The sequence below is a fragment of the Cricetulus griseus genome, chromosome 3 (assembly GCF_003668045.3).
Source record: "Cricetulus griseus strain 17A/GY chromosome 3, alternate assembly CriGri-PICRH-1.0, whole genome shotgun sequence".
NCBI classification, from domain to species: Eukaryota; Metazoa; Chordata; class Mammalia; order Rodentia; family Cricetidae; genus Cricetulus; species Cricetulus griseus.
Window position 1 is genome coordinate 77,278,559 of NC_048596.1, and position 60,948 is coordinate 77,339,506.

Genomic DNA, 60,948 nt, shown 5'->3' on the forward strand with positions numbered 1-60,948 from the left:
ATGAACATCATGGCAGAAAGCATGGTGGCAGGAAGACAGGCATGACATTTTGACTACTTACTTATGAGTGTCTGCATTATTCACCATCCACCAAATAGGAAGTTTTTCTAGGGCATGTTGAGAACAGCACTGATTTATAGCTAGAGAGATAACTATTTAGAAAGCAGGTGGACATGTCCACCTAGCAGAACAATGGCAGTAGGAACTCTATCTTTAAAGTTTATAACTTCCTTAGCCACAGGCCCTTGAGAGCATCAGAGGAGGTCAGGAGCCTGTGGCTAGGGAAGTCATGAAGAAACAAATGTGTGACGATAGTTTGAGTTCTGAGAAAGAAGGGAATTGTCTGCAATTAGCTCAACCATACACCATTCCATCACACTGAAAATAATTCTGTAGTTTAGAACTGAAGAAAGAGGTGAGTCATGGAAATTGAAAAGTGAGCCTAGGATAGCCCCAAATGTTCTCAGGAATTTAGTTCATAAAGCTTTTGGTGAACTTGAAGGAATAGGAAGGAAACAGGCTGACCTCTGAGGGAACCAAAAGAGCCAGATTTTTGTTTTTATCTGCATAAGAAAATAATTCTAGGTATAGCACATTTTAAATGTTAAAAGATGTGGAAGATTTTGTATCAGGATGGGTGGTGCCCACTTCGGTGGCCTATGTGGTGGTGTGAATGAGGAGGTCCCCCACAGGTTCAGACATTTGAACCCTTGCTACCCATTTGGTGGTGCTGTTTGAAGAAACTGTAAAAACTGGGTAGTGGTGCTTTGCTGGACAAGTGTATTACTGGGACCAGGCTTTGATGTGTATAGTCTTGTTCCACTTCCTGTTTGTTCTTTCTACTTTAGGGTTCAGGTTGAGTTTGTGAGTTCTTGGTTCCTGCTCAGGCCACCATGCCTGCTTCTGTCTGCCATGCTTACTGCCATGATGGACTCTAATGCCTCTAGAACCATAAGCACAAATAAACACTTCCTTCTATTAGTAGTACACAGGAGTGCAAACTTGTACAGCCACTTTGAAAATCAGTATGGTGGTTTCTCAAAAATTGCGAATCAACCTCAAGACCCAGCAATATCACTCTTGGGCATATACCCAAAGGAGGCACACTCACACCACAAGAACACTTGCTTAACAATGTCCATAGCAGCATTATTCGTAAATAGCCAGAACCTGGAATCAACCTAGATGCCCCTCAACTGAAGAATGGATAAAGAAATGTGGTACATTTACACAATGGAGCATTACTCAGCTGTTAAAAACAATTACATTAGGAAATTTATTGGTAAATGGATGGAACTAGAAAAGATCATTCTGAGTGAGGTAACCAGACCCAGAAAGACAAACATGGTATGTACTCACTCATAATTGAATATTGGCTATAAAGAAAATGAGGAAAACGCTACAACCCACAGACCCAAAAAAGCTAAGTAACAAAGGAGGGCTCAGTGTGGGAATGATGAATCTCACTGTGATGGGGAAATAGAATGGACATTGCCAGTGGATGGGAGATAGAGCTGGAAGGGGGAATGGGGCTGGGAACAGGATGGAGCATGTTGGGGGAAGATGGAGGGAGAGAGTACAGAGAGAGACATCTGGCATCTGGGGGCATCTCTGAGATGAGCTAGAAATTTAGAGAAATAGAAACTCCCAGGACTCTATGACACCAAGACTCCTAGCAATGGGGAATTCAGAGCCTGAACCGGCCATCTCCTGTAAGCAGGTAATACTTCCAGTGGATAGATTGGAATACCAACCCAGCCACAGACCTTTTCACCTACAACTTGTCCTGCCTACAAAATGTGCTGGGGTAAAGATGGCTCCGAAACTGAAACTGTGGGAGTGATCAACTGATGACTGACCCAGCTGGAGACCCATACCCTGAGAGGGAGCTCAACCCTGAGGGCCAGGACACAGAGGTGAGATACCTCAGAGACCTAGGATAGAATCAGACATGACTGACAAAAAAGTCAATGAGATGATTCCTAATGATATTCTGCTATTCTCAGATTGGTGCCTAGTCCAATTGTCATCAGAGATGCTTCACACGGCAACTTACAGAAACAGATACTGAGACCCAGTGTTCCATCCCCAGCACTGCACTAAGAGAGAGAGAGAGAGAGAGAGAGAGAGAGAGAGAGAGAGAGAGAGGACTACAACTTGAGCATTATCCTGATCCTTGTGTTCACAGTGCAGTGTCCACACTGGTGCTTCTAACTACTCACTTGTCTCGTTGAACCCAGAGCAAAAGACTGCAGTGAAGACAGGAGCCAAGTGGGAAAAGAGTAGGGTAGCAGGGTGAGGGGGAACAGAACAGGGCTGAGGGGCTGGAGATGTGTAAAGGAGTGTTTCTCAGACTCTGAAAAAAACTCCCCTCTAAAAAGTCTTTATAGACATTGTTCCCTAGTCACCTGTAACACCACACAGACACCTCTGTTTAAGGCCTTGGGAAGGATATTCTTAGGGAGGGATATAATAACCATCCCCCTCAAACAGTTTTTCCCTATTCTTCTTTTAGTGAAAATTGATTTTTTTAATACAATAAATTCAGGTTATGGTTTACCCTCCCAAAAATCCACCAAGATCTTCCCTACCTCCCCTCCTATCTGAATCCACACCTTTCCTGCCTTTCCTTAGAAAACAAACAAGCATATAAAGAATAATAACAAAATATGCTAAAACATAAACAGAGAAAAATAGCCAAAGACAAAACATACACACACACACAAAAAAAAAAAAAAACACATACAGACACAGAGACACACACATTTGTACACGTAGGAATCCCACAAAAACAGAAAACTAGAGGCTATAATATATGCACAAAGGATCTGTAAAGTTAAAAAGAGAGAGAAAAGAAAAAGGAAAAAAATGTGCTGACAAACATTATGAGACAAAGAGCCTCCAAATGTGCTTCACTTTGTGTTGGTCATCTACCGCTGGGCATGGGGCCTACCCATGGTTTATTTTTTTATTTTATTTTTTTTGTTTTTGTTTTTTGGTTTTTCGAGACAGGCTTTCTCTGTGGTTTTAGAGGCCGTCCTGAAACTAGCTCTTGTAGACCAGGCTGGTCTCTAACTCACATAGATCCGCCTGCCTCTGCCTCCCGAGTGCTGGGATTAAAGGCCTGCGCCACCACCGCCCGGCCCTACCCATGGTTTATATCCCCAGTGAGACTCCACTGGAGAAAACTAGTATTTCATTTGTGACTGGTTATCAATTGGAGATGTTAGACCCCAGGAAAACTCAGGCCCGCAGGACCTGAGTCACCCAGGTCCGCAGTCACCCCAATCACCAAGCAGAGTCAAAAACTTGCTGCAAACTGCATGAGGCTTTATTGTTGTTTAACGAGCTAACCCCATGTTAGCTCGGGTCTTTCACCCACCCGCCATGGCAGATGGCTAGCAAAGACAGTTCCAACCGGCTGCATAGAGATCTCGTAGGGCAGCATAAGGGGAGTGTCTAGGGGTACGCACAGGCTCACCATTGGTGTGCCTCCAGGCTTGGAGGGCTTGCCCTGTGTTGATTGGCCAACTGGTTGTTATGGCCCATAGGCCCTCCCAGGGTAGTTGCTATGCTCTGCACGTCATTGCTGTGCACTTGTCCGTAAAGCACACCCAGAGCCATAAAGCATAGTGCCACCAGCTAACTTCTGATTGGTTCCTTGCCATGAGGCAGGCATCTGACTTCTAGTGACTAGGACAAGGTCATGGCAAGCATGTGTTACTGTCATGGCTGCCAAAATGGGGAGCTAGTCCCTTCAGAGATTGCTTCTGGGTTAGGGATGGGAGTTTGTATTCACTTCTCTCAGTGCTGGGGCCCCAGCTGGTACAGACCTGTGCAGGCCCTATGCATGCTGCCACAGCTCTGAGGCTCATATGTGTGTTGGTCCTACTCCGTTTTGAAGGCCTTATTTCCTTAGTGTGTTCCATCCTTTCTGGCTCTTATAATCTTTCTACCTCCTCTTCTGCAGGGTTTCCTGAGCCTTGAGGGGAGAGATTTAGGACTGAGTATGAAGGTCGCCCATTCTCTGCACATGGTCTGGCTGTGGGTCTCTGTATTTATTCCCATATACTACGGGAGAAAGGGTCTCTGATGATGGCCATGTGAGACACTAATCTATGAATACAGCAGAATGTAGTTAGAAGTCGTTTTATTGCTACGTTCTTTTAGAACAAGTATTTGGTTTTCCCCTAAGTTCCTGGCCTATCTGGTCTCAGTTTCCTGGCCATCAGAGCAGAATGGGGGTTGGTGTGGTGGTTTGAATGAGAATGGCCCACACTGGCTCATATATTTGAGTTCTTATCATCAAGGAGTAGAACTATTTGAAAGGATTAGGAGGTATGGCCTTGTTGGAGAAAGTGTCGGGGGGGGGGGGCTTTGAGATTTCAAAAGCCCATGGCAGGCCCAGAGTGTCTCTCTCTGTTTCTGCATATGGATTGGGATGTAAATCGCTTAGCTCCAGGGCCCTGCTTGCCAGAAACTGTAAACAAGTCCCCAGTTAAATGCTTTCCTTTATAAGATTACCACAGTGATGATTTCTCTTTCATAACAACAGAACAGTGACTAAGACAGGTAGGCTCCATCTCATGGGGTGGGCCTTAAATTCCATCAGATATTGATTAGCTACTCTCAAAAATTTTGTGTCACTATTGCATTAGCACATGTTCCAGACAGGTCATACTGTAGAAAGGTTTGTAACTAAGTTGGTGTTTACATTTCTCCTTTGGTAGCATGCAGAGTATCTTCCAGTACCATGAACACTAGTGCATAGGGGTGAAGGCTCTATGTAGGCATCAGCTTGCCTTCTCCCTGTTCAATGAGTTGTGTAGGTGTTGTCAGCAATAGGATCTTACTGTCAGCTTGTGGGGAGCAACCAATAGTTGCCTTGGCAATAGCATGGGTTGTTTGGGGGTTCCCATGGGAACCATTAGATAGAAACCATTTCTGACACTGGAAGCTTCATTTGGTGACAAGAGATGTCCAGCTGGGGCTCCATCTCTCCCACTATTTGGCAATTTCATTTAGATCACCTTCATACACGTATATATATTTGAAGATTCTACTGCATTAGTTTCCTTAGTTTTAGCTACCCATCCCTATATCCCACTCTTAACCTCCTCATTATTTGATCCTCCCATTCATTTCTCCACCCTATCCATCCATAACTATTCTGTTCTATTTCCCCTTCCTTAGGAAGGGGAAGATTCATCCCTTCCCCACTATCCCCTTACTCTATATTTACCTAACCTCTGTGGTTATATGGGATGGAGTTTGTGTATTGAGGACTTAACAGCTAATTTCCACATATAAGCAAATACATACCATATTTGTCATTCTGCATCTGGGTTACTTCACCGAGGATTTTTTTTTCCTAGCTCCACCCATTGACCTGGTAATTTCATGATTTTTTTAACAGCTGAGTAATATTCCATTATGCAAATATAGCACATTTTCTTTCTCCAATCATTTGTTGACAGACATCTAAGTTATTTACAATTTTTGGCTATTATGAATACAGCAGAAATAGACATGGTTGAGCAAGTGTCTCTGCAGTAAGATGAAACATCCTTTGGGTATATGTCCAAGTATGGTATATCTAGATCTTAAGATAGATCTATTCCCTGATTCCTGAAGAACTGCCACACTGATTTCCATAGTGACTGTACAAGTTTGTACTCCCACCAGCAAAGACTGAGGGCTTCCTGTACTTTTCACCTGCAGTCATTTGTTTTATTGATCTTGGCCATTCTGACTGGTATGAGATAAAATGTTAAAATAGTTTTGATTTGTATTCTCTGATAACTAAAAATGGTGAACACTTCTTTAAGAGCTTCTCTGCCATTTGAGTGTCCTCTTTTGAGAGTTCTAGGACTAGATCTGTACCCCGTTTTTTGTTTTCAAAACAGGGTTTTTCTGTATATCCCTGTCTGTCCTGGAACTCACTCTGTAGACCAAGCTGGCCTTGAACTCAGAGATCTGCCTGGGAGTAAAAGTGAGCACACCACCACCTGGCTTGTACCCCACTTTTCAATTGGGTTGCTTGCTTTCTTGATGTCCAGTTTTTTTAGTTCTTTGTATATTTTAGATATTAGCCTCCAATCAGATGTGTAGTTGGTAAAAATCTTATTCTATTTTGTAGCCCATTTTGTCCAAAGGATGGTGTCCTTTGCCTTACAGAAGTGTTTCAGTTTCATGATGTCCCATTTATTAATTGATGTTCTTAGTGCCTGCGCTGTTGGTGTCTTGTTCAGAAAATATTTTCCTGTGTCAATGAGTTCAAGCCTATTCCCCACTTTCTCCTGTCAACTCAGTGTATCTAGTCTTAAGTTGAGGACTTTAACCAATTTGGAGTTGAGTTTTGTGTAGGGTAATAAACATGGATCTATTTGCATTTTTCTACATGCAGCCATCCAGTTCGACTATCACTATTATTGATGGTTTTTTCCATTGTTTATTTTTGATTTCCTTATAAAAAATCAAGTGTCAAGTGTCCATGGGTATATAGACTTATGTCTGGGTCTTTAATAAGATTCCATTGATCAGTGTTTCTGTTGATGATGTTAATACCATGCTGATTTTATTACTATAGATCTATACTACAATTTGACACCAGAGATAGTGATGCCTCAAGAAGTTCTTTTTATTATTCAAGAGTATTTTCACTATCTCGTGTGTGTGTGTGTGTGTGTGTGTGTGTGTGTGTGTGTGTGTGTGTGTGTCCCTATGAAACTGAAAATGTCATTTCAAGTCTGTGAAGGATAATTTTGGAATACTGATTATAGATTGCTTTTCATAGGGTGGTCATTTTCATTCTATTAATCCTACTGACCCATGAGCATGGAAATTCTTACCATCTTCTACTATCTTCTTCATTTTTTTAAAATTCAGTATCATACAGTTTTTATCATACAAGCCTTTCACTTGCTTTATTAAAGTCACCCAAAATATTTTTCAAAGTGATTATGAAGGGTGTTTCCCTGATTCCTTTCTCATTCCACTTGTAATTCATATGTAAGAAGGCTACTGATTTTGTGTGTTAATTTTGCTACTTTGCTGAAAGTGTTTATCAGCTGTAAAAGTTTCATAGTAGAATTTTACAGCCACTTTTGTGTACTATCATATCATCTGCAAATAAATATATTTTGACTTCTTCCCTTCCTGTTGGTATCTCCTTGATCTCCTTTGGTTGTCTTATCACTCTAAAGCTTCTACTACTATAATGAATAGTGATTAGTTAGGGTTCTCTAGAGTAACAGAAATGATTTAGTAGACTGACTTTTAGGCTGTGGTCCAGCTAATCTAACAATGGCTGGCTGTGAATGGAAGTTCCAAAAATCCAGTAGTTGTTCAGTCCACCAGGCTGGATGCCTCAGCTTGTCTTTAATGTACACAAATGTAATCAAAGGAAAGGACTTGCTAGTGATGGCAAGAGCAAGCAGGCAAGTAGAAAAAGCTTCCTTCTTCCATATTCTTGTATAGGCTTCTAGTAGAAGTCAAGGCCCAGATTAGAGGCAAGTCTTCCACCTCTACAGGGCTGGATTAAAAGTGTGTCTTCCCGTCTTGAAGGATAGAATTGAAATTAAGCAAAAATTAGAAGTTAAGTAAATTTCCCTCTTCAAATTAAGCAAAATAAATAAAGAAATAATAAATAAATAATCTCTCACAGGTGTGCCCCATCTGGGGGTTTTCCTTATTCCGAGATGTAGTCAAGTTGACAACCAAGAATAGACATCACAAATAGATATGGAGAGAGTGGACGACTTTGTCTTGTTCCTGATTTTAGTGGAAATGCTTTAAATTTCTATCCATTAGGTTTATGTTAGATGTAGACTTGCAGTAAATTGCCTCTATTGTTTTGTGGTATGTTCCTTTATCCCTAATCTTTCCAGGACTTTTATCATGAAGGTCTGTTGGATTTTGTCAAAGGCATTTTCTACATCTAATGAGATAATAATGTGGTTTTTATTTTTCAGTATTTTTATATGGTGAATTACATTTATTGATTTACATGTTGAGCCATCCTGGCATCTCTGGGATGAAGCCTACTTGATTGTGGTGAGTGATCTTTTTGATGTGTTCTTGGTTTACAAATATTTTATTGAAAAGTTTTGCATCTATGTTCATAAGGGAAACTTCTGTAGTTCTTTCTTTGTTAAGTATGTGGTTTAAGTATCAGAATAACTTTGGCCTTGTGGAAAGAATTAGGCAATGTACTATTTGCATCTATTTTGTGGAGTAATTTGAGGAGTATTGGCCTTAACTCTTCTTTGAAAGTTTGGTAGAATTCTGTGCTAAACCATCTGGCTCTGGGCTTTTAGTGGTTGGGAGACTTTGACTTCTGTTTTATTGAGGCTTATGGGTCCCTTTAAATTATTTATCTGTTCTTGATTTAACTGTGGTAGGTGGTATACATCAGACAGCAGGAAGAGAATGCTACTCTGGGAGTGGCTTGAGCATCTGAGACTTCAAGGCCCACCCCCTAGTGACACACTTCCTCCAACAAAACCACATCTATTCCAGCAAGGCCACACCTCCTAATAGTGTCACTCCCTATGAACCTATGGGATCCATTTTCTTTCAAACTGCCACAGGCTACCAAAAAAAAAAAAACAAAAAAATGCCCACATTTACCAGTGGTTATGTGCTTTTATGCTTATTCCACTCGTTATCTTATTAAATCACAGACTTGCTCCATTAGACTGAGCTTCCCACTATGGCCCTAGGGAGTTTTTTTGTTTGTTTGTTTGAAGATTTATTTCATTATGTACACAGTATTCTGCCTGTATGTATGCCTGCATACCAGTAGAGGGCACCAGATCTCATTATAGATGGTTGTGAGCCACCATGTGGTTGCTGGGAATTGAACTCAGGACCTCTGGAAGAGCAGACAGTACTCTTAACCTCTGAGCCATCTCTCCAGCCCCTTGGCCTTTTTAGCTTCTAGAAGTTGCTTATATTCCTTATTTCTTGGCCCTTTCCACCATCTTCAGAGCCCATCCCTGCACAATCCGTCACTACCTGTTGTCAGGTTGCGTTCTTGTCTGGCTATGTGGACCCTTATGATTGCATCAGAGCCCCAAATGACCCAACCATCTTGTTTTGAGACCCTATCTTAAACTCATTGGCAAAATACCCATCTGCCACAGGAGACACATGTACAGGTTTCAAGGAGCTAGGGTATTTTTTTAATGGTTTACCTTTTTTAAAAAAATCTTTTTATTTTACATACTAGTCCCAGTTCCCCCTCCCTCCCCTCTTCCTGCTCCCCCCACCTTCCACCCACACCACACCCCATCCACTCCTCAGAGAGGGTGAGGCCTCCCATGGGGAAACAGCAAAGCTGTCATATCACTTTGAGGCAGGACTATTCCCCCCCCCCTCCTCCCCGTCCCCTATCTAGGCTGAGCAAGGTAACCCTCCATAGGGAATGGGTTCCAAAAAACCAGTTCATGCACTAGGGATAAATTCTGGTCCCACTGCCAGTGGCCCCATAAACTTCCCAGGCCACACAACTGTCACCCACAGTCAGAGGGTCCAGTTCGGTCCTATGAAGGTTCCCCAGCTATCAGTTCGGAGTGAGTGAGCTCCCACTAGGCTCGGGTCAGTTGTTTCTGTGGGTTTCCCCATCATGGTCTTGACCCCTTTGGTGCTAGGGTATTTTAAGAAGACATTATCCAACCTGCCATGACAACTGTAATGAAAGAGGCAAGTAAGCCCAACTAAGGTAGCAGCAACACCAGAGAAGAGCTCCAGCATCTGTGGCAGGTCAAGGGTCAAGGGTCAGGGACCATGAGGTGTTGCAATAAAGAGCACAGGGAGGAGTAAATTCCCAAATGGATTCTGACTCACAGGATAAACCAGGGTCTGAGTAAGACTCAGGATCCTGAGTTTTAGCTGCCATAGATGTGAACCCTTGGCCGCCCCACAGAGCAAAGAATGTCAACGGATACCAGCAAAGTTCAACACACAGACAAATGGCAAGTGAGATTTATTTAAACAATGATAAGTGACAGGAACAGGACCTGGTGTGACCACCTTTGTAACCAAGAGTTCTTCTGGATGTGCAATAAGGCCAACAGTAGAGATGAGGCTACCCATCCCTCAGGGGGCCCAGGGCACTCCCTCGGCTAAACTCAGCTTCCACCTCAGCACGAACCTTCAACAGATTAATAGGTTATCTCCTTCAAACCTAAGGGAAGGAAACACAGGTACAGTCAGATGCCTGTGCCAGAGCAAAGGCACTGGGGTGGGGGGCAGCACTGCTACATGCCCATGTGCTGGCCCTGGGCACCAGCACAACTCACTGCTGGACATTGGACTCTTCCTGTGTGAAATAAGACTTCAGAAGAAAGTGAGAGGTCAGGCCAGCTTTTATTTATGGGTGGTTTAAAATGGATTAAGAAAGCATTTCATAACAATTTATGGGCTCTCAGCACTAAATGTCTAAAATCTACCTGCTAACTGCTGAACTTTGAGCAAGCACAGAGCTGGTTCTTCACTGTGTGCTGACACACCAAAGCAGCCTCGGACATTAGAATGCTTATTATCCTAACCTGGGCGTGCTGGTGCACACCTGTAAACACAGTGCTTGGGAGGCTGAGGCAGGAGGACCACAAGTCTGAGGCCAGCCTGGGTTTCAGACCACCCTGTTCCCAAAGCACACCAAACAAACAAACAACAAAAAAAAGCAGTTCAACTTATTGTTTAATGACAGTTAACTTAAAACTCATTAGAAACCTGTATTTCCTAAAGTTTGGGAAGGTTAAGTACATTCAGGCATAGCCTTGTAATAGAATTTAATACCCTCATTACAGTTCTATTCTTTGAGAAGTTAGTAACAAGGGAAAAAATGCTTATGTTAAATGATGAAATTGGAAAACGCAGGAGTTCAGTTATATGAACATTTAATTCAGCTCTACTGAAGATAAGACAAGAGTTCAGCATAAGGGCAGAGGGTGGAGCCCAGGGCAGTGTTGAACCCGCCTCATGGTTTCTCTGCTTTCGTATGTGTGAGGCACTTGAAACCTCAAAACATGAAGCCAGGTGATGCACACCTGGGAGGCTAAAGTAGGAAGAATGCCAGGTTTAAGACCAGGCTGCTTTACACATCTCCAACAACCAAACCAGAAAGGTGAATAAAGAAATAAATTTTTTTTTAAAACAGTAGAGGAAGCATAACTAACTGCTGCCCAAGACCAGGCCACAGGCAGAGAGCTTCTGTGCTCTTCTTTTCCAAGTTTTCCAAGTTTCCAACTACGATTTCCTTTATTAGGAGTAGGTTCCAATATAAAAAAACAATAAAGGGATTTCCATCCAAAACCATGCTGGAAGGACTTTGTGAGCTGAACTGCAGAGCCCAAGGAGGCTGGACTACCAGCTGTCACTCAGATCACACTGTGGAAAGCCACCAGGGACCTGGAATAACCAGCTACTGGGAAGCAAGGACAACTGGGCCAGGAGTCAGCAGAGGCTGTATCCAAACCTGGAGAGCCAGGTACTGAGGTCCCTGCTTGAACCTCATGGTCTTGCATGCCTCTGTCGGGAAACTACACCTCAACCCTAAAGAGAAGGGAGAAACTGCCCTGGAAGCTCCGTGGGTCTTTTAGAAAGCAAATGATCTGTGAGTTAGTATCTAGTAAACATGGCTATGAGCTGGTAAAAGGGCAAACACTGATTATTTTTAAGATTATTAACCTCTCAAGGTTTTCAATCTTCCCAAGTGCAGAAATCCCATGGCAGGCCTGACAAGGGTTGGCTGGCTGGCTGGCTGGCTGTGTAGGGATTTGTGGTTTAAAGAGTTCACCTAATTCTGTGCTATAAACCCTGCGAGAGCAACGATGACTTCCCCGAGTACAATGTGGGTATGCATACATGTTTCTCTAGTTCTCTGAACCTGAGCTGCCTGGTGTGCCTTTCATTCCTGGGAGAAGACGCACACTCTCTTACCGAGCTCCTGGCCTCCACGGGTGGCCCAGCACAGGCAGTAATGGCGCATGAGCTGCTCTAGAAGCTCCAGTTCATCCAGGAACTCGAGGGATTCTATTCTGTGCACAAGTCAGAACAGGAGATGCGGATCACAGTTAAGAAGGAAGATGCTGGCCCACAGTTATGACATGTTCATGATACCACATGGAAAGAATTTGGACACACAACCGTATACATGCTATGGCTTACCAGAAAGCAGGCATGGGAAGGGTCTGGAGAGATGGCTCAGCGAGGTTAGGGCACTAACTAGAGGATCCAGGTTCAATTTTCAGCACCCACCCACCTGGAGGCTCACAACTGTCCTTAACTCCAGTTCCAGGGGATCTGGTTCCCTCTTCTAGCCTCTGGGGACACCAGATACACAATGCATGTGCACATATATACAGGCAAAACACTCATAACACATGAAATTAAAATAAATTTCTGGGGCTGGAGGGATGGCTCAGAGGTTAAGAACACTGACTGCTCTTCCAAAGGTCCTGAGTTCAATTCCCAGCAACCACATGGTGACCCACAACCATCTGTAGTGGGATCTGTGCCCTCTTCTGGCCTGCAGGCACACATGTAGACAGAGTGCTATATACATAGTAAATAAATAAATCTTAAAAAAATAAATAAAATTCCAAAAGGAAGAAAGAGTGCTGGCAGTTTAGCTCAGGGGAACAGCACATACTTAAAATATACAGTCTTAAAGAAAGGAGAAGGAGAATAAAGGAGTAGGAAGAAAAGGAGGCGCAGGAGAACAAGGAAGGGTGAGAAGAGAAAGGAAAAGGGGAAGGAGGGTTACCTCCAAAGTCAAGACAAAAAAACTAGAGAGGTATCTGGAATGCTAGTGGCAAAGGACTACTTTCTTTGCCCTGTAACTCTTTCATAGATTTCTAAAACTTCAGTATGATCTTATAACAGACTCCACATTGCACCTCTAGGTCTTCAAAGGAAAAGGCAAGGGACAAATGAAAAATGAACCAAGCAGGCACCAGCACAAATATACATCCCCACAGCAATGTTCCCTAGCCCTGCCTTAATGGAGATACTAAAACAAATGAGATGCGAGACGATGCAAGTCAATGTCTGGATCTGGCCATTTTAAGATTTTTTTAAAAATTACCACAATATCAGTTGTTCTTATGTACATTGCTATGCAAGCATGTAAACAAAATATGAAGGCCTCAATATTTTGATATTACAAATATAAATATGATCCATTAAGCTTTAAGAAGGGAGTATGATTTCTGCGACCACTGTGTATAGTATGAACCCACCGATCTAGAAGCCAGAGTCTATGTAGCAATAAATATTTATCTGTGTATGGGGACCATCTGAGAATAGGTCCAACTTGTTAATGAGGGCTAAGTACCATGTAAACGTACAAGACTCCAGGCCCTCAACATGAAATAGGGTTTTTTTATGAAATAGTTTTAGAACAATGAATATATTGTTCTTTTATAACAAAGGAAGAGTCCATTTAAAGATGTTATCCTAAGTTTTATCCTTTAGAAGTCATAGGCAATATTTCTCCAAGATAAAGATTACACAAAGTTTCCATTGCAGAGGTGTCTCTGGGAATTTTCCGGGTGTAACTGCTTATTTCGGTTCAAATCATCTGTTTTAGCAAAGGTGCTATCTCAGCCAGTGGCTAATGAGTTACTCTCCTAAGCTTTTATGAATGTTTACCTTATTTCAAAATAAGTCTGGTCAAGGTTAGCTTTGTGCTCACACTAAAGAACACAGACAGTCAGCCTCTGACTCCCAGTCATCTGGAGCCTGGGCTCGGCACTCACATACCTGTTCACCTCTGCCCGAGGAAGCCCACTGTACAGCTCCATCATGTTCACCGCGGATGCCGTCTCCCACCCATTCAATAGCAGCCGTTCCTTCTGAAAGGGGGTGGAGAGACATAGATGATTCCAAGCCCAGCATATAAGCCTGAGACTAAGGCACACAGGATTTCTCTAAGAGCAGTTGTTTCAAAAGCCCACACCCAGTCCCTTTTCCTTTCAGTTTGCCATTTTCTATATGCACATGCAATGTTTTCCTCGGGAAACCCATGAGAGCGTAGGAATAGAAAGAAAAAACTTCTATGGACAACACACAATCTGCCTCAATCTACTAAGTGGCAGGATTATAGATGTGAACTACCTCACTCAGCTTTCTAAACATGTCACTTGGTAGTCATGTGGCAAAGCTTATTTAAATGGTGGCAGGTATGGGAGGTTATCTCCAGCAAATAAATGGCTTTTTCTCTTTTAAAGGGACTACTACAGATTAAGAGAGATACAAAGCTATATTAATCATATATAAAGAGTGATTATGGATAGATGCCAAGTCAAATACACTAACTATAAAACATGAAGCTGGTCTGAGGATCCAATGCATGAAGGAACTATCATTGAGTTGTGAGGAGTAATCACAGTAACATTATCCTGGACGGAAGACCAACAGTAGGAGGGTCTTTAACAAGCATTTAGGGTGAAAACACGTATTACCTAGTAAATGTCTAAAAATATTCTGACAACACCAACATATAATATTGGCGGGGGGGGGGGGGGGGACAATACTGAAAATACTGACAATTGCTGAAGCTGGCTGATAGGATATGAGTGTTCGCTGTACTTTTCTTTCTACTTTTATGCTTGTCTGAAATTTTGCATAATAGAAAGTAAATTGTGCAAGAAATTTGCATAATGTAAACAAACGAGCTGTAGGAAATGTAAATTTGTGTTTTCTATATCAAAGGGACAGGTAGGACTTGAGTTCTCCTACCATCAGGGGCACTCTCTGCCTGTGTCATAGGCATAACAGGGCTTCTCATGGTGTATCTGCCACGGAGAGTGTCCTGCACTGCTGCCTACAGGAATTAGCAAGTGCTCAGTATCTGCTCTGACCTGAGACTCTAGTGACTTGCAGGTTTCCACTCCTGCGAGGTCACACTGTCGCCTCCGGAGGTTTTCAATCATGATCTGCCCAAACCGGTCATCCATGTTCACCTGAGAAGGGAAAAAGCTGGTTAGCCACAACCTTAAAGGTCTGTGTCCTAAGTAAGCAAAACACAATATCCAGTCAAGGCTAACATTTGGTAATACACACAGGAGCAGCTCAGAAGGGTTGTGTGACACAAAACTAAGCTGGGACACCCCCCACAAAGGGCAGCACACACTCACATGCTCACCTAGTACAACAATTCCATTGTTGGCAGAGGCTCACATACATGTGCAAAGATGCAATGTTATGTGTAACTGGAAGAATATGGGAAGAAATACTTATTAAGTTCAATCAATTCTATTACTGTCATAAAACGAAATACCATATAGCTGTGAAAGCAGGCAAGAAAAATACAGAGATAGGCACAGAACTACTTTAAGGTAAACTCTTAACAGCAAAGTATAGCTGGGCAGTGGCAGCACACACCTTTAATCCCAGCACTTGGGAGGCAAAGGCAGACAGATCTCTGGGAGTTCAAGGCCAGCCTGGTCTACAGAGCTAGTTCCAAAACAGCCAGGGCTACACAAAGAAATCCTGTCTTGAAACATTCCCCATCCACAAAAAAGAAGCAACAGCAGCAAAGTATAGTGTTGGTGAGAGGGCTCAGCAGGTAGTCACTTGTTGCCAAGCCTGACTACCTAAATTCAATCCCCAGGATTCACATGATAGAAGAGAACCAACTCCAACAGGTTGTCCTCTGACTTACACACACACACACCCCATGGCACATGTGTGCCCATATACATGCATACATAAACATATATAAAAATAAATTTAAGCAAATGTAAAAAATAAATGTAAGTAAATAAATGTAAACAAAAATTAGAAGAAGCGAAGCATAGAGAAATATGAAATGTCACATACAAGGGAACAGAAAGACATCACTTTACCAGTAAGTAAGACACCCGCCCTGCAGCCAGACCAGCAGCAATGCTGTCCTCTCTTGTGCCTCAGGAAAGAAGGGGTCTGAGAGCACAGTCTTCCTCACTTTATTGCTGGGGCTTGAATCCTGGCTTGATAATAGCTGTGACCCTGGAGAAACTGGGCAACTTAACTCTACCAGGGCAGTACTAATGCTAACCTTATGGATTTGTACAATAATGAAGTAAGCAAATACATGAAAAACATACAGCAGTGCCAAGCATAGGTATGTGAAAAACAAAGTGTGCACTAACGTCACCGGATTATCAACAAGGCTTTGTCACTGCAAACAACTTCCTAGGAAAAGCACGCAAGCACTGATCTACATTGTGAGGCTGGATGGTTGAGGACAGTTGACTTAAGTTTCATTTCTATTGACAGAGTGAGGATGGTGGGAGCTGAACCAGGTGAGGAACAGCTGGGGCAGTGCACTGAAATCTGGCAGTTGCAGGCGTGCTCATGAATGGAAGGCCTTGAGTTAGAGCTAACCCACTACCTTCCAGAGTGTGCTAGATAAATGCTTCTGCACAGAGAGCACAGAAAAGATGGGAGAACAAAGCAGCACACACAGAGTGTGCTAGAAAAATTCTTCTGCACAGAGAGCACAGAAGAGATGGGTGAACAAAACAGCACACACACACAACATGTGTCAGTTATTCATTCTCTATGGGTGTGCATGCCCATGCAGTCACATCAAGAGAAAAGCTGAGGGCTGGCTTCCATGGCCAGTGGTCCTGGAGGGAAGACAGGCTGAGGAATGTTTGCAGTTGTAAAGTGGGAAGGAGGGCAGACAGCCAACCAAGAGCCAGCAACTCCAGAACCTGAACCCAGACTGGAATAGGGAAGGAGACACTGAACCCCAGTCTAGCCTGGACCTGTCCACAATTATACTATATGGCCAAGTCTCCTCATTGATCTTACATGCAATGAAATAAAAAGGAAATAATAAAGTAGCTGAGGTAGGGCTACACAGTGAGATTCCCATTAAAAAAAAAATAAAAAAAAGCTGGTTATTATGGTACACACTGGAATCCCAATATGATCACCAAAATTTGAGACTAGCCTGGTCTACACAACAAGTTTCTGGCTAGCCACGGTTTGCAGTAAGACTCTATCTCAAAAAAACTAAGTAGGGCTGGAAAGATGGCACAGAGGTTAAGAGCACTGGCTGCTCTTGCAGAGGACCTGAGTTCAATTCCCAGCAACCACATGGTGACTCACAACCACCTATAATTAGATCTGGTGCCCTCTTCTGGCATGCAGGCAATATGCAGGAAAACACTGTGTTTATACTAAATAAGTAAATCTTAAAAAAAAAAAAAAAAAAAAAAAGGCAAAAACTAAGTAAGTAATAAAAACAGCTAGCATGCATTCTGCTTGTTACATGCCTACTGCTGTGTAGCATCTCATGAATTTCTACAAGGTAAGCAATAAGCAGCAAAGAACTGTGGCTAGGGAGGTGGCTCCATGGGTAAGAGTTTGCTACACAAACCTGATCTAGTTTAGATGCTCAGTACCCACATAAAGAGTCAGTTTGCCCACACGTAACTATAATCCAGTCCTGCAGGTATGGTGGCCATTCAGCCTAGCCAAAAAAACTTCAAGCTCCAGGCTCAGTGAGAGATCCCATCTCAAGGGAACAAGGCAGAGAACAACAGAGTCTCCACATGGTACATGTGAGTGTATAATCGCCCCCACCCCTTCTAGCAGTAAACAGCTAGAGCTCAGAAGAAGCTGAACAGCCCACACTTCAGAACTGGGTGGTGCCACAGGTGCAGATGTACATACTAACTCATGTGTGTTTCACAACACACTAGGAAGCAGGGGTATTACTATTCTCAAGTGAGGAAACAGAGGCACAGAGAATGTATGCAACTTGCCATACAGAATTCAGACTCAAGCTGAATCATTTGAAAGCTCCAAAAGGTTTTTGCTCCCCCCCCCCCCCCCCCCCGTAGCCACTAGACCAATGTCAGTGATTGTAGGACTAGGGCATTTTACACTTTACCAATAAGTATACAGGAGTATATTAAACTTCCCTTACAAAATTAGCTCTTAGAATTCTCGGTTCTAAGAAAATCCTGGCTGGACCTAAGAAGTGGCCACTCCAGGCCCATCAGTCCCCACCCTTCCACACTGTTCACAATGGCCACACTAAGCTGCCTCGGTCTCCAACCTCCACATCACTGACAAGTAACCTCTCCAGTCCCCTTAGGTAACACCTTCCACTCTACTCATGAGTGGCAGTCCCAGGTCCCTTAGTCTCCATCCTCCTCACCAGTCACAAATAGTCAATGTCTTCCATTGGCATCCCTGCTTGTCTAAGAGCCTTTGAGTTTGCTCCTTCTTTTAACATAGCCAAAATTACCTCAAATCATGTTCTATGATTCTGTAGATAAAACAATGATAAAATAAAAATTTAAAAACTTTCCCCAAAATCTCTGCTAATAGCTGGTGGGAAGTCAAGAGACCAAGAGAAACGCGCTGCTAGAACAGACTGATGGCTGTAGACAGAAGGAACTGAACAAGGAAGGACAGAGGCAAAGCTGTACTGGAAGCCCATGCAAAATCCAACTCTCAGGAAACTCTTACCTGCTCGTAGTTTATAAACATGGCTGTCTCAAAACTGCTGGCTGCCCACTTTAGGAGGCTGGCTGACTGCTCTGGAGTCATGTAAACCAGCACACATTCAGTTATCAGGAGTGTTGGCAATCTTAAGGAAAAAGAAAGGAGGTAAATATGTTTTCATCAAGTGAAGACATCAACTTATGCAAACATTGTACCACTGGCAGTTCATATTCAAGAAACTCAGACACAGCAAGCACTGTATGATCAATGTCTAGTACAAGTGTCAAGAGACACAGCTACAGGAAAGAGAACAAGGGGCAGGGATCTGTCTCTCAGTATGTGGGGTGGACTGCAGAAAAGGAAACAGATCTGCTCCTGTTGGGTAGATACTGCCCTGGAGCAAAGGAACCCTGCAGATTCTCCCATCACAAGAGTTTGCCCTTCCCTGGAACTGGGGCTGCTTAGGCCCTTGTTCTGTCCTAAGGGAAGCAGCAAACATTGTGGTGATCGCCCGAATGGAGCCTGACCTCTTCCTACAATGGAATCCCAACTGAAGATGAGTGGACTTGGGGCCAGGTGTTGGGAAGCGAATGAAGCATCTTGGCTGATGGTTGTCAGCTGGCCCATCTGCCGGTTGCTCAAGTGGAGCTATCATCCTGCCTGGCCTCAAGAGAGAACCTCCCAGCTCAGTCCAGCCAACTCACAGCATCCTTAGCCACACGTGAGCTGTTTCAAACCCCTGAGCTGGAATATGCAGGAATTACTAATACTCACTTAACAAAACCTAATCCCTCATAAGTGAAGGTTTGCCATAAAGAGCTGAAAAACAAAGACTTGGGAGTATAATTCAGTGATTCAGTGCTTGCCTGGCACGTATGGGACCCTACATTCCACCCAAAACACCAAATTAAAAAAAAAAAATTTAAAAGCTAAAAACAATGTTGTTTTGAATGGTTATGTTCCTCAAGAAATTCCATTATTAGTATGCCTGTGAGAAATTATCTTGACTGAGCTAAGACTCCTGATAATGAGGATGCCACAGTCACCTAGAAGCATCCAACCCAGTCAATCCACAGGTAACTTGCTCACTAGCATCCTCTCAAAGTACAAACATAAGGACACCATGTCCTTGAATATCAATACATCATCCAGCCAAAGGAAGAATATGCTACATGCTATAATCTGAAAACTGTTGTTGGGAAACCCAAGGGACAAGAAGCCTGAACTCAGCATTCACCGACTCTCTTCTCTTTCATCCTGTAACACATACCTGAGAGCCAACTCATAAAAAAGGTTTACTTTGGCACACAGTTTCAGAGTTTCCATCCAAGACCAGCTGGCCCTGTTGCTTTGGGCCCATGGCCAGGCTCCATATAGCCAGAAACAAATGGCAAAAAGGTATACTTCATAACCAGGAGCAGAGGAAGGAATGGACTGTGGCTTCAGCATCCTTCAGGAACATGTTCCCAATGTAACTCCAAGTTCCCCTTTCAAGAGATTCCACTCCTTCCTGCTAACAGCACCATGGCCTGGAAACCAACAGTGTTCTCTGAATACTCAGTGAAGACACAGACTGCATGGCAGCACGAGGCCATTAGAGTCATCCCTCACATGGGACAGGTGGGCCTACAAGTCCTACTAAGAATAACACTGTGGCCGGGCGTTGGTGGCGCACACCTTTAATCCCAGCACTCGGGAGGCAGAGGCAGGCGGATCTCTGTGAGTTCGAGACCAGCCTGGTCTACAAGAGCTAGTTCCAGGACAGCCTCCAAAGCCACAGAGAAACCCTGTCTCGAAAAACCAAAAAAAAGAAGAAAAAAAGAATAACACTGTGGCTGAGTGTAAGCTGAATAGGTCAAGAAGGGTGTCAACATGCAGAGACACGAGGTCCCACACTGACAATGGCAGATGAGTTAGAAAATTCATGAAGACTTGATGCTCCCCTTTCTCTCCATCTCCCGGAGCTCGCCCATGTTTCACATCCATTCTTACCCCCTCTCACCTTACTCAGAAGAACAGGGGTCCGTCCTTCCCCTGCCCCAGGGACGGCTAAGCTGAGCATCTTCCCACCTCTATCCCCAAAATATACTTGTCCTGGCACTTACTTCCCCAGCTGCTCATTTCTTTAACATTCTGCAATGGATGCTTTGCCTTGGCTTTTTCTTTTAAGTAACATTCCCTTTACTACATGTGCTGCTATGTACTAACTTCAAATATTCACCCCAATGTCATCTTCATCTGTGTAGACACCTCCCACTACATGTTGAAACGCAGTCTGACTTTTTCCAGCATCCTGGTTGTAAATCCGCACGTCATTCCCCTCCTCTCCACAAAGGGGTGCTCCCAGAAACTTGGTGTGGAAGACCCTTCTATTCACTTATAAGTCACTTCTGCAAGTTGGAGTGTGAGTTTTACAGGTCTGGTCTCACAATGAGGGTATTATTCTGCAACTTGATTTCTAATCATTTTTCTCTCCATGTTGATTTGAGTCATGCACTTCATGTTTTATTCACCTACTATCCTTCTAGTAGGCGTTTCTAGCTTTCTGCTACTCTGCTTGCTTTAATAAACACCCAGTTTAAACAGAAAGCACCTTGTTTGGAAAATACACCCAAAGTGGAACTTTTATATCACACATTACAACTCTGCTAGCTACTTCTCAACGCTTATCACTATGGCTTGTAGCCAGTTCACTCCACTCAGTGAGTCACTGCAGCCTACTCCCTACCACCCACATCCTCACCAACACTATATACAGCCAGATTTACACATTCTTGCCATCTTGGTGGGAGGAAACCATAATTTCATCTGATGGCTACACTGGTTAGACAGTCCCGGAAGATATGCACACATCATATATCCTGACATCTGGTCACATTCACTTCCACCTATTTTTGGCATTTATGGAGCACTTTTCATGAGCGATGGTGATGTGCAATATTTAACTATGTAAAGATGTGTTACATTTGCTTTTGCTGTGGAATATAACTGTGTAAAGGTGTGTTTCATTTGTCTAATGATGTAAGGATGTGTCACATTTGTTTATGCTGCTGAACATAAACTGTGTAAAGATGTGTTCCATTTGTTTAATCATGAAAAGATGTGTTGCTGTTTCACCTTACCTGCCTAAAGCACCTGACTGGTCTAATAAAGAGCTGAACAACCAGATAGGTAGAATAATAATAGCTAGGCAGAAAAAGGATAAGCAAGGTTGGCAGGCAGAGAGAATAAATAGGAGGAGAAATCTAGGCAAAAGAGAGAGAAAAGGAGGGCTGGAGAGATAGCTCAGAGGTTAAGAGCACTGACTGCTCTTCCAGAGGTCATGAGTTCAATTCCCAGCAACCACATGGTGGCTCACAACCATCCGTCATTAGATCTGGTGCCCTCTTCTGGTGTGCAGATATACATGGAAGCAGAATGTTGTATACATAATAAATAAATAAATAAAATCTTTAAAAAGAGAGAGAGAGAGAGAGAGAGAGAGAGAGAGAGAGAGAGAGAAAAGGAGAATGAGGGAGAAAAAAAAGGGAGATACCAGGGACCAGCCCGCCAGCCAGACACAGAAAAGGCAGAAAAAGTAGGACACACAGAAAGAAAAGTCTAAAAAACCCCAACACAAAAGGTAGATACAGATAATCAGGATAATTTTAGTTAAAAGAGCTAGCCAGAAACAAGCCTAAGCTAGGCTGAGCATTCCTAACTAGTAAGAAGTCTCCATGTTATGATTTGGGAGCTGGTTGGTGGCCCAAAAGAAAAAAAATCTGGTACATGTTTGTCTCCATGTATTCTAGACACCAGCTCTTTCTTCACGTGTTGTTACAGGCTCTCTCGCACTTTGTTTATTATATTAGGGCCAGCATTTTAAAAAGGAATCACAGGTGGAAAGCAGACGTGAAAAAAAGACCGCTTAGAAATCTCAAAACCTGCCAGGCAGTAGTGGCACATGCCCGCACTTGGGGGACAGAGGCACGGAGATCTGAGTTCAAGGCAGGCCTAGTCGATAGAGTGAGTTCCAGGAGAGCCAGAGATACACAGAGAAACCCTGTCTCAAAAACAAAAACAAACGAACTGACAAACAAAAATCTCAAAAAACTGCACTAAGTCGCAATGACACAATAAAGACCAGAGGCGAGTATCAAGCTGTACTATTGACTAACTGCATCTCATAACTCATGAAATCACAAACACATAAGGGGTTAAAAAAAAATCTCACTGTGTATTCATGTTACATTTCTTTAGTTTCTCTTCCAGTTCAGAAAGGTCTCGGAGATCTGCTCCAATGATGGCATATCTCTTTGAATCCAGCATCTGTCCATCTGAAAATAATAATAATAATAAAAATTCTCATTTCAACACAAGCCAATGATATCATTCTTTTAATGGACATGGCTTTTTCTTTTTTAAAGGTTACTTTATTGTGAATTTCTTATGTGTGAGCATGTTTTGCATGCATGTATGGCTGTATATGATGTGTATCAGATCCCCTGGAATTGGAGTTACAGATGGTTGTGAGCCTCTTTGCAGATGCTGGGAACCAAACCTAGTCCTCTTGAAGAATAGCAAGTGCTCTTTAATGCTAAGCTTTCTCACCAACCTAGATACAGCTTTTTCAAAATTAACTTTAATCCAGGTATGGTGGTGTTTTAATCCTAATTGATTAGCACTTTAATCCTAACACCTGGGAGGCAGAGACAAGTGGATTTCTATGAATTCAAAGCCAATCTTGTCAACATAGCAAGTTCCAGGACAGCCAGAGTTACACAGAAAAACCCTATCTCAAAAATGAAAGAAGAAACAAAAATAATAACAATAACAATAAATTATTATAACTAATTAAAATATTTATTAATTAAAATTATTAGTGTTATTGATATTATTATTACTGAAACAGCAAACTCTAGGTTCAGTGAAAGACCCTGTCTCACTACAATAAAGTAGAGAAGGATAGAAGAGGATACCTCTTCTGGTCCTCTTCTGGCCTCCTTATGGGCACACACAGCCACAAACACAGGCACATACACACAAATAAATGACATGATAAGAGAGAAAAAACTAACCCAAATCACATCTTGTAAAGTTATCAGTATGACACAATAGCCTTTTCCTTTACGATTAAGCTCACATAGTAAAACACCTCTCTTTCACACACACAGGTATTTAATAAAATGGGGCCACTCAATACCTGTTTTACAAACTGCTTTTCCTAGTAACACATCAAAGACATCATTCTCTATTTTGATCGGTTTCTTGAGATGAGATATTACTGTTTCTCCGACTGATTCCTTCAGCCTCAATGTGTCCAACTGGACTGAAGACTTGTACCACCAAGCCTAGTCCAGGGCACCATTTACTATAGTAATTTCCTGGCATGCCAGTGGGAGGAAACACAATCCCTCACTACAGGACACATGGGATCACTGAACAAAAACAGCTGGTATTCAGCCAACCCCTTACTACTGGATATATGGTACTCCCAAGTTTTCTCCATTTGAGACTCTGCATTGAGCATTCTGGTACATACACTGATGAAGTAGCTATCAGTTGCTTCTTCAAGGCAGAGGAATGTAAGTGGAAGTAAGAAGTCAAAGACTGGTGGGTGGTTCTACAAACACTACACCATTTGTAATGTGTTAAATGTTTAAAGGAAAGTAGTTTATGTAGCCATGCATTTACAATGAGTAAGAACATGAGTTCTCAGTTATACCAGAGGTGGGATGGAATGGTGTCTGCAGTGGTTCTCAAGCTTTAGGACCATCACAGTCACCCTGAGGCTGCACCCAGAGTTATGACTGCTTAGACCTTCCCAAAGTAGACATCTGCATCTCTAGCACATTCCCAGGTGGCTTTGATGTTGTCGGTCTAGAGACCACACTTACAAAACCATGGATACAAACACAATGATGCTGGCCTTTTGAGTATCATCAATGTAGTCATGATACTTTGGTGTGTCCTTAGAAACTCAATTATTGAATGACTGGTTTTTGTTTGTTTTTTAAACAAGGCCCTGCTGTTTAACTCAGACTGACTTTGCACTCACAGCAATCCTCCCACTGCTTGAGTGCTGGGATGACAGGTGTGTGTTATGCACAGATCAATTATATTTCTACACAGGCCTTATTTACTGTTTCCTCAAAGGTACAGACCATGTGGGAAGGTGAGACAAGCAACAGCCATCCTGAACCACTGCTACTGACTGACATTCTGGCTCTGAGAACCCTCACAAAAGGTACTGAAAATGCCTGTCTAGCATGTATAAAATCCTGTATTCAATCCCCGGGACTAAGTAAAAAACTATAGCATGTAAACAGGTCCCCTTACCATCTTCATCAGTCCATTTGGCTGATTCAAATACACTGAAAGAAAATATAAACACTTCCTAAGAACCCCTTAGATGCTAGTAAAGCAAAACAGGACAAATAGGGAGCCCAGAGTCAGCCCCAACGTACTGCAGTGCTGGATCAAGAAAATAATATAAAGAATACAAAAGCACTTGTCTGCCTATAATAGAAACAAACAATTCCCATATGCCTGTGTGCCTTCTTAAAAGTATATAAACAAGCCTTAAATCAGTTTTTCTATTCCTGACCAAAACCACAACAGAATTTTGAAGCATGAAGTTCTCTAATACGGAGTACAGTTGTGGAAAAAGGCAACCAAGTGGTTTGGGAAAGACTTCTCTTACTAGGACCAGTATCAAAACAGTAAAAACCAAAGAGTGCACAAGGACAGCAGATGTGAATGCCACACAGTGATCAGAGGCTCTCAGCCCCAGCCTGTGTCAAGTAGGCAGCCCACACAACAGGCAGGGAGCCCCGGACACCATGACCTTGAGCCTTTGACATGACAGAATCTGGGGACTGAAACAGTTTGCACTAGCACCACATGCAGTTGTCCCTAAGTCAAAACTGTTCCAGTGATTTAGATATATGAGGACCATTGTCTGTCCTCAGAGGAAGCCTCTGCACTATGTCACAGGGATCAGAAGAGACCTGTGGGGGACATGGGCTCAGAGCAAGTTCTGAGAAAACAGGCACTTTTATGAAATCCAACACTAACCAGAGACCACAGATTAAGCAGAAAGCCCTGCATACGGGAGCACTCCCCAGAGAAGATGACAGGAAGGACTTGCCCATGACCATGGGTATTGCATCCCTCCTTTTCTTCTAGGTTTTTTGATAAGAGAACACGGAGAAAGGTTCAAACTGTTTTGTGTGATGCTTGCAGAACAAGCATATCCAGATTTGGAAGCCAATTAACATTGGGTTAAAACCTGTGTATTAGGTAAAGGGTACAAGCCTGAAATCTTAGCACTTGAAGGACTGGGAGCTGAAGGACAGCCTCGGTTGTATAATGAGTTTGGGCCATCCTGAGCTTCATGAGACCTGTCTCAGGGTAGGGGAAATTAAAAGTAACACCTATGCATTACTATTGGTAGTTTTATAAGAAAAACTCCTTTAGAGGACTCATTGCTAAGAGGATTGACAAAGAGGAAGCTTTGAAAATACAGCTAATAAGGCTTAAAAATTAAGAACTAGCTTATACATGGCCAAAATGAAGAGACGATTATGAAAATCCTTACTACATATGCTTAGCCGTTCTTCACTTTAAATAGTGGTTCTCAACCAGGAGCAACTTCACCACTTGGGAGCATGTAGCAATATCTAAAGACACATTTGCTTGTCATGACTGAAGGATGTGCTGTGGAAGTAGCCATTATGAGCAGGGCTACCCCACAGCAGAATCAGACCCTAAATATCAATAATGAGACCCTGACACAGAGAGAGGCATGAAAACTCAAGATCTACTAGTCAGTAGTAAATTGTTAAAAAAAAAAAAAAAAGTCCTTAAGTAACACACAGTCCCAGCTACTCATGAGGCTCAGGCAAAAGGATTGCTTGAGCCCTGGAATTTGGTACCAGCCTGGACAACATGACAAGAACCTCCTTAAACAAAACAAACAAACCTAAACAATCCTAAATACTCTGTGATGGAGGAAGCATGCAACACATTGTGGTCTATGCAGATCATAAACAAAAACCAAAAATCAAAACCTTCTTTGAAGTGAATTTACCAGCATACAGTCACATTTCAACTTAGCCACTGCCAGCCTGTGTCTCTGGGCAAAAAACATAACCACGTGACTACCTCTCTTTTAATCATAAAATGTGATCTGATCTCAAATGGTTATATTTAATACTGAAAATAATAAACTGATGAGCTCAAGATTCCTAAATGTGTACTGAGGTATCCTGAGTGGCATAGCAAATTCACAGGGATGAAGCAGAGTGTTTTGGATTTCTGCAGGAAACAGAGATACTCAACATCAGTCAGACATGAGCAAACTACTAGACCGAAACAAAAGTTTCAACACTACATCATTCTGAATTCCTCCAATGTTATCTTCCCTCTGAGAAGTTAAGCTCTTGTATGCACTGAAAAATAAAAAAGTCAATACTGTGAATGTCAATGTGGACACAGGTGGCGCCCAACCTCATCCCAAGGCAAAGTTGTGAGGTATCAAACAGATACATAGGTCTCATTACATTAGTAACTGTAGCTTTTAAGAATGAAACAGTCACAGCCGGGTGGTGGTGGCCCACGCCAGGTGGATCTCTGTGAGTCTGAGACCAGCCTGGTCTACAAGAGCTAGTTTCAGGACAGCCTCCAAAGCCACAGAGAAACCCTGTCTCGAAAAACCAAAAAAAAAAAAAAAAGAAAGAATGAATGAAACAGTCACACATGAACTGCAGGTGCACGTTTGGAATCCTAGCGCTTGTGAGGCTAAGGGAGAAAGATTCCAACTTTAAGGCAGCCTTGACTATTTATCAAAACTTGTCTAAATGTATGAATGACTAAATCGTGCTTGTCCAACTTGTCTATTGCTTTTCAAATGACTAATAAATTGCTACAACATATATGCTTAAGATGTCTGAATGCATCTAATTAATAAACTGAAGTGTGAAAGATGTCTTTTGGCCTAGGGTACTGTGAAGTTACTGAGACTTTCAAGACACTGTAATTTTAAACACAGAGTCAGCTCAATGCCTGATAAAACACTGGAGGCCTTTAGCAAAGACAAGAGTCTAGCTAAGAAATTCTACCCAAATGAACCCAACTCAAAGAGACAAACTACACTGTGAGCTAAACAGATGGCAGCTACTTTGAGCCACATGGTTTGCAGTGGTTTGTTCCAGAGCAAAGGGTAACTGATAAAGGCTGTGATAACTGCCTCCTGAAGCTACAGTTCAGGAAAAGGCATGAGCAAAGTGAAGATCTGAGCAACATTACATGGTCTATAAATAACACTCACACGTGTGCAAACAGTGACTCAACAGTGCTGGTATTTTTCAAGTAAGCATTTCAAAAGGCATGCTCATCTGGGCTGAACTCAACCAATCCAACCCATTACTTCTTCAACGAGAAACTAATTTATTAAAGACTGTAAATGCTCTTTTTAGATAAGAGATTTTCGCTTTTATTTTAAAAATAAGGGGGGGGGGGATCCATCACAGGTGGATTTCTTAACTATATACAAGATTAACTTAGCTATTGATTCACCAATTTGGCAATTAATTGGCACTATGTACAGGCCAATGAGTCAATTCTGAGAATACAAGGATGCCCAAGAAGACGTGGACAAAGCTGGGCATGGTGGCATTTCCTGTAAGCCCAGCTCTGAGGAGGTATAGGCAGAAGAAACCTAAGTTCTAGGTCAGTTCAAGCTACCCAGAAGGATCCTGCAGAAAAAAAACAAAAGCCAACCAACAATAAACCCCCTGTAATCATGGGACTTATAATTCAAGAAGAAAGATGAAAAGTGAACACATCCAAGCATGGTAATGTTACATGGAGAGTATGTACAATGGGAAGAGGTTCTACTTCATACATTGTTGATCAAAGTAATGCAAAGTGCAAGGATGTTTATGACAGATGCTAATGTGGCACCAATTAACCAAGCATACAGATAACTGTTACAGAAAAGTGAATGGTCACAGCAGGTACAGTCGATCTGGATGGAGAACAAAGGCTTATTTATGCAGAAATTTAATCAAGACTCCAGTCATAAGGAACATGACTGTGGCACTGCAGTTGTGCAAAAAAGAAGGGCTGTTTGGGTGCCTGAAGGGTACTATGTTGATAATCAGAGAAGGCTACTCTCAGAGCCTAAATGACTATTAAATGCCTAGACCTTCTCTGTCAAACACAACTGAACACAATGGAAAATTTTGGTAGAGACCTTAAAAAAAAAAAAAAAAAAAAACCCATAATGCAGAGGGCTTGCACTGAGAGAATGTGTCATAAACAATTATAATTACATGGGGTCCAGGGAGGGGGCTAAGTGGTAAAGGGCTTAACTAGCATATAGAAGGTCCTAGATTTGATTCCCAGCACTACCAAAAAGAAAACTGTTGAGCAGCAATACTAACGGCCAGAGCTGAGCAGATTAGCACAAATAAAGGGACTGCAGAGAAGGACCATGACTCAAACAAGCAAATGTGTTTTGATCCCAACTGTGCCACCTGTAAAGCTACTTGCCTATCTGCAGGGTGTCCTCTGGGTGTAACTCCATGATGGGTCTGAACAGAAGCGGCTTGTTTCTATGAGAAGATGAGAAAGAGAAGGAAAGAGTCAATTAACTCATGAATACAATTACTGCCAAAATGCAAGACGTCTGTCACAGTATGTACTGTGAGTACATACTGAATACTCCTTATCCAAAATGCTTGGGACCAGAGACTACAGATTTGGAATGTCTGTGAGATTCTGTAATATTTGCATGGACTTTACTGCTACACTTTCCTAACTGAACACGATGCTGAAAATGTCTGGTTCTGGAGCATTTTTATTTCATATTTTTGGATGAGGGAAGTTTGGTGTGTTGCTAATGTACTTTAGACGACTTTCAGTCTACCTACATTGGCCCTATGTACACAGGAGCAGTTCAGTCCATACAGGTTTCAGGTTAGGTCATCTCTGCATTGTAACATTTGGCATTCAAATCACACACTGATCACCAAGTATTCTATTTAAAAATAGCAAAAAATAGGCTAACACAAATTTTCTAAATGTTCCAGTATTTTCCAGCTACCTCCAGTTTCTTGCTTATTCTCAAACAAAATTTATGTTATGATCCTAGCTGTTCTTTGTATTAGGGGTTCAAAAGACTGACTTAAAAGTTCAGTAATACTTATAAAGTAACACCTATAATCTGGCAAATGAAAAAGATCAGAGAACCACACAGCTATGCACAGGTAAACCTGTTCTTCTTTCCAGGAAGCCATCCTGAGCTTCATCTAGGGCCCTTTCATGCCCACCTCACCCAGAGTTCTAATGAGCTCAGCGAACAACACAGTTCCAAGAGTCACCAGTCATCATCTTAAAAGCCTTTCAATATAAAATGTACTTAATATTTAGAAATGCTGGGAAACTCTTAGTAAAGACCACAGGAAAGCTTGAAAACACTCCCAATGCAAAGAATAAACTGACAGTTTTAATGCCTATAGAATTTTTAAAAATATAATAATTAGGCTTTTATTTAAATAACTACTTAAGGGCTGGTGAGCTGGCTCAGAGGTTGAGCACTGGCCATTCATCCAGAGGTTCTAAGTTCAATTCCCAGCAACCACATGGTGGCTCACAACCATCTATAATGGGAACTGATACCCTCTTCTGGCCTGCAGGCATACATGCAGACAGATCACTGTATACATAAATAGATCTTAATTAAAAATAAAGCTACTTAAAGTGGGGCAGGGATGTAAAAAACAAACAAACAAAACTGTTGAGTCCTGAGAGAGGGCTGTTGAAGTCAGGTTTGAATCTCAGCTCTACCCATGCTAGCCAGGTGACCCTGGACACAAGATTCTTCATCTCCAAAAAGGGCTCTGAGCACTTAATTCCCAAGTCCACCATGAGGAGTGAGCCACCCAAAAACAAAACAAAACAAAACAAACAAAAAATAAGCACTCAAGACAGCAAAAGGCAAAGAAAAACACATCACCTGAAGCTCTGCAAGTCCCTCAGAATAGTCATCACAGAATTTCACACACTCAAGTCAAGAAAGAAATTACTACATCAATTCGGGGCCAGGTGACTGTCTCAGGATAAAGCCCTAATCAAAATACAAAAAAAAAAAAAAAACCAAAAAACAAAAAAACCATCTTCCAAGTATTCAACTATGCTATGCATAGGTCAATCTTTAATGTTCAGAGAAGTTACATTAATGAGTAAGAAGGGTCACACAGAAGATACACTGACTGCAAAGATCACACAACATGCAGGGTTGATGGTACCAGGTAGAAACTGAAAGGCAGCCCTCTCCAGGGAGGTCCCTCACATTCAGCCCACCACACCATGAACTGAGTCTCCACCAACTGGCATCCTGTCCCCCAACAAAGCCACACTTACTTGATGGTGTGCAGCTTTCTCGTGACTATCATTGGGAAGTCGACTTCAAAATATTTACTTGGGAGAAGACCTTCATCCTGGAGAAAACCACACAGAAACATTCCTTAACTTACACAGTCACTGCATTTGGCAAGCACTAAGTGCCTAACAGCAATGGGGGTACTTAAGGATTTTAAGGCAGGGGATTCATGACCAGAAGTGTTTTATTTATTTTATCCATGTGTATGAATGTTTGCTGAGCCTGTATGTATGTACGGGCATGTATGTGCAACATGCCCATGCCTGCTGTTGAAGGGCATTAAATCCTCTGGAATTAAAAATGGATGTGAACCACCATGTGGGTGCTGAGAATTGAACCTGGGTCCTCTGCAAGAACAGCAAGTGCTCTTAACTAGTAAGCCTTCTTTTCAGCCCTAGAAGAATATTTTCAAATGACTATAGCCTCATTAAAAATGTATTTGAGAAGATCAAGATAGTCAGTGAAGTGCTTGTCTTACAAGTGTGAGGACCAGAGATGAATTCTCATGTAAAAATGCCAAACATAATGGTGTGAGTGTAATCCCAATGCTGAGGAGACAAAGACAGGAGGATCCCCAGGGCTCCTTGGCCAGGTAGCCTAGCCTAATTGTTGAGCTCTAGAAGTCAGTGAGAACCTGTCTCAAAGGAGGTGGATGGTGTTCCTAAGGATGATGCAAGGTTGTCCTCTGACCTCCATATGTGCTTGTATACACACACACACACACACACACACACACACACACACACACACACACCCCCACACACACACCACCCCACACATATACATGCATTTAAAAATAGATACAGAAAAACAAAGAGGTTTCTGTATTTGTCCAGGTAAAGTCTATAGAGCTTGAAGTTGAGATGGTGGGGAAGGAGTTGTGAGGTGTCAAAACACAATTCATACAGTTTTCTTCCAAAAGCACTTGAAACAATTAGAAACCATCAGGAAATCAATGCAGAATTTTTACTGACCAACATTTTAGGGATTCATTTAGAATGAAGCAGCTACTATGAGGAAGCAACACACCCATCGGGTTGGGATCATTTCCTTGATGTTACAACAAAGCCTAATGAAGAGTAGGCCTCAAATCCCAGCTCCACCATTTATGTGAATGGGTCACAGGATCATCACTTAAAAAGTGAAGATAGGGGCTGAAGAGAGGGCTCAGTGGTTAAGAGCAATAACTTCATCCAGATCCCAGCTCCACTATTTATCTGAATGGGCCAAGGAGTCATCACTTACAAGGGCTGGTTAAAAGCACAGACCCGTTCTTCCAGAGGATCCAAGTATGATTCCCAGCACCCACATCGTACTTCACAATGACCTATAACTCATAGGACAGTGTCCTCTTTCAAGGGCTAGTCCAGCCACTTCCTCTCCTGAGCCACCTAAGCTTCCTTCCCAGTTTCAGGGAAAACAACTGTGGCTAATCATGCTTTAATCACAGACGCTCAATTCTCTGTGCAACAACACCACAAGTCTGAAGAGCTCCTAGTTAATGAGCTGGTACAGAAGGCCCCAAGTCTGGGACAGGCTTACACAGGGAAGCTGGGAAGAGCATGAATGCAGTGGGAACTCGGATGCAATGGGAAGCCACCACAACTGACAATTTCACACACTGCCAAAGTCAATGCTGCTTCCATCCACAGAGCTAAAGAGACATTAAGAAGGTGAAGTACCCTAAGTGGCTACACCCTTCATCCCTTATTCCTTTTTCGACAGTCCTAGCTTTCATGTCTATAGGAAACCCCCAACTACACAAAGGTTCTGGGCCCCCAACATCACACAGAAAGAGCAAAAAAAATCCATATGAATAGCTTCACCTATGCAGATTGAGCCTTTCTAGCTGGAAGGTATGAGACACAGTAAGAGCATGGATGGGCTCTTCCTATGCTTTTATGGAAAGGCACAAATCTCCAAAGCATAGATTCATAATTCTTTTCTGCAAAGAGCCAGAAAACAGTTTAACCTTTTTAGGCCAGATGGTCCCTGTTGTAACTAGTCAACTGTGTTGTCAACCTAGTCAAATGGCTGCTGGTTATAGACAATATACAAACAAACAGAAGTGACTGTGTTCCAATAAAGCTTTATTTATAAAAACAGATGGTGGACCAGACTTAGCCTATAGCTTATAGTTTGCAACTCATGCAAACAGGGAGCTGGAAAAACAGCTCTGTGGTTAAGAGCACTGGGTGCTCTTCCAAGAATACAGGTTTAACTCCCAGGACCCACAGGGTAGCCCACAACCATCTGTAACTCCAGTTCCAGAGGGATCTGACACCCTCTTCTAGCTTCTGTGGATGCCAGGCATGCAGGCAAAATACCCATAGGCAAATATCTACAATATTCTTTTTTTTTTTTTTGGTTTTGGTTTTTTGAAGCTACAGGGTTTGAAGCTACAAAGCTACAGGGTTTCTCCGGGTAGCTTTGGAGCCTATCCTGGCACTCACTCTGGAGACCAGGCTGGCCTCGAACTCACAGAGATCCGTCTGCCTCTGCCTCCCAAGTGCTGGGATTAAAGGCGTTCGCCACCAACGCCCCGCTATAGTATTCATAAAAAGGAACTTTGAACTTAAAAACAAAAAAAAAAAGTGTTCCTGAGCAACATGATCATCAATAAAAACATGAAATTTTCCACAAAGGACTTTTAAACTTTCTGCCATTTTTCTTTCTTACTACTGACAGGCAATTTTTCTTCTTAGAAGAGATGAACTTTGTTCATAAATAAAAATCTCAGGTTTATTAATTAGCAAGTTATCTACAAGAAGAAAGAAAGCAAACCATGTGATCAAGGGATTTCAGGCCCAGTGGAGAGATCTCTCAACAGCAACACCCTTACACAGAACCTGCTCAAGTTCCTTCTACCAACCTTGAGACACTGCTACAAAGACAAAACAGGCCCAAGGAAAAGATGTCACCAAAAAGGCCTCCCTGAACAACCACAGCACTGTGTGTAAACAAGGGCTTGATGAGTTCACTGCAATGTGTGCCCCCATTCTAAAGCCACTGGTTGTTGGATCCCAGGAGACATTGTGTCCCAGCCCCTTTTCCTCCATCTGTAAAACTACTCTCTGAGCTCTCACACTAATGCTGTATCACATAAAAGTTCTCATAAATGCCAGTTATCTTATCCTAGAAAAGAATGCAGACGCAAACAAGAACACCAAGATCATGCTGACCACTGGTTTATCACGTAAAACAAAAGCCAGGAGCTTCGATGACCAAAGTCCTTATCAGGTGAACTGATTAGGGACCAAAGATCTAAGCAAGTCAGGTTATGTACATACATTCTTATTTATCTTATTCCACACTTACAAGAAACCTGGGGAAATGTACAGACCCATTACTGCACATGACTGACTTCACAGAGAAGACAAGAAATCTGCACAAACCTTCGAAAAGAACCTGTAACATAAAGGACACATCACAGAAAAAACAGGCCACAGAGTCAAGGCAGAACTTCAGCAGAATCATGCCCCTCCTTGTGAGTATGATCAACCTACCTCTATCCCTCAGGGTAGCCAGAGATCCAACCAGAACAACCACAACAGGCTTTATGTCATATCCTGATCATCCATCTCACAAACCTCTGAATCTTACCCCAAATGACATTACGTGGTCAACAGATCTTAGTTACCATCAAAATTACAAACTCTTATTTTTGGTTATGAGCCTAGCCTTTAACAGTTGAGCTATCCCTCCAGCCCAAAATTTACAAACTCATAGATTTGATCTCAGTGATTCTAGTGGAAAATTTTTTCTTCCTGCTGTGTAACAATACCCAGAAGAACATACATGAAATTTTAGTATAATCCCATTTGATATAACTATTAAAAACAATCTAACTTATTGGGCCCTGAGAAAAAACAAAGGGTTGGCAGTTATTGTAGGGGTGACTATGGGGCACATCTAGGCAGGTAGAATGGGATGAAAAAGTCTACCATTGAAGTACTTTTAATATATTTATTTTTAAAATCTATACGCATATGCACAAATGTTTGCATGATCACTGTGTGCGCACATGCAATGTGTTGGCAGAGGAATACCTCAAATATCATTCCTCTCAGGTGCATTCTACTTTTTGTTTGAAACAGGAGTTCTCATTGGCTTGGAAATCCCCCATGTAGGTTAAGCTAGCTGGCCCAAGAACTACCAGGGACCCACCTGTCTCTGTCCCCCAACTAACCAATGCTGGGATTACAAGTGCCCAGCTCTCTCTCTCTCTCTCTCTCTCTCTCTCTCTATATATATATTATATATATAATATATATATATATATATATATATATATAGGATAGGGACTGAACTCAGGTCTCTGTGCTTTACAGCTGTGACAGCCCCCTCTTTTAATAAATTTTTACAATTTTAAACTAGGTAATCAACTTCAAAGAATTAAACTGGAGCAACTGTAGTAGAACCTTTAATTACCTTTAACTTCCAGAAGGTGGTGTCCATCCCAGCTCCAAGGTTGAGAATTTGACAATGACATTCTGTCTTCTGGAGAAAAGCTTTAATAAGCTGACTGACACCATGAACTCGAGCAAAATATCCTTAAAGAGAATTCCAGAGAAACAGTCAGTAGTTCGGGGACAACACACATTGTTCCTCAAAGCCATCAGAGAACCAGGTGCCACAAGGGTCCCTGGCTCTGCAACAGTCATTAGGAAATCTGCCTCAAGACCACAGGGAAGAATGCCAGCCACATAAACTAACATGGCCTAGCCTCGGGGACCCATAGTATTGAAATCTCTTTGCACTGCTCATAGAAACTATCTACAAGGATATACTTCTAGGAGCCAAGAGTCCCTTGACACTCACTACACACAGATGAATTAAGATCACTGGGGTCAGTTTTCTCTGGGATAGGAAGTAAACCATGTCTCTGCCTCAAATACTTGATGAAATTACTTAAAAGCCCAACAAAAGGAAAAAAAAAAAAAAAAAAAAAAAAAAAAAAAAAAGGTTAACCTCACCCAGATAGTTCATAGCAAAAAATCCATGATCATTTTCTTCTGCTTGCTGTTTTGGTTTTTTTGAGGCAGGACATTAATGTGTAGTCCACATGGCTTTAAACTCACAATTTTCCTGCCTTAGTCTTCAGAGTTCTGGAAATATAGGCATGCCATACCATACTTGGCTTATAGTGTGTGTGTGTGTGTGTGTGTGTGTGTGTGTGTCTGTGTGTGTGTGTGTGTGTGTGTACATGCACACCCATATTTTTCAGTGCTAGGAAGTGAACCCCTAAACTTGTGCATGCTAAGCAAGCACTCTATGAATGAGCCATTAATAGATTTTTAGACAGGAAAATGTAGTCTCTTTTATAAATGGGAAAATTTAACAACAAAATTTCAGTAACACCATTTCTATGATCAGATTGAGATTAAAAGGTTTTACAGATACCATATTGGTGAGGACGCTGGGAACTAAGACCTTCCCTATTCATTTAAAAAGTATACCCTGGAAGGCTCTCTAAGAATGAATTTGTAAAATCTCAGGGCTCATGGTGTTGAGATGGCGGGCAGGTAGGTGGCCACTTACCTCTGTTAATTTCAGGAGCCTTTCTCTCTTTAGACTGCCTCACAAGATGCTCAATGTACGGATCATGCCAGTAGCCAATGCTTACCGCAAACCTGGAAGAGTTGAAAAGGCAGGCAGTGAGTATGGTTCCTAAAAACCACATAGAGAATCCAGAGGGAAATCACCTACTTCAAAAGCCCAATAAATGCACATGGACTGCCTCACAACCCCCTTAACAAGACTCACCTCACATCTTCACACTCACATGACACCACCCCCAATATTTCCCAACTCAATCACATCTCACCTCTCTTCTTCATATTGCTAATTCCTTCCCCAGGACCCTCAATAAAAATAATCTCATCTCACCCTTCACAGAGATTTGTGATTATCTGTTCACTAGGTAAACATTATGTCAAGACTGTCAATTATAACAGATGGTCCCTAACTGCTACCCTGAGTCTTCACACCTCCAACCCCATGTTCCATAATAACTATGTCAAGACTCAAGGATGGTGTGTACAGTAAGTACATCTCCAAGGTGCAGTCTAAGCTCCCAGAAGCAGACACTACATCTTTTCTTTGTAGCTACCAAATAGACTTCTTTTTCTTTTTTGATTTTGGGTTTGAGACAATATCTCTCCTACATATCCTAGCTGGTTTCAGCACCTGTATTCCTCCTGCCTCACCTTCCCAATAGCTGAGGTTACAGATGTGTGACAACACACTAAGTAACAAGGTTGATTTCTGCCTTGCCACAGTAGGTGCCATATTCTGTACAAGCCTGTCTCTCACTGGTGTCTGCACATGTGCATGAGTAAGGTGTTTAATACAGCATGCAAAAATACTCACAATACCAGGCCTTGCTACATATGTCTACAGAGTCCAAAGTAAACAGCACACTTACAGTTTGACCACATTGAGTTTACTCAGTCTCTAAATAATGGGTAAAGCTCAGTGGTACAGCCAGTCATGGTGGCACACACCTTTAATCCCTGCATTTGGGAGGCAGAGGCAGATGGATCTCTGTGAGTTCTAGGCTAGCCTGATCTATATAGTGAGTTCCAGACCAGCCAGAAATATGTAATGAAATCCTGGCTCAGAAAGCAAAAATACAAAATAAAACAGCTCAGTGGAACCGTTCTTGCCTATGGCACTACATTCAACCCTAATACCACAGAATAAATAAATAAAAACAAAAAAATTAAACAGTATCGTTTTCAACAATGTGTGATTCATTACTATCAAATTCAATTTAACAGTGTGTAATCTTCATCTTTTAAATATGAAGAAGAGAATAAAATAAGAAATACCACCATGTGTTACACATAGGAAGGATGAAGACTGTTTCCAGAAGTTTAGATGTGTTGAGCTGTGGGTGGTTATGTGAGTTTTCAGAGGAATCCTGTAGTGCCATCTAGTGGCAAACGGCATATCTTTAGCTGAAACAAGAACAGTTCTTTCCAATCCTTACCACAAGGAAGGGAAAGGGAGTGTTCTAGCCCGAGTTGTTAGATCAGGGCCTCACCATTTGACCAGGCACAACAGCCAACACACAAGAACTTTTTACAACACATGGTAGGTGAAGAAGGAAAAAAGGCTGCTTTCAGGAAGGAAGATGAGCATCAAATTCCCATAAACTAGGAAGAAAACACCCCAAAACTCCCTTAAGTTATCTACACCAGGCATTTTGGTTATGGAAAAGGAGCCCATGCACTGTGGAAAGCAATCACCAAGAAAGGGTCCCTTGGTACAATGTCTCCAACTTAGCACAGCATGAGTCAGTGTGAACTATAATGAATGCTAAGATGCTATGATGGTTAATCGCCATTGTCAACTTGATGGGGTCAGCACAGAGACAAACCTCTGGGCACATCTGTGAGAGTGTTTCTAGACTGGGTTAACTGAGATATGTGGGCAGCACCATTCCATGCACTGGAGGGTTTTGTTTTTGCTTTTTAAATTTTTATTGATTCTTTGTGGGTTTCACATCATGTATCCTGATCCCACTCATTTCTCTGTCCCCTTGTTTCCACCCTCTGCCCTTGCAACCTCCCCCACAAAAGAGAACTTAAAAATAAAACAAAGCAAAAAAAATAAAATAAAATCTCAGTGTGGAAGCTGTAGTGTGGCCCAGTGAGTCACATAGTATACCCTTTAGTCTATCCATCTTTACTTGTAAGTGTTCATTGCAACAAGTCATTCATTGGTTCAAGGCCTCTGGCTTCTGCTGTACCCTTGACACTGGGCCCTCACTGGGACGCCTCTGTGTATATCCTATTGTTGCCTCATGTCATGGAGACCCTATAGCTTGGAATCTGCAGATACAGCCCCTTCACATGCTCCAGAGTTCAAAGATGAGGTGGGTGTTGGGGTGGGCTACCTTGTAGTCCTGGTTCTGGGCCTAGGTGGTATCTGGGTTAGTCAGCCTGCTAGCTTTCCCTCATCATCGTGAGTTCTCCAGCACTGCCCAGGTTAGCTCACTCGGTGTAACAGACAGCAAGATGACGGGCCAGTTCTCCTGCTCTCATGCCCTCGTGTCCAGCTCACCCACACTCACAATACTAGGGCCGGCTCTACTGTTTTGCCCAGGTGAAGGGAAGGGCCTACTCTCCAGATTGCTGCACTTGGTGAGGGGCAGGGCAGCTCTTCATTCTCATGCCTGCTACAGGTAGCAAGGGGTTGGAGGAAGGGCCTATTTCCCTTACCCTTGCCATCCATGGGCTGGAATTTTAAACTGAATAAAAAGAAGTGAGCTGAGTATCAGTGTTCACCTCTCTCTCTGCTGCCTGGCTTTTGTACTGACTGATTCATCCACCTGTGCCACTGTTCGTTCCATAGTTTTACAGTAAGTGTTATAATTAAAGTCAGAGTAAGTTCTCCAATTTTGATCTTTTTAAGACAATTTTGATCTTTTTTCCAGACTCTCTGTATTTCCATATGCATTTTAGAATGAACCTGCTATTTCTTCAAAAAAGATGGACAGGATTTTGATTGGACTACAATGACTCTATATATCAATCTGAAGAGAACAGAACTCTACTTTTTATTTTATTTCTGAGGCAAGGTCCTAGGCTGGCCCTAAATTCACTATGTAACTTTAAACTCCTGATCTTCCTGCCTCCACTTCACAAGTTATGATTTCAAGTGTGCACTACCCCATACCTGACTGAGAAGTCTTAGCAACACCCTATGTGAGAAAATAATTTCCATGTAAATCTTTAATCTCTATCAGCAATATTATGCAATTGTCTGTGTTGAGAGGGTTCATGTCTCTCATTAGATTTATTCCTATCATATATAGTTTATCTTTGTCCTATTATAAATGATATTCTAGTATTTTATTTTCCTGTGCATGTAAATACATGCACATACAACATATTGGCCTGACAAAAGACTCTAGCTAGAATATACGAGACCTCCAACAAATGAACAAATAGCATCAACAAAGGCAAAAGATTTTAACACACTAGACAAAAGATGTAGAAATGGCTAATAAATACATGAAAAAAGTTCTTGATGTCATTAGTCACCAGCAAAATATAATTTAAAACCAAAATGGCATGTGTCTCACATTTACTGGCAATGCCACATTCGACAAAAACCTAGAGAGACTGCAGTTCTAGTGCATTGATGGAGGGACTCAACACACAAGCCGGGAGGGAAATCGGTGTAGTGGTTAAAAATTAACCCACCCTATGACTGGGTTAGACAATTACATCGAATTAGTGATTAGCTGGGTCACCAATACACTTCAGTGTGGCAGGAAGGAAAGAAATAAAATGACTTCCCCTTAGAGTCATTTAACCAAGGCCAGATCCAAATTCTCTACTTTGTGCTCCCCGTGTCTCTTGTTCTCTGTCGTCTGTGTATGAGTCTAAATCTGTGCCTATAGAAGGCTGTCTTGTGAATCTGTCCCTGTGTCTGCATGTTCTGTCTACGTGTGTCCGTCTGTCTTGTATGTGAATATGTCTCTGTGTCTGTGGGTCTGTCCCTTACTAAGGCCTTTGTTCTGTACTTACTTAACAGCACAAAAAGCACCACATGAAGAAGGAATAGGACACTTGACAGAATCGTTAAGAGTTTTACAAGGAGTTAAGTCACTGCCTCCAACTGATCCCACCTGACCAGATAACAAATACTGTTTATTAACCAGTATCCATGAGTGGGTGCTTTCAACCTTTAAGGTAGATCTTAGGGAGCTGCTTCCAACTTCTGTATTTGCTGCTTTCAGCTAATGACTCACATGCATTACTCTGGGCCAGGGGGACAGAAGAGTATGTAACTTAAGACTGCAACTAAGGTTGTAAAAGCTGATTTCTGGTATGTTTTGTTTTGTTTTGTTTTTAAGCTGATCTGGTGGGAATCCAATGCAAGTTGGGTTGATTGTTACATTGTTCTCCTAAAGGCAGGTTAAACAAACAGTTTGAGTACACAGTAGGCTATCAGTTTTTAAGTCTTAAGTGACCTCAAGGTGTATTATTAACGGCTGTGAGATCCAGCGAAAGTTCCAGTCCTTTAGAATGTAAGAGGTTATTTTCAGAATATTGAATTGCCACAACTGGACAACTCCGAAACAAGAAGGATCTTTGAGAAATCTGCTCACCAAAGCCTATTTACAATGGCCACACAGGATCCACTAAGTGTCTATCAGCAACTGAATGAACAAATCAGACAACAGAAACTGGAGCGAATGACTTCTGACCAAATATCCAGCCAGGCTCCTGAGCCTGCTTGCTGACTAGGCCTTAGCCATAGGCTACACAGATCTGAACAAACACTATCTATGCTAACAGCTTAAGGACCCATCTCTAGGATGACCCCAACCCACCTTAGGGTACTGTCTAAGAAAATTTGATGTTGCTAAACAAAGTTACTGTTTTTCCAGCTGGGCCCTGGCTGTCTCCTGGGGGGGGGGGGAGTGTACTACCTTCACAAATACCAGTGAGCAAAGCCAAGCAGATATGACATGAGCCAAGCCTGCCTCCCTGGGTTGACCCTAACCCCACTGAGCCTCTGCATACCTCCTTGTTTTCTCATTCTTCCTTGAAATACTCAACCAGTCAATTCTATTGAACCGGAAGCTTGGTTCAGTTCATGCTAGACTGAGTTGGAATGCAGGAATTTTCCTGATTAAAAACTACTTTATTATCTATGTCTGTTTTACCTTGAAGATATATACATGAATAAACCTCAAAGAATACATTGAATACAAAACTTCCAGCACTCTCTAAGTTCGAGGTCAGCCTGATCTACACAGCAAAGTTTCAGGCCAGCCAGGGCTACACAGTGGAATTGTATGTCAAAAAAGAAAGAAAGAATATGTACTACATAATTCATTATAGAATGTTCAAGAACAGTCAAATCTAAGGCTGGGGATATAGATAGCTCTTGTCTCCCTGATGGTGGCATATGCCTTAAATCCAGCACTCAAGAGGCTAAGGCAGGAGCATCTCTTTGAGTCTACATAGAAAGCTCCAGGACAGCTGGGCAGTGGTGGCACAGGCCTTTAAACCCAGTACTCAGGAGGTAGAGGCAGGTGGAGTCCAAGGCCAGCCTGCTCTACAAAGCAAGTTCCAGGACTGGCTTCATAGCTACTGAGAAACCCTGTCTGGAAAGAAAAGAAAAGGAAAGAAAAGGAAAAAGAAACTGAAGCTATTCCATAATCTATAACAAGTTCACTTTGGGTAAGAATGCAAACTCCTACAATCTCATCTGAGATGATTCTGCAACTTCACCCCAGGACTCTTACTGGAAAGCATATGGAAAAGTGGTGGTGGCCACAATATGATTTCATTCCTCCTATTCTTTAGAAATTTGATGAATATGACTTTTCTCTGCATATATGTCTGTATATCACATGCATGCAGTTCCCTTAGAGGGCAAAAAAGTGTGTCAGATTCCCTGGAACAGGAGTTACAGACAGCTGTGAGCTGCCATGTGGGTAGCTGGAAATTGAACCCAGGTCCTCTGGAAGAGCAGCCAGTGCTCTTAACTGTTGAGCTCTTAACTGTTCAGCTACATAATATGATTTTAATAGCAACACTGGAACCATTTTAATACAGGTTAAAAAAAAAAAAGCACCCAAAGAGGAACAAACTGTAGACACCACACAGCTGCTAAAAAGAATGAGGAAAAAGAGAATGAAAAGAAAATGTTGTGAAACTTAAGGTACAAAAATGCTCACATTAAGGTGTGAAGGGAGAGAGTACTCACTGCTGTCCTTTAAGAATTAAACTGTTAGAACCTGCAAAGCTAAAGGTGCTTTCTGCCAAGCTTAACAACTTCCCCCAAAAGTATCCTCTGACCTCTACATGTGTTCCATTGCACCAATGCATGTACACACATATACAAACAAATGTAATTTTAAAAAAAGAGAGAGAGAGAAGAGAAGGTAGGTCTGGCAAGACACAAAAGCAGGCTGAGTGAGATATGCATGCATTCCTAACTGGGGTAGGAACGTCATAAACCTGAGGTCATCGTGAGCTACAGAGATAAACAAATCAGAAAGAGGAAGGGGAAGAAGAAAGAGGAGAGGAAGAAAGGGAGGGTAATTTACTTCATTCATGGGCAACTTTGCAAGCTCATTTATCTTCACTAGAATGATCCACTTCTATAACAGTATATTTTCTCTTGAAATGGAAAGTAGAACATGCTTTGAAAATATTTTTGATCAAAATCTCTACCTTGCTCTGTGGAGCACAGCTCTCAAGATATAATCAGTGAACCACAAAAGCCTGGGCTAAAACCCTCAGGGTGAATCTAGCTTTGCTTAGAGGTAACCCTCTAACCTGCTCCCATGTCATATGGCTCAAAGGTATGCACCCCTTGCTCTATGTTGAGTTTGTTATTCTCCTGGGAGATACAAACATTAAGCAATGGATTTCTGAATTATGCCTGAGCTGCTGGTCACAAAGAAAACACACGGGGTGTTAGATAAATAATTAGCAAAGGCATAAGACGGAAACAGATGAACTGAGTGAATATGTACCACTCTGCTGATAAGGGCATAGCCATGTCATGAACCTTAATGCCTCAGATCCATGGTACTGGGAAGGCCTTCCCCAGGTCAGCTGGGAGGAACGGCCCGGCTTCTTCTTCTGGTCCTTGTACAAATGCTGACGTTGTGTACAGAAAATTATCAACTACTGCTTCCTCCTCTGGGGTGACCGCAGCCTGAGACTGCTCTCCTACAAAGATCAGCTAGCTTGACTCCTTCAGCAGTACATAGTAAACACACTGAGTGCCTGGACTGCTGGTGTATTTCCGGAGTGCATGACCCATCCAACTCCAGCTTTTTTGTACATGTCTATGAGTCTGTCATTTCTTCATTCCCCTACCATCCCAATCAGCTCAATCCCAAAGCCATGCAGGTCATGGCATGTGGGTATCAGAGGCATCTGTTTGAGGGAGCCCCATCCCAGCTGAGCTAAACCAAACATCCTGGAATCATCTTAAGAGTCTTCAGTCTTACTCACATTCATCTCCTTCCAAAAGCATCCAGAATGTGATGGATTTGCAGTCCTGCCCCACAACCATCCCTGCCCTGAATGCCAGTAGCTCTCACTTAAGATATTCCCAACAGTAATAGTCTTCATCTCCCTGCCTCCATCCTTGCCCTCTACAGTCTGTTCTCCACAGAGAAGCTGTCCTGATCCTTTTAAAACCCAAATCAGGCAACTTCATTCTCCAGGTCAAAAACCTCTAATGATTCCTATCTCATAAGAGAGAGGTTACAAGAGGGAATGGAGAGCTGGCTTGGTGGTGAAGAGTACTTGCTGTTCTTACAAAAAAGATGCAGATTTGATTCCCACCAGCCACAACCATCTGTAACTCCGGTCCCACAGGATCCAATGCTCTCTTCTGACCTTGGTGGGCACCTGGGGTGCATGTGGTACACATACACACATGCAGAAAAAGCACTCATATGCATAAAACAATTAAAAATTGTTTAAGTTATGAGACCCTATCATGTGCAGACTCGTCTCCCTCTCGGTCACTCTGTATTGCTGCTTACAGAACAGGTCCAGCAGACTATGCTGGGGAAGGGGGGGCGGGAGATGACTTTTTCTGCCTAGTGTACTGTTTCCTCAGATAGCCCCAGGGCTCACTCCTTCAACTTCTACAAGTGTTTGTTATAGATGTATCCTCCTCTCAGTGGGACTTTCTCTGGTAACCCCCTCTACAAATCACATCTAGCATGACAGGGTGTGTGGCTCGTTTCCTGTCTGGTTTCTAAGAGCTCCATTTGGTTTGTTCACTCTGTACTGACAAACTAGAACTCCACTTCTAAAGGTGAAGCAGGCACTCACTAAAGAATTCTGGGTGAGAATGTACACATCTGTAAAATTACATGAAAACAACTAAAGCAGAGGGACAAGCATGCTCAACAGCTCTGAGGAAGGAGAGCACAGAGGAAAGCAGTCGGATGAAGCGATGCTGGGGGCACAAGTCAGAACAAGCAGGACCCTGCGAACTGGGTACGGCCATTATCAATAGGAAGCAGGACATGATCCAGCCAGTCTTTTACAAACTTCTGGCTTCACTATGACATACATATTACAAGAAAGAATGACAGAGAAAGCCCAGGAGGCAGACTATTGCCTTAACTCTGATCACACCAGACCTCATCTTGCACTGGGAAACCAGAAGTGGAGGTGGAAGAAAGCAAGTAGATAGCAGAAATATTTTGGGAGGCACAATAACAGATCTAGGTAACAGACCACCTAAGTGGAGGACTCCCAAACCACGTCTCCCCGTTTTACCTGTGAAGTGATGACCAGAGATCACTGTGCTGAGGGGTGGGCAGCAGAGGAAGAACATGCCAGGGTAATCTTTAACAGGGAATTAGCAGTAGGGCATGTGAGGCCACTCTGAGACATCTGGGTAGAGATTTCTAATTAGACACATGTCCATTGGTGAGCAGATCATAAGAAGGCACAGTGGGTAAAACTGTATGTAGCTTTGTACATTTCGGCTGATAGGAATCTGGGAGATTTTTCAAGGATAGTATTTGTGATTATAAAAAATGGCCCTGACCAGCAGGCAGAATAAGGATATGTATTAGACTGAGTGAGGGAGGTGAAGAACTGGACTGTGGCAGAGAATGAAAGCTCCCTTTGTCACTACCCATATCTCCTGCACAGCTAATAGAGAAGTGCTGTAGGAAGGACCATGTCAGTCTACCCACCTACATCCCTGAAGATAAAGACTACCCTCTGTGGGTAGACTTGCCATCACCCCTCTGCAGAATCCTCTTCTGCTGCCCAGTGCCCACCTCTGGCAAGTTCCCCTAATACATTGCTCTTCCTAAATGTCGATACTTCTCCTACCTGGCAGTCTCTATGTATGTCCAGATTCACCTCTTCTACTGTGCAAGGAAAGCAGCCTAGACCTCTAGGAACTGGCTGACCAGCATGAGCCAGGCCTTCATCTGATGGCAGTGACACCCACAGTGAGACCATGCTGTTTTCCTGCTGGTCGTAAACAATCTTTCAAGACACTAACACAAGGCATTGTGCAAGAGTGTTAAGTGTTGCAAAATGTGTGCAATGCTGAATTCTAACAAGATTAAAAACAAGATCACTGTCTTAGTTTGTTTACTATGGCTGTGATAAAAACAACAACAACAACAACAAAACCAAAACACCATGAGCAAAAACAACTTAGGGAGGAAAAGATTTATTTGGCTTCCATTCCTTGATCATAGTCGATCATGAATGCAGAAGCCCTGGAGGAAAACTGCTTACTGGCTTGCTCTCCATGGCTTGCTCACCCTGCTTTCTCATACAACTCAGGACCCCTGCCCAGGGGCAGCACTGTCACTTGCCCATAGTGAGGTGGGCCCTCCACATCAATCATTAATCCAGAAAATGCCCCCACAAACTTGCCTACAAATTAATTTCATGGAGACATTTTCTCAACTGAGGTTCCTTCTTCCTAGATGACCTAGGCTTGTGTCAAAGTGACAAAAAACTAACCAGCAGTTACTGTGTGTGTCATCTACAAAAATACCAAACATCCCTCTGTTCCAGCTGACAAGTGACTGGGTTTCTATTACAGTTTCAATCCTTCTCCAGACAAACCTTCTAACACATCTGAGTGTGCCACCCCAACAGAGCTGCCTGCCTCACCTATTAGCATCTGGCCACTGCAAATCTGTTTTTTGGACCCTGCTACAAACAACCCAGCTGGAGCACACATCCTGAAAAGTATTTTCCCCTCTTACTGAGAGACTACAACTATTAAACTCATCTTCTCTGGCTACAGGTGTATTCTACAGGACAAAGACAAATGTCATCACAGGAAAGGACTGTTAAGGCTCTTAGAAGGACATTAATTCAATTCCACTTGATGGCTTCTGTGGCCTCTTTTAAAACAGTATACTAGAGTGGGAAGGAAGTCAAGTTTGAAAGTAGATATAGTGTTACAAAATTTAGTCCCAGCTACTCACAAGACTGAGACAGAGGACAGGAGTTCAAGACCTCTCTGGGCTACACAATGAAACTTTATCTCAAGAACAAACAAACCAGATGCTAGGGAGATGGCTTAGCAGGTAAAGTGCTTGACATACAAGTTAGAGGATCTGAATTTTAACCCCCAGGACCCAGAACACACACAAAAAGCCAGAGACCTAGCATGAGTACCTATAATCCCAGTGTTCCTAGCAAACAAAGTTCTTCCTCTGCAAGCAAAGAGGATGACCTGAGTTTAGATTCTCAGCACTTATGTAAAAAGCCAGACACTATGCAACTGCCACCCCAGTTCTCGGGGAAGGTAGAGATAAGTAGACCTCTGGAGCTCACTAGCCAAACAATCTAGCTGAATCTGTGAGTTCCAGGTTCAGTGAAAAACTCTTCCTCAAAATATAAAGTGAAGTACAACAGAGGAAGCCACCTAACATCCGACTCTGATGTCCACATGCATACACACGTGCACATGCACCAGCACACATAGGAGCACACATGTGTATATGCATGCATTGCACAAACAAGGCACAGACACAAAGAGAATTTTTTTTAAAAAAGTGAGAGTGAGTTGTCCAGAGAAGCATACTATATGGACAAGCTGTTAGGGGCACAGACAGGGCTGGCAGATACAAATTCACAGTAGTATCTAGTCGCCCTATTATGTGTTCTACCACAAGTATGACAGGAGGAAATGAAAACCAGAGCTGTGACATTTCTATGAGATCCACCATACCCAGCAGGACCACTCCTTGCTGTTGTCTGCCTTCTAGTTACCCACCTGATCCCCTGAAAAGGTCTACTAAGACCAAAGGGCAAGAAAGATACGGGCAATGCCAGTCAACTGCTGGAGGATGGACTATGAACTCCAGGCTCTTACTTGAGGAAAAGGAAAGCCATGGTCCTGAGGAAAGTGGGTGGAGCTCCAATAACTGGTAAAGCCAACCACAAAGGAGGACGGCTGTATCCCAGGATGGAGATCCAGGATATCATGGTGGGAAAGGGTGGTCACAAAGGATTGAGGGTCTACAGGCAACTGGGTGCTTACAGGGACACTGAGCTCACCTAGGGACTGTATCAAGAATTAAGGAAGGTGAATATTTCCGCACCACATACTCTAAAACTGCAAATGACACAGAGGTTAGTATGGCCTTTGTGCAAGGATGATACAAAAATTTTGAAGCACTCATTATTTTGCATCAGTTCCTATAAAGGTTGTCTGACAAAAACCAGCTGTGGGATTTGGAGAAGTTACCCAAAAGCCCATGCCTAGAAATAAATAAATAAATAAGTAAGAATAGAAGAGGTGAGCCATGCACCCAAGTGTTTAAGGAATTAGTTGAGTAACAGGGAAAGGACAAACAACAGTCATTGGGGAAGTGATCCAGATGGATATAATGAGCCTCAAAAAGTGGGAAGGGTAACAAACAACACAGAGAACACACATCCCAAACACCTGATCCTTGGGGATACTAGATGAGAAACAAGAGGAATGACTTGAGAAGACATTAAGAAAAAGACATGCATAACAAAGCATCACAGTTCAGGCACGGAAAATGGCTACAAAGAGGCAGATGCACTGGAGGGGCGGCTACTGAATATGGAGCATTCATCTCATAGGGAATAGTTCAGGTATGGTGGATGCTGGACCACTGTAAACAAAAACAAGAGCATCTGGGAGCACAGTGTGATGAACATAAAGAGAGGTCTGAGTCTCTTTCATGTTGCTTTAACAAAACAACTGGGCTTAGTACCTTAAAGGCAAAGAGGTTCATTTGGCAAATGATCCTAGTGGCTAGAAGTTCAAACAACAAGGCACCAAGCTGGCAAAGACCCTTTGACTATGTCATAATAAGAGTGAAGAAGTGGATGGGGAAGAAAGGATATAAAAAGAGAGTAAGAGAGTCTTTCATGGCATCCTACTCTCACAACAACCAAGTCCCAAAGAATGAAAACTCCCTCCTTCAAGAAATATAATATCCAGGGTTGGAGAGATGGCTTAGTAGTTAAAAGTAAGCATCTTAGCACACAAATAAAAAACCAAGCCTGGTCTTGTACATTCATGTAATCCCAGGGTGGGGTGGGAGGGCAACTGATTGGGGCTTGCAGGTTGTAAACCTAATTGGGAAACAAAGCTCCAGGTTCAGTAAGAAACCCTGCCTCAAAGGAATAACACATGATAAAGGACATTTATGACATCTTTTTCCAGCCTCCACATGTGTACCTGTACACACAAACACCACCACAGACACACAAATATTCATACACATATATACCAAAAAGAAAAGAAATGTATCAAGCCTTTTTAAAGGCCTCAGCAGTACTCAAAAAAGGCACCATCTCCCAACAGTGACCCATCAGGAACCAAATCTGGTCGACCTGATTTGGGTGGAGATAAACCATATTCAACGACAGAGCAGGAGAAGTAGGCTATGATGGTCAATCTTCCACTGACTGCTGCTATAGAAAATCAGTTGGTAAATATAAACCTGACATGTCAAAGGAGGCCATGATGACTACAGGGATGAAACTGGCAATAGTAACCAATTTGCAACATCTGCCATTGCTGACAACACTCCACACTCAATCCTCACCACAACCTCTGACACAGACAACTTTATCACTGTTCCAGAACTCTGTACCAAAGGAGGAAGCAAACCAAAACACAGTGACAGAACTGTAGGCACCCTGGGAGGCAGACTGACTTTTTAAATGTTTCAGGATTTGATGCTGTAACTCAGGGTGGCAGGAACCAACCAGCTAGACCCACTGCTACTACATGGTCAACAACTTCAACAACAACCACCAAAAAAAAAAAAAAATCCAAGCGGCCCTGCTCGGAGGCATCTGATGCCAAAGGTTTGCTCGCCAGATCCGAGATCCGCAGCAAGACCCGACATACCCAGACACTGCCGAGGCCCCGGTGGCAGTTCCACTTCCATCCACCGGCCCAGGTAGGCCAGGGGCTGTCTCCGGTTCTGGTCCAGCAGGATCCAACACACCCAGACACTGCCAAGGCCCTGGTGGCAGTTCCACATCCATCCACGACAAGAGGATTGACATCAGAGTATTGGAACTGTTTGCATCTACCAGAAGGGAACCTTGGTCCCATACCTACCAGGAGAGGAAGCGACTCCTGCTATACCAACCAGAAGAAAGGATGAGAAGAGGACAATGTAAAAGCACATTCAACACCAGAAAACCCAATATGACACCACCGGAGACTAGGAACCATACACCAGCAAGACCTGAATATCACAATGCAGATGAAGCAGAAGAGAATGACCTTAAAAACATCTTCAGGAAAATGATAGAGGACTTCAAAGAGGACATGAGAAAATCCCTTAAAGAAATGGAAGAAAAAAACAAACCAAAAAATACAAGATATCAACAAATCTCTCAAGGAAACAGTTCAAAACCTAAAAACTGAAATAGAGACAATAAAGAAAGCACTATCTGAGGGAATGCTGGAAATAGAAAAGCTGGGTAAATGATCAGGAACTACAGACATAAGCATAACCAACGGAATACAAGAGTTGGAAGAGAGAATCTCAGGAGTTGAAGACACACTAGCAGAAATAGAATCATCAACCAAAGAAAATCTTAAGTCCAACAAATCCCTAACACAAAATATCCAGGAAATATGGGATACTGTGAAAAGACCAAACCTAAGAATAATAGGTGAAGGTGGAGAAATCCAACTCAAAGGTACAGAAACATATTCAACAAAATCATAGAAGAAAACTTTCCCAAGCTAAAGAAAGACATATCAATGAAAATGCAAAAGCCTACAGAATACCAAACAGACGAAACCAAAAAAAAAAAAAAAACAAAATCTCCACATAATAATCAAAACATCAAACATACAGAACAAAGAGAACATATTAAGAGCAGCAAAGGAAAAAGATCAAGTAACTTATAAAGGCAAACCTATCAGAATTACACCTGACGTTTCCATGGAAACTCTGAAAGCCAGAAGGTTCTGGATAGATATTCTATCTACACTAAGAAACCATGGATGGCAGCCAAGACTACCATACCCAGCAAAACTTTCAATCAATATAGATGGAGAAAACAGGATACTCCATGACAAAACCAGATTCAAACAATATCCACCAATCCAGCCCTACAAAAAGTTGTGGAAGGAAATCTGCAACCCAAGGAAGTTAACTACAACCAGAAAAATATAGGCAATAGATAATCCCACTTTACCAACAGCCAAAAGGAAAAAGGGATAGAATCCTACACATAATTTCGCCACCATCACCAAATCAAAAACAAACAAGAATGAACAATCAATGGTCATTAATATCCATCAACATTAATTGTCTTAACTCGCCTATAAAAAGACACAGATTAGCAGAATGGATAAAAAGACAGAATCCATCCTTCTGCTGCATATAAGAAACACATCTCAACTTCAAAGGCAGACAGTACCTAAGAATTAAAAGTTGGGGAAAGATTGTCCAATCAAATGGACCCAAGAAACAAGTGGGGGTAGCAATCCTAATATCCAACAAATTGGACTTTAAACTAAAATCAATCAAAAGAGGTGAAGGAGATCACTTCCTACTAATCACAGGAGAAATTCATCAGGACAAAGTCTCAATTCTGAACATTTATGCCCCAAATACAAAGGCATCCATGTTTGTAAAAGAAACATTACTAAAACTCAAATCACACATAAAACTGCACACACTTATAGTGGGAGACTTCAACACTCCACTCTCACCACAGGATAGGAACACCAGACAGAAACTTAACAAAGGAACTAATCAAAGTTATGGCCCAATTGGATTTAACAGATATCTATATAACAGTCCATCCAAATACAAAATAATATACCTTCTTCTCTCTGGGCGCTGGTGGCGCCCGCCTTTAATGCCAGCACTCGGGAGGCAGAGGCAGGAGGATCTCTGTGAGTTCAAGGCCAGCCTGATCTCCAGAGCGAGTGCCAGGATAGGCTCCAAAGCTACACAGAGAAACCCTGTCTTGAAAAACAAAAACAAAAAAAATATATACCTTCTTCTCAGCACCCATGGAACCTTCTCTAAAATAGACCACATACTTGGCAACATAGCAAACCTCAGCAGGTACAAAAATATTGAAATAACCCCCTATATCTTATCAGACCACCATGCTTTAAAGTTAGAATTCAACAAGAACATGAATTACAGAAAACCTACAAACTCATGGAAATTAAGTAACACCCAATTGCACAATTCCTAGGTCGAGGAAGAAATAAAAAAAAAAAAAAATTAAAGATTTCCTAGAATTCAATGAGAATGCAAACACAACATACCCAAACCTATGGGACACTTTGAAAGCAGTGCTAAATGGAAAGTTCATAGCACTAAGTGCCCACATGAAGAAACAGGAGAATAATCACACTAGAGAATTAACAGCACAACTGAAAGCTTTAGAAAACAAAGAAGCCAATACACCCGGGAGGAGCAGATGCCAGGAGATAATCATATTGAGGCTGAAATCAATAAAATGGAAACTAGGAGAACAATACAAAGAATCAATATAACAAAGAGTTGGTTCTTCAAGAAAATCAACAAGATAGACAAAACTTTAGCCAAACTTACCAAACAGCAAAGAGTGAACATGCAAACTAATAAAATCAGGAATGAAAAGGGGGACATAACAACAGACACAGAGGAAATCCAGAGAATCATCAGGTCATACTTCGAAAACCTATATTCTTCAAAATTCGAAAATCTAAAGGAAATGGACAATTTTCTGGACAGATTTCACTTACCAAAACTAAATCAAGAACAGATAAGCAACTTAAATAGACCTATAACCCCTAATGAAATTGAAGCAGTCATCAGAAGTCTCCCAACCAAATAAAGGCCAGGGCCAGATGACTTCAGTGCAGAATTCTACCAGAAATTCAAAGTACAGCTAATACCAATTCTCCTCAAAGTATTCCACACAATAGAAGCAGAAGGGTCATTACCAAACTCTTTTTATGAGGCTTCAATAACCTTGATACCCAAGCCACACTAAGACACAACTAAGAAAGAGAACTACAGACCAATATCCCTTATGAACATTGATGCAAAAATTCTCAATAAAATACTGGCAAATCGAAATCAAGAACACATCAGAGAAATCATCCATCACGATTAAGTAGGCTTCATCCCAGGGATGCAAGGATGGTTCAACATACAAAAATCCATCAATGTAATCCACCATATAAACAGACTGAGGAAAAAAAAAAACACAAAACACATGATCATCTCACTAGATGCTGAAAAAGCCTTTGACAAAATCCAACACCCCTTCACAATAAAGGTCTTGGAGAAATTAGGGATAACAGGAACATACCTAAACATAATAAAAGCAATATATAGCAAGCCGACAGCCAACATCAAATTAAATGGAGAGAAGCACAATGCAATTCCTCTAAAGTCAAGGACAAGACAAGGCTGTCCACTCTCTCCATACCTCTTCAATATTGTCCTTGAAGTTCTAGCTAGAGCAATAAGACAACAAAGGGAGATCAAGGGAATACAAATCATAAGGAAGAAGTCAAACTCTATTTGCAGATGATATGATAGTCTACATTAGTGACCCGAAAAACTCTACCAGGGAACTCCTACAGCTGATAAACACCTTCAGAAAAGTGGCAGGATACAATGTTAACTCAAAAAAATCTGTAGCCCTACTATATACCAATAACACATTGGTGGAGAAAGAAATCAGAGAAACATCACCCTTTACAATTGCCACAAAAAACATAAAATACCTTGGGGTAACACTAACCAAAAAAGTGAAAGACCTGTACCGTAAGAATTTTGAGTCTCTAAAGAAAGAAATTAAAGATACCAGAAAATGGAAAGATCTTCCATGCTCTTGGATAGGTAGGATCAACATAGTAAAAATGGCAATATTGCCAAAAGCAATCTACAGATTCAATGCAATCCCCATCAAAATCCCAACACAGACCTTGAGAGAACAATTCTCAACTTTATATGGAAAAACAAAAGATCCAGGATAGTCAAAACAACCCTGTACAATAAAGGAACTTCTGGAGGCATCACCATCCCTGACTTCAAGCTCTATTACAGAGCTATAGTCCTGAAAACAGCTTGGTATTGGCACAAAAATAGACAGGTAGACCAATGGAATAGAGTTGAAAACCCTGATATTATCCCACACACCTATGAACACCTGATTTTTGACAAACATTCCAAATTTATACGATGGAATAAAGAGAACATCTTCAACAAATGGTGCTGGCATAACTGGATGCAGACACGAAGAAGACTATAGAAAGATCCAAGCCTATCGCCCTGCACAAAACTTAAGTCAAAATGGATCAAAGACCTCAATATAAACTCAGCCACACTAACCCTATTAGAAGACAAAGTGGGAAATACCCTTGAATTAATTGGTACAGGAGACTGCTTCCTGAACATTACACCAGTAGCGCAGACACTGAGATCAACAATTGATAAATGGGACCTCCTGAAACTGAGAAGCTTCTGTAAGGCAAAGGAGACAGTCAGCAAGACAAAACGGCAGCCCACAGAATGGGAAAAGATATTCACCAACCCCATATCTGACAGAGGGCTGATCTCCAAAATATACAAAGAACTCAACAAGCTAGTCTCCAAAACTCCAAAACACCAATTAAAAAGTGGGGTACAGAACTAAATAGACAATTCTCAATAGAGGAATCTAAAATGGCTGAAAGACACATCAGAAAGTGTTCAACATCCTTAGCCATCAGGGAAATGAAAATCAAAACAACTCTGAGATACCATCTTACTCCTGTTAAAATGGCTAAAATCAAAAACACAAATTAGAGTTTATGCTGGAGAGGATGTGGAGAAAGGGGGACACTTCTCCACTGCTGGTGGGAGTGCCAACTTGTACAGCCACTTTGGAAATCAGTATGGCGACTCCCAAGAAAATAGGAATCAGTCTACCACAAGATCCAGCAATTCCACTCTTAGGCATACACCCAAAAGAAGCACATTTATACAACAAGGACATCTGTTCAATGATGTTCATAGCAGCACTATTTGTAATAGCCAGAAACTGGAAGCAGCCTAGATGCCCCTCAACCGAAGAATGGATAGAGAAAATGTGGTACATTTACACAATGGAATACTACTCAACGGAAAAACAAAAAAACAAAAAAACAAAACAAAAAAAAAACAATACAATCTTGAAATTTGCAGGAAAATGGATGCAACTAGAAAAGAAACTATTCTGAGCAAGGTAACCCAATCACAAAATGACAAACATGGTAAGTACTCACTCATATGTGGTTTTTAGACATAGAGTAAAGGATTACCAGCCTACAATCCACAATGCCAGAGAAGCTAGTAAACATAGAGGACCCTTAGAGAGACATACTTGGTACCCTGAAGAAAGGGAAAGGGTCAAGATCCCCAGAACAAATTGAGAGCACGGGAAGAGGGGGTAGGGAGCTACGAGATTCAGAAGGAATGAAGAGGAAGGATGCAGAGGGCATGGGGGAGCAGAAAGGTTGAGTCAGGGGAAGAATAGAAGAAAGGATATGTGATAGGTAGGGTTTTAGTTGGCGGGGTAGGGGAGGGCGGGAGGGAGAAGGGAACTGGGATTGTCATGTAAAACAATCTTGTTTCTAATTCAAATAAAAAAAAAATCTGAAAAAAAAAAAAGAATTCCAAGGCAGGTGTTGGTGGCACACGCCTTTAGTCCCAGCACTCGGGAGGCAGAGGTAGGCAGATCTCTGTGAGTTCAAGGCCAGCCTGGTCTACAAGAGCTAGTTCCAAGACATCCTCCAAAGCCACAGAGAAACCCTATCTTGAAAAACAAACAAACAAAAAAATCCAAACTATTACTAGTAAGTTTTTGACAACTTCACTTTGTACCAAATTATCAACTGGCACATTTGCATCAATTACCTCACTTAATCCCCACACCAAAAAATATGTCAACTTTATTATCCCCATTTAAAAAAAAAAAAGGGGGAAAGGGAGAAAGAGTTAGCCAAAAATATAATTCTTGGTTCATATGTCCCAAGAGCAAACACCAAGTGATATCACAACTTTTGGCAAGTCTGAAAAGTTTTATGTGACACAATGAAGACGTTGACCTCATAGGCAAGATGTTGCAGCAAGAAAAGGAGTCTGTGACCAATCTGATGACCCGAGTTCAATCCCCAGGATCCACAGGGTAAAAGGAAAGAATTGACTCACCCTACACCAACAGTTCTCAACCTGTGAATTGCAACCCCTTGAGGGGTTCAAAAAACCCTTTAACAGGGGTTGCCTAAGACAAAACACTGATATTTAAATAATAATTCATAACAGTAACAAATTTATAGTTATGAAGTAGTAGTGAAAATAATTTTATGGTTGGGGACCCCCACAACATGAGGAACTGTATTAAAGGGTCAGAGCATTGGAGAGGTTGAGAAACACTGCCCTACACCATCTGCTAACATACACATATGCAAACTGAACAAATATAATTTAAAACAATTTCAAGGATGCTGATCACTGCATCACAGAAACCAAAGACACTGAATCCTCAAATATACTTTAAGGATTCATTTATGGGGGATGAAGAAATGGTTCAGTGATTAAGATCAAATATTGAACCCCAAGTTCAACTCCCAGCACCCACATTGGGTGGTTTACAACTGCCTATAACTCCAGCTCTAGGGGACATGAAACTCTATTCTGGCCTCTGCAGGCAACCCCTGCCACAACCCATGCCAACATGATGTGAACTCACACAGACACACACATAGATATGAATGTTTAAAAACAAAAAAATACAGAATCTCAAACAAGAACCCTGTGCAAAAAAATTTTGAATTCATAATACAACCACTAGCAATACCCACTATATGATCAACTGCTCTAAATGCTCTAATGATAGTAAATATCACTGAATCTTCAAAAGCACTTAAACCAGCATTGTCATCCCCACTTTCTTTTATATGAGGTTGATGTTAGGTGTCTTCCTCTATCACTTTCTACTTTACTTTTTGAGACAGGGTTTCTCAATGAACCTGGAACTTTCCAATTTGGCTAGTCGGTAAGCTCCAGGGATTCCCTTGTCAACACCTCCTCTGGCTGGAGTTACAGGCATACCATGCCTGTTTTTGCTTTTTGGTTTTTTTGTTTTTTTTTTTTTTTTTTTTAAATGGATGGTGGAGATATGGACTCAGGTCCTCATGCTTGCATGGTAGGAACTTCACCAATTAAGCTATCTCCCCAGCCCCACCATCCATACTTCAGAGACAAGAAAACTAAGGAAAAAAAGAAAAAAAAAAAAAAAAAAAAGGTTAGGGCCTGGCGTGGGGACACATTAAAAGGGGCATGACTGCACACACCTGTATCCCCAGAGCACTGGGGTGGGGGGTGGGGGGGGGGCGTGACACGGACTGCTGAGATTGCTAAGGTTTGCTACCTAGCCAGTTAGAGAGTCCAGATGAAAAGGTGAGTCTTGGGTTCAGTGAGATATCCCATCTCAAGGGAACAGTTAGGCAGGGTGATAGAGCAGGACAATCAACATCCCCCCCTCCAGTATCTATAGGCATACTCACTCACACACACATATGCGTATACATACACCACAAACATACATGCTTTTTTTTTTTTTTTTAAGTTAGGAACTTGCCCAAGTTTATACAGCTTGGGCAGAGTCTGGCTCCAGAACTGATTTAAATCCCTATGATTCGTTTCTAGGACCCTACAAAAAGTGCAAGACGTGTCCCAAAAGCTTGCATTCCCCACACCATAATACTTCTCTGGCCCGCCACCTACTACTCCTATTACAGGGCATTTTCCTAATTGTTCTAAAGCCCACCCTCTCCCTTTTTCTAAACATTGTCCTACTCCCCTTTCTCAGCCTTTTCTTGCCAGTTTAAACTTCCCTGTATAAATTTCAAACTCTAAAGACACTGCTGAATCTCCATGAGCCCAACACAAAAAGATGAGTCTACTGTTCCTTCCAACTAGGCTGTGAGCCTAGTATGTCCACACCGTGTCTGTTTTGCTCCTTAAAGTTTTCACAACCACCAAAACCCTACCAATTAGCTCAAAGTAAAGGCCTAGCACAATGTAATGTCTCGATAACTTTGTTACAAGAAAAAAACGAATGAATGACATACAAGCTTTGTGTTTTCTCTAGGCACACCTGCACTGGCAATGCCCCATCACCATCTCCTACCACTCCACAAATGCTGTGGCCTGTGTGTGGTACTGACTCTACAAACACTGCGAGGCCCAGGACCCATCATCTACCCCTCATTGGCCTGAGTTTGAAGTGCACAGTGGGAAATCATCACCAATTTTAACAGGATGTGACCTACAAAGCAAAGAAAATTTGCATTTCCAACCCATCAAAGCTGCAAATAGTTGCAACACACCCCGTCTTACCTGAAGGCCAAGATTAAGTATACTTTGTTCAGCTCCTTACCCCCAGTCGTTGTACCCCAGGTTCACACACACACCGTAATTAAGACTTAAATGAACCCCTCCCTGCTCCGTGTACTTCCCAGGTGTGAAGCGAGGGCCACTCCAGGTGGGTGCGGCAGCTCCATCCCAGGGTCCAAGCGTGTGCCTAGGACAGTGACCCGCTTGCTACCTAGGCCGGGGACCCAGGAGCCCATCCCGAACCCCGCGCCCCCAGGCACCTCTTGCAAAGAGAAGCATCTTCGCAGGTGCCGCGCACTCCCTCGTCATCCAAGTCAGAGTTCGAAGCGCAGGACTCCCTCGAGCCGGTGGCCATGTTCGTGGGATGTTCTGGGGTGCGGCACCCACCAGGGACATGGAAACGGGGGGAGACGAGCAGAGGGAGACGACGCAAGAAACACTCAGAGCAGAGAGGCAGGGATAGGGCGTACTAGGCGGGCGCAGCCCAGTGACGCCACCCCCCCCCCGCGAGCCGCCCAGCCTGATTGGCGCCTGGATCATGACGTTTCGCAGAGCGAGCTTCTCGCCAATAAGACCACAGAGCTGCTCATTGGAAGGCTCTTAAAGCTCCGCCTACACAACCCGGAAGAGAGCCCAGAGAGTCGGGTAGAGCCGCAATGCCTTCTGGGAAATGTAGTGTTAGGTTCTCTGGGTTTTCCTTTTGGGTTTTTTTTTTAAAAGATTTTATTTATTTATTTATTTATTTATTTATTTATTTATTATGTATACAACATTCTGCTTCCATGTATATCTGCACACCAGAAGAGGGCACCAGATCTCATAACGGATGGTTGTGAGCCACCAAGTGGTTGCTGGGAGTTGAACTCAGGACCTCTGGAAGAGCAGTCAGTGCTTTTAACGTCTGAGCCATCTCTCCAGCCCTCCTTTTGATTTTTTGATGGTCAGGAACTATTACACTGTCAACTCAGGGCAGAAATGCGAGCAGGACCCTTAGCACTGGGACAAAGAGCAGAAAATCTCTCCAGAAGAAACAAGTTTAAAGTATTGCTTTCTGTCGCACCTCAGTGTCATTCAACAATGTAACAAATTTTAGAGGATGTCAACACTGTCAGGTCCCATGTTAGGAAGTGGCTAGGGATCTAGCTCAGAGTGTTTGCCTGCTTAGCGTTCTCGGCAAAGGAATGTAACTGTATCAGTAAACTAGGCCTGGAGGGTTACAAAATTTCCTTGTCTTCTCTTTCAGAAACAACGGATGTTCCGAGAGAGATATTTTTAAATGTTTATAAAGTTCAAACCAGGGAAAACTAATTTTAGACAACAGGTATGTAATAAAAATAGTATACGGGAATAAGACAGGAGTAAATAGGAATCAAAGTTCAAATGACATAAAATAAGGAAGGTGGGAGGAGAGAAGCCCGTGAAACTAAACAGGTAGTACAGTTTCTCAAATGAGTATATGTGTTTCATAATTGTGCATATTCAAATGTGCATTACAAGATTTCATGATGAATCACTATAAAACACTTTCTAAATAAAATTGAAGGGTGTATATTTTATTTTGTCTGTTGTCTGGGATCGAGTAAAGGATAAGCTCTAGTTTTATGAAATTTGAATCACGCCCATAAAATTTCTGTGGAAAGTCGGGCAGGTGGTGGCCCATGCCTTTAGTCCCAGCACTCGGGAGGCAGGCCTGGTCTACAGAGTGAGTATCAGGACAGCCAATGCTACACAGAGAAACCTGGTATCAAAATCTCCACCCCCCCAAAAAAATATTCTGTGGAGACAGGGCAGTGAAAACCCTTTGCCCATCTTTTCCAAAGTTTTGGGTCTAAAATCAGAAACACACACACACACCACACACACACACAGAGTCATAGTCCATGACTGTAGTCCCAGCTTCTTGGGAAGCTTAAGTAATAAAGACCCCTTGAACCTTGTATTGGAAGTCAGCTTGGATAATATAGCAAGACTCCATTTCAAATTTTAAAAATGTAGATGGTTTCTCCTATAACCCAGCTTGGCTTTTAACTCACTGTGTGGCCAAAAATGACCTTGAATTTCTAATCCCCTTGATGGGGATGTTCTTCTGTATATATGTTTCTCTTACTGGTTGATGAATAAAACACTGTTTGGCCAATAGAGGCAAATAGGCAGGACCAGGAGACGAAGAGAATTCTGGGAAAGGTAGGCAGGGAGAGAACTGGAGAAGATGCCAGGTAGCTGTAAAAGGAGTAGCAGGTTCCTGCATTCTCCGGTAATCCAAGACCACATGGAATAATAGAATTAATAGAAATGGCTTAAAAATTAAGACAGAGCTAGCCATTAAGAAGCCCTAGCCATCAACCAACAATTTTATAATTAATATGGCATCGGTGTGCTTATTTGGGGCTGAGGGCGATGGTGGGACCTGGGGGGACAAGAAACTCCAGCAACATCCCCCTGCCTCTGCTTCTCCAGTACTGAGATTTTAGGTATGTATCACCACATGCAATTTGTAAAATGTTGAGGCTCAAACCCAGCATTCTAAGCAAATAGTCTACCAACTGAACTAGATTCTGATTCGGTCTTTTAAAAAGGAAAGTAATAAATTAATATATGTGTTCATATATTTGGTTTTACTTATTATTTACAAGTAATTGCTGATACTCCAGGAGAGAATGACAATAGTAACAATGAAGTTCCAAAA

At 42.2% G+C, this 60,948-nt stretch overlaps 1 protein-coding gene across 3 annotated transcripts; it reads right to left on the reverse strand.

The window, feature by feature from the left end:
* Positions 1-9,958: 9,958 nt before the first annotated feature.
* On the reverse strand, positions 9,959-58,748 carry Lcmt1 (leucine carboxyl methyltransferase 1). Of its 3 annotated transcripts, XM_027410307.2 has the most exons (11): positions 58,523-58,744; positions 36,425-36,516; positions 35,315-35,436; positions 30,865-30,941; positions 28,993-29,054; positions 22,670-22,772; positions 18,481-18,601; positions 14,871-14,972; positions 13,771-13,862; positions 11,947-12,044; positions 9,959-10,189 (listed from the first exon to the last, which is right to left on the reverse strand). In XM_027410307.2, exons 1-11 carry the CDS (start codon positions 58,615-58,617, stop codon positions 10,167-10,169), a joined length of 987 nt encoding a protein of 328 aa, XP_027266108.1. In that variant the 5' UTR covers positions 58,618-58,744; the 3' UTR covers positions 9,959-10,166. The 3 variants fall into 3 exon arrangements, with proteins under 3 accessions (XP_027266108.1, XP_027266109.1, XP_027266110.1); XM_027410308.2 differs by lacking the exons at positions 22,670-22,772; positions 30,865-30,941 and having other exon boundaries at positions 58,523-58,748; XM_027410309.1 differs by lacking the exons at positions 30,865-30,941; positions 36,425-36,516; positions 58,523-58,744.
* Positions 58,749-60,948: the final 2,200 nt, after the last annotated feature.

Coding starts and splice junctions, on each gene's coding strand:
- Lcmt1 (XM_027410307.2), bottom strand. CDS start 58,617: ATGGCCACCGGCTCGAGGGAGTCCTGCGCTTCGAACTCTGACTTGGAT. Junction 22,773..28,992: donor AGAGGACACCCTGCAGATAG/GCAAGTAGCTTT, acceptor TATTATTTTCAG/ATGGACAGATGCTGGATTCA. Junction 12,045..13,770: donor CCTCGGGCAGAGGTGAACAG/GTATGTGAGTGC, acceptor ACTTGTGCACAG/AATAGAATCCCTCGAGTTCC.